The sequence below is a fragment of the Sapajus apella genome, unplaced genomic scaffold, assembly GCF_009761245.1.
Source record: "Sapajus apella isolate SASKATOON/1434 unplaced genomic scaffold, GSC_monkey_1.0 scaffold73, whole genome shotgun sequence".
Lineage (NCBI taxonomy): Eukaryota > Metazoa > Chordata > Mammalia > Primates > Cebidae > Sapajus > Sapajus apella.
The window spans coordinates 1,274,840-1,346,928 of record NW_022437013.1 but is presented as its reverse complement, the minus strand read 5'-3'; the positions used below and the strand labels follow the sequence as shown (position 1 = coordinate 1,346,928).

Below are 72,089 nucleotides of genomic sequence, written 5' to 3'. Positions count from 1 at the left end.
ATTACCTCAAAACAGATTAAAGACTTAAATATAAGACCTGAAACTACTAGAATAAAATATAGGGAAAAAGCTTCATTACAATGGTCTAGGCAAAGATTTCTTTTAGATAAAACCTCAAAAGCAAAGGCAATCAAATAGGATCACATCAAGTTAAACAGCTTCTACACAACTAATAAAACAATGAACAGAGCAGAGAGACTACCCAAAGAATGGGATAATCTGTTTCCAAACTATATACCTGATAAGGGGTTAATAACCAAATTATAGAAGGAACTCAAATAACTCAATATTTAAAAATAAAGTGATTAAAAAGGAACAAAAGATCTGAATAAACATTTCTCAGAAGAAGACATACAAGTGGACAACAGATATGTGAAAAATGCTCGACATTGCTAACGATCAAGGAAATACAAATCAAAACTATAATTAGGTATAACCTCATGCTAATCAGAATGGTTATTACCAAAAAACAAAAATTAACAAGTATTCACAAGGATGTGGCGAAAAGGTAATCCTTACATACTGCTGGTGGGAATGTAAATTAATACAGCCATTATGAAAAGCAATATAGAAGTTCCTCAAATAATTAAAAATAAAACTACCATGTGATCCAGCAATCCCAGTACTGAGCATATATCCAAAGGAAATGGAATCAGTATATAGAAAAGATATCTGCACTCCCGTTTATTATAACATAAGTCACAATAGTCAAGGTATGGAACCAATCACACTTTCTATGGTGAAAAGTACTTTTGGTACTTATTTGTTTAATATTCGTTTCCTTATAAACTGTGAGAACTTAAATCATGCCTAGTTTTTTACCACTCCAGGACCTAGCATAGTGCTTGGTACATAGTAAGTGCTCAATAAATGTTTTATTAAAATGAATGATGTTTGTGCCTTAAATTGTCCTAAGTATTCTTTAAAGAACTTTTGAAAAAAATAAAAACATATATGAGACCTTGATAATAGTACTTAGAGTGTTATGCATTTTCATATAATGACAAATGACACTCTTGTTGTATAGTTTGCATTGGAATTTACATTAAGAGTATTAATAAAAAATATGTATTATGAGAATATGCAAAAACTCTAAATCTTAGAGGTGCCCTAATTAGGAGACAACACTGAAAAGTGATTACTTGGTACCTCACATATCATCATTGAAATCTACATAAAAGATACTAGAAATATTTTTCCACTGATAACATGCACCATGGTCAAAATAGGTAACTGATTATGCAAATTTGTACAAGTCCCATTGTCCTCGCATGAACAAGGGATAAGAATCTAACAAGGCACAATAGGACCATTTGTGCAGTGCTTGAGGTCTACAGCTCCATTATTTTCTAATCCTGAGTCAGAACACCATTGTGTCTGCCTTTCAGTGACTCTTTCACATAAGGTACCAGTTGAAAGGCCTAAGGCAGAGAGGGGTACTTCTGGCAAATGTGTAGGGAAGGGGATATAAAACCCCAACTTGCCTGTAACTATAGGACACTATCAATATTTGCAAAAGCATTCTGTCATTTCAGAAATGCCAACATTGTCTTAAGTCAGTACACATCAACTCTTAAAATAAATTTCTGCTTCTAAAAATTTTTCATAGGAATCTATTTATAGTATTGGACACATGCCAACCCTGTCATCTTTAAAAAGCAGCAATAGGCCAAGCATGGTGGCTCACATCTGTTATACCAGCACTTTGGGAGGCCAAGTCGAGTGGATCACTTGAGATCAGAAGTTTGAGAACAGCCTGGCCAATATGGTGGCACCCCGTCTCTACTAAAAACAGAAAAATTGCTGGGCATGGTGGTGCATGCCTGTAATTCCAGCTACTCAGGAGGCTGAGGCAGGAGAATCACTTGAACCCAGGAGGCAGAGGTTGCAGTGAGCCAAGATTGTGTTACTGCACTCCAGCCTGGGTGACAGAGCAAGACTCCGTCTTAAAAAGCTAAAAAATATGAAATTTAAATTAGTTTTTTTTCCAATTCTGTGAAGAAAGTCAGTGGTAGCTTGACAGGGATAGCATTGAATCTATAAATTACTTTGAGCAGTATGGCCATTTTCAAAATGCTGATTTTTCCTATCCGTGAACATGGAATGTTTTTCCATTTGTTTGTGTTCTCTCTTATTTCCTTGAGCAGTGGTTTGTAGTGCTTCTTAAAGAGGTTCTTCACATCCCTTGTAAGTTGTATTCCTAGGTATTTTATTCTCTTAGTAGCAATTGAGAACACATGGAAACAGGGAGGGGAACATCACATACCGGGGCCTGTCGGGGATCAGGGCTAGGGGAGGGATAGCATTAGGAGAAATACCTAATGAAGATGACGAGTTGATGGGGTGCAGCCAACCACCATGCACGTGTATAACTATGTAATAAACCTGCATGTTTTGCACAGGTGCCTCAGAACTTAAAGTATAATAAAAATAAAAAAATAAAAAGCAGTAGTAATGGTGTGATTTGAAATGATAATATAAATAATAAAAGTCATACTTCTTAAACTATTCTCTTTTTCACAGTATTTATATATCTTTTTTAAAAATTTGAGACAACAGTCCTGTGAGAAAAATATAATGCTTTCTTATGCTTATTTTTGATGAGATTAAGTGACACGACCCCATTGTTTAGCAGATAAAATTCAGATCCGACTTCCAGCCCAATGCAGTGCTCTTTTGTTTTACACAGCTACTTTCCTGAACAGCCTGGGATCCTAAGATAGTCTCAATAGTTTCTGAGATAAACACTTCATTCTTCTAGAAGTCAGGAGAGTTGAAAAAGGTCAAAATGTATGTTCTTGTAAAAGCTTAAATGAGAACCACTAGTAACAGTCAAAACTGCCAGGGGTTTGCTCTGAAACTAAATAATACTTCTGCTTCTTATTCTGCTAAGCGCTTTATTAACTCTTCCAAAATCCTTTTCAGAAAATATTTTACAGTAAACAGAAATACTAAGTAGAAAATGAAAGAGCAATAGCAGTTTTCTAGATTGGAAGTTTGTATATAATATAGTTTAAAACATTGTTTGACTCTTTTAATAAAGTACATTATTTAAATTATTGGCCAGCATAAAAGAAGATTCATTTTATAACATTTCCTCATAAGCTAATTTTATGGTAACATTACAGTAACATGTACTTCATTAAATATTAACTAGGTTCATTTTTCTGTACACTGCCAGAATAACTTTTCCAGTGGTTTCACCCAAAGCTAGGAAGATGTGTTCATGTTGATAATGAACAACAATGTAATGCAGGTTATGGATGTTCACTGATATCACTTAATAGCAGCATTTAATGAAATACATCTCTTTACCTTAATTATGACTCCTGCAGGTACATTTTTACTCTTTAAAATTCTTGAGGAACACAATTAACTCGATTGGAATGTACCAATAACAGAAACTTTTAAAATGTCATTCCTTTGGCTTAAAAGCTACGAGGCTCGATTCAAATTGGCTGTGAGGCAAGCATGCTGCAAACTGTCAGAAAAGCCGCTTTTTTTTATTCAATTGTTTTCAAAATTTTAGTGAGGGAAAGAAAGAATGAAAGCATAGACCTTTAAATCAGAATCAATTGGGGCCAGAGGTCTGAGGCACTTTGTCGACATAGCTTAGAAGGCTGCTTCTATGGGAAACCTTTCTATGGTAAAAAGTGATCAATAAGGTGGAATTGTAGGGAATGAGAGAGTGAGATGCAAGGAATGAAGAGAAGTGGAGAGGGAGGGGGCAAAGAAGCCTCCTGCTGAGGTATGCTGTTGATTCAACACCACTTGCTCTATCAGGAGGCCAGATAGAAAGTCAAAGTCTCTTTTTTTATTTGGTTCCCAGGGAAAGAGAAAGCAAGAGAGCCTGGAGGCTAAGAGCTACAATGGAGAAGACCCTAAAAACACTCTGTGTAATGTTCCAGATTGAAGCTTTCTGTTACTAAGGTGCTTGACACTATGTCATTGCTTTCTTCTTGATGGAGTACCTACTAAGTGGCTGGCATTGCACTTACTGCATAGACTTTGGAGTTTGAGGCAGACTCAAGGTGAAGTTGGGGTGAAACGAAGTAAATGATGACATGGTGCAGCCCTCGAGGATTGGAGAAGGTAGGCAGACAGGAAAGCGTTATCATAAAATGTGAAGAGTATTCTAATTAAGGATGTTAAAATAACCATAATAACAACAACAGTTACCAAACACTCACTATCTTCCAGGCAGCATGATCTCAGTGTTTCCCATCTGTTAGCTCATTTAATCCGACTAACAGCATTTTGAAGTAGGTATGAATACCTACGTATATACTCATTTCACAAACAAGGGAGCTGAGTCTCAACAAGGTTAAGTTACTGGTCTAAGGTAGCTAGTAAAAGACAAAACCCAGAATCATAACCAAGAAATGTATCTCCAGATCTCATGGGATTAATTTCTCCAGGGCTCTTTATTATACAAAACAGTTTTCAGACACAGGAAATACTTTAGATATGATGTGACATTTGGTCACAGCAGGGAAAGAAGAACTGGAGTACACCAGGTAGTGAAGAGGAAGAAAAGAATGACAGGGAAAGGGAATAGCATATGCAGGATCAGGCTATTTTGAGCCACACAAGTCTGCTTCACACAAGTTACCAAGGGTAGATTGCAGGGAGAGGAAGTTGTGGGATCATCAAGAGAGAGTGGCCTGGTTGTAAGGGATCTTCACTCAGAAGAAGCAGAATAAGCAGTGGAAATCTAGTAACAAGTCACAGCATAAGTAATAGAAACTGGTTATCCCTACAATAGAAACAAAATCCAAGTCGTCAGAGAGGACTTCAACCTTATGTGTAATGTTTGTTTACCTTCAAATGATTTAAAGGATTATAGATGTATGTAAGAATGAATACAGATTTAAAAGGGGAAAGGAAAGCTGAGATTTGTTTAAGCAGTGACTGTAAATAGGCTTCATGTAAATCTGATTTTACCATAAATACCACTTTCATGTAATGAGTTGTTAAACTATGGTGCTTCTTTTAAAAGAATATTTTTAGGCCAGGCATGGTGGCTCATGCCTATAATCCCGGCACTTTAGGGGGTCGAGGTGGGCAGATTACCTGAGGTCAGGAGTTCAAGACCAGCCTGGCCAGCATGGTGAAACCCCGTCTCTACTAAAAATGCAAAAATTAGCCTGGCGCAGTGGCACACGCCTTTAATCCCAGCTACTCAGGAGGCTGAGGTAAGAGAATTGCTTGAACCTGGGAGGCGGAGGTTGCAGTGTGCCGAGACTGCACCACTATACTCAAACCTGGGTGACAGAACAAGACTCTGTCTCAAAAAAAAGAGAATATTTTTTAAAAAGTCAGGCAACATTGACTAAATATAAACTATATTACTATATTTCTGGCTATTTTATTTGTTTTGGGGGGAATGGAGTAATATTTGAGCATATATATGCTGCTAAACTCACAACTCCAACTTTTGTTGGGAAACAGATAACCAAGATGAAGGCAAAATGTTTAAATGGAAGTTATCAGACACTAAAAGGTAACTTTAAAAACCTAAAAGGATGGTAGATGCCAGAATGACATAGGATCAGAACCGTGGTTGTTGGCTCCATTGAGCAAAAGCTATACACCTTTTCAAAACAGTTTTCTTTTTCTCACTCCCAAAGTCCATCTTTGGCCAAATATCAAGTAAGCAAAATTGATGGTTGCATTATTCCGTTCTCACTTTGCTACAAATACATACCTAACAATGGGTAATTTATGAAGAAAAGAAGTTGAATTGACTCCTAGTTCTGCAGGCTGTACAGGAAGCATGGCTTGGGAGGCCTCAGGAAACTTAAAATCATGGCAGAAGATGAAGGGGAAGCAGGCATGTCTTACCATGGCAGAGTAAGAGAAAGAGAGCAAAGAGGGAAGTGCTATACACTTTCAAATAAACAGATCTTGTGAGAACTCATTCACTATCATGAGAACAGCAAGGGGAAAAATCCACCTTCATGATTCAATCACCTCCCAACAGGCCCCTCCGCCAACATTGGGGATTCAACATGAGATCTGGGTGGGGACACAGAGCTAAACTATACCAATGTTTTTGCATCACTTCAAACCTTACCTCCATTCTTGTCTTTTTTCTGGTTTCTTCTCCTCCCATCATCCTCAAGCTGTCTAAGCTTTCAGTTAACTCATTCATGCAGCAAAATGGCTTATCTACTATAATCCAGGAAGAAAGTTCAATGCTTACAATAAACAAGTAAATAATTCCTATCCTTTTCTGTTAAATAGTTGTAGTCTATTTGGTGGAGGGGGTTGTGTGTTTTATTTACTTATTTATGTATTTTTGAGACCAGGTCTCACTCTGTCACCCAGTCAAGAGTGCAGTGGCATGAACCTGGCTCACTGCAGCCTCAGTCTCCTGGGTTCAAGTGATCCTTCTACCTCAGCTTCCCGAGAAGCTGGGACCACAGGCATGGACCATCATGCCCAGCTAACTTTTTAATTTTTTGTAAAGTTTGGGTTCCGCCATGTTGCCTAGACTGGTCTTGAACTCCTGGGCTCAAGCAATCCTCCCACCTCGGCCTCCCATAGTTCTGGGAATACAGTCATAAACCACCATGCCCGACCTATTGGGGGTTACAGATACAAAATCAAACCATGTCATGAGAGAACTTTTTTAGAAATATAGATTTAGAAGTAACAAGTGTGCTAGTGATGTGAAGGCATGAGAGTAGACAAGATCAGAACCCATCTGACCAAAACCTTTCTTGGCAGCAACACATGATTTTGATACTTACTTTTCCTTTGTTTTGTATCAAAACTATCTGGAACTACATTTCATTCTTAACAGACTCATTTTCCTTTAGGACTAATTTGATAAGCAAATTGAAATGAAGACTGATGACTTAAATATGATCCTTGTTTTAGTGCTATATTCTAATATCTGCAAAGCCTCATTCCTGTCACCATACTCATTTGATTTGCAACAAGAAGCCATTCTGATAATTGATGATGATCAGAGTTACACAATTGTAATCTTTCACAGTCTCTTTTTGGATAAATTTTTGTGATTGCAAAGAGTGATCTTTATAGGGAAACACGTTCAGACATGCACTGACCTTTCAGCCAGGAGAAGCTATCCCAAGTCTTATCTGTACCAATTATAGTCTCTGTTTTAGAATTCGGAATTTGTATCTGGAGAGAGTAGATCAGTGAGCATCAGGCATTTAATCTGTAATGTATGTAAAGTTGGGGATGAAATGATAATGAGAGTGTTTAAGCAGAACAGACAAAGCATGATTAGAAGGAAGAGACAGAGAAAGAGAGAAACAGGCTGAAAGAAGTCCCAAAAGATACTGTGGCTTCAGCAAGAGAGGGAATGTGAAAGAAGCTCCCCTGTTTTTTTTTTTTTTTTTGATTGTTATGAAATTCTTAATGCTGTTTCCCCATAAGGCCTGGCTGTTCTTATATCTGATGGAGTAAGATAGACATGTATCTGCCTCCTGTTTGAGAAGCACTTTACTCATTTTTACCTGGTGGAACAGGAGAAATGCTGGATCCAAAGAAAGGAACAGATAGGAGTAAACTCTAGTGTTCAAGAAAATGAGCTCATGTTCTGTGCACTCCCTTTCCCAGGCATCCTCTTGCTGTCAATTTTCTGACACTCTGTTTCAAGACAAAGGAAATGGACCAAGTGGCTGGTTTTAGACTGTCTCTCATCCAGGCCCTTAACTGGACGGCCAAAGAAACTTTTGGACTCACATGTTGTCCAACCCAGTTCATCAGGATTGTACCTGATAAGAGCTTTGGGGATAAAGCCATGGGTAGAAATAAAGTATATTTGTCTGAATTAGCCACACTGTGCTGCATATGCCCCAAGGGAGTATGGTATGATGTCTATGGTCACTGTGAGACTTAAGATTCCAGCCAACTTTCTTTCCATCAGAGACTATCTTCTCTGTGGATAATCCCGCTCCATGTTGCCCTAATAAGAGTACACATGCATGAATCAACTCACATCGCCCTCCAAGGGAAAGTATCCAGTATGTCATCCAGTTACTGAAACCAGAACCAAGTCTAGGATCTTTGGCTTATGTGCTACTCTTGTTATCAAGTCCAAAGGTAGCTACCTCAGAGTGTGGTGACATATCCTAAAAATGAAAATTTATTCACTCCCAGTGCATACAGTGTACAATGGTGGGAAAAGATTAGAATAACAAATAAAAATTCCCATTCAGAAAAGAGGAGAATGGTAAACAACACATTGATTCATGGCATATACCTCATTCCCTTGGGCAGGAATATCAAGGGCTCAATATCTGACAAATGAATTAATTTACCAGACAGTATTGGACTTGTAACTTAGGAGGCTTTCCATTTGTCTATTGTCCTTTGTGTTCCCTGTTTTAACTCTGTGGGAGAATCTCCTTTGTCCATTGCCCTCCACAGGAATGTCTACAATGCTTTTAGGGAAAAATTCATATTTGCATGCAGGGTCTGGGGAGGCTGGGGAAGGCAGGGAAGGCAGACTATAAGGTACATCCTGTTGCCTTAATAGTCTGTATTTGAGGAATGGGGAAATAGAGATTTCCTCAGGGGTTAATGGGTTCGTAATCAGAGTCAAAGATTATCTAGACTGTTAAATCTGAGATTTATTTCTGTCTCTGTGCTCTTTTCACACTTCAGTCAACCCACAACCTTACATTTAATGGACTTTGTTTCCATCTTGGTCTCTTCCTTTGCAAGCATATCAAGACTGTTTTATTAGAAAAGCTCTTCTTAGAATGTGATAGGGGTTTTATTATTGTTATTATTTGTAGATCTTAACACCCTCGCTCAGAAATAGGTAGAATAACTTGTCAAAAACTCAGTAAAGACATAGATGATATGAATCATATTATCTATCACCTTGACTTCATTGATATTTATAGATTACTACGGCTAACAATTGTAGAATGCACTTCATTTTCTTCTTTTTTTCCACCACAAAATATGAATGTAGAAAACACATTATTTTCAAAGGCAGATGTTACATTCAACAAGATAGAACACATTCTGGGCCATAAATTAAGTTTCAATAAATTTAAAAGGATTCAAGTCACCTGTGTATGTTCTCTGACCATGAGGAAACTAAATTAGACCTCAATAACAATACGATATCTAGGAAAATCTTGCACATTTGGAAATTAAACAATATTCTTCTAAGAGACACATAAAGAAAAAATCACAAGAGAAAATAGAAAAAATATATATTTTGTATGAATGGCTATTAAAATATCAAATACTGAAAGTTTTGAAATGTAACTAAAGCAGTATTTACAGAGGAATATGTACATTTCAATACTTACATTAGAAAGGAAGACTGGTATCAAAGCAATAACCTAAATCAGGGATCAGCAAATTACAGCCTGCATGCCTATTTAGGCTTATTTTGTTAAAAAAAAAAAAAGGTTTAATTGGGACACAATAATGCACATATGCTGTCTACGACTACTTTTATGCTACATTGGTAGAGGTGAGGATTTGCAACACAGACCATATGGCCTTCAAAGCCTGGAATATTTACTATATATACCTTGAAAAAAAAAGTTTATTGATCCTTGACCTAAAGTTCAACCTTAATAAATAAAGAAGACCAAAATATGTCCAAAGTAAATAGAAAGAACTAAAAATAAGAGCATATCATAACAAACTAGAAATCAGAAAAGGAAAAGAGACAATTACCTAAGCTGAAGAGTCATTTAATATCTGAATAACCAGGTCTGGAAGAGTAATGTTGACAAGATACAGGGGTCTGCTATTCAAGTAAACTTCTTGGAAACCATGTGAGTTGATACCCAGAGAATAATCACTGAGTCTCTTACAGAGAAACTGTTGTCCTTAAAAACTCTAGCAAAGAAAAATGAGGCACAATATCTGGTATCTTTGTTCAGGTATCATAGAGAGTTCATGCCTCTCATGGGGATCCTAATCAATTCACTCTGGGAGATTACCTGAAATGAAGCCATCTTTTAATGGGGTCTTTACCAACAACAGATCCTTCAAACAATCCAACAAACTGTACATATTTCTCTCACTAGACTGATAAAGGAAAAAATAGCATAATATATCATCATGAGCAATGAAAGAGAGGTTATGGATACAGATCCTATAATTTCCTTAAGCTGACACAGGAAGATAGAGAAAATCTGAATAACATTTTTCGGTCAAAGAAACTAAACTCCCCCATCCCAAAACTCCAGGTCTAGACAGTTTAACTGGTTAATTTTATCAATCTTTGAAAGAAGAAGTAATATCAATCTTATACAACTACTTTAAAAAAACACAGGTAAGGAAATTCCTTAATTTATTTTAAGAGCCCACCATAATATCAAAACTCAACAAAGGCATTACCAGAATAAAACTACAGGCTAATATTCTTCCTAAATATTTATGAAAAGAGCTTTAAAAATATATTGGCAAATTTAATCTAGCAATGTATAAAAAGAACACCACATTGTGGCTGAGTATATTTTATCCAAGATTGACTAAATGTTTGAAAATGAATCAATGGGAATCACCATATTACAGCTTTAAAGGTAAAGAAAAATTATAATTCCAATGGACTAAGAAAAATTATTTGAAGAAAGTCAAATACCACAAGTTCTCATTTATAAGTGGGAGCTGAATAGTGTGTACACATAGACATAGAGAGCAGAATAATGGACATTGGAGACTCGGAAAATGAGAGCCAAATTACTCATCAGGTACAATGTACACTATTCAGGTGATGGTTATACTAAAAGCTCAGACTTCACCACTGCACAACGTATCCATGTAACAAAACTCCACTCATACTCTGTAAATCTATACAAATAATTTTTTAAAAACATTTGAAAAAAATCCAACATCCACCCCTAAAACAAAACAAAACAAAACAAAAAAAAACCTTTCCAAGAATTACTCTCAATTTGATAAAGAACATCTACAGAAAATCTGGTATCATACTTAATGATGACATTGGGCATATTTTTCCTTGAAGATGGAGAATGAGGCAAGAATGCTCTATCCAGTGTCATCCTGGAGACGCTGGCCATTCACAAGGTCTTTGGCAACTAAATACATTTCAAAATGTTTAGAAAAGGGAAAGTAAAACTGTCTCTAATGGCATATTACATAATTCTTTATATTAGATAATCCTAAGGAATCTACCACCATGACAAGAACTAATAAATGAATTTAGCCAAGTAGAAGAATACAAGATCAATAAATATAAAATTAAATATGAAAAGTTATGTTATTCAAAAATCACATTTTAAAAAGACATCTGAAAATCAACTGAAAAAATTGTATTCAAGTCGTTTATGCTGAAAGTGATAAAATACTGAATAACAGAAACTACAGATATTAGTAAATGTGACTGTATACCTTGTTCTTGGAACAAAAGTCTCAATATTAGTAAGAAAATTCTCCTATCATCTACAGAGTCTACACAGTTCTAAATCCTAGTTCAAGAATAAATTTTTATAGAAATTGATTAGCTTATTCTGAATTCTACATAGAAATTCAAAGAGCCAAGAACATGAAAATAAATTTTGAAAAAGAAAATACAACTATACTTGTGTGTAAATAACCCAAGGACCACCTTTATGTATAAGGGCATTTAATTGCCTCTGTGGTTAATTTGGTGGGTACAGAATTTGTGGCTGTGTATGTTTTATTCAGGAATCCGACACTGATTAACTGTTTGAAAATCAGTCAATACACATCATCATATTACAGGTTTAAGAGTGAAAAAACATGATAATTTCAGTGGTTTAAGAAAAATCATTTGAAGAAGTCAAATGCCACAAGTTCTAGATTACAAGAATTTTCTGCACCCACCAAATCAACTACAGAGATAATTAAATTTGTACAATATACACAATTATAATAATAATTCATAAGTAATTATAGCTTTTTGGTTATACTTTGCCTTATCTTTTTATCTCCCTTTTATCTTGGGAAGCAGACTACGTCAAGTTCTCAGCACCTTAGTTATTATGAAGGATATTTATTTATTTATTTATTTATTTTTAATATTGCTTCTCAACGACACATAAGGTAGGAAGGAATGACATTGAACATTACAGCAGAGGAATCAACACACTGAATGAGAGATAGCGATGCATAGGAAGGTATAAGAACACTATCAAAAGCATTAAAAATAAATATTGCCTATTTTAAAATTTTACTAAAATCTAATCCCTGATATTAGAGGACGGGACATTTTGACCAAAAACAGCAAAACTTACCAAAAATGCTTTTTTAGACATCACTCTTCCTAGAATCCTACTCATTAGCACAACTATTCAGAACAGAGTTGGGCTAAAAGCTAGGCTTGTTTACAGTTTATTTTTCAACATATCACTTGAATTTTTTCAAATATCAGGTAAACTGGAAAAAGACTCATAGAAAACAAAATTGAAAGCTATCCTATAATTCTTTTCTTTTTAGAATTGTGTCCATGCTAACAATTAATTTTGTATAATCACACTTTTATCTTTTGACATTTATATAATTACTTTGAGGTCAGTATCATGTTTTGGAAGATTAAACTATGTTACCACACTACCTAAATCTGACAGAGATGAATAATACTGTGAAATGAATCACAAGAAACTAAATATTTAATTGTACTGCATTTGTAATCTTTCCAATTCTTTGATTTAGAATGGACTGAAATTTCAGTGTTCTAATGTCCCAATGTAATTTTGTTTCATTTAATTTTGGTGACATAACTTGGCCTTGAACAAATAATGTAGATTATAAGAATGTAAGCATTTTGGTGAAAGTGCCTCTAAATTTCAGAAACAGAGATGGCACTCTGTAAGAAATACAAATGCTACATTGTGTTATTAGGTTGCAAGGAAATTAGAGTATTAAAATCATGGCAGGGTATATTTTACAAAATACAATTTTTTCCATCCTAGAAAAATATTTTCTTAAGCCTACTCCTAATTTATGTGTGTTTTAATTTTTTTAATTTTTATAGAAGTATATTATCATTTAAAATGTTACCTCTTAGCCAGAATTTATATTCCAAAAAGACAAGTTTAATAATCATTTTAAAAATTAATAGAACATGATTTCGATTTATCTCTAGCTTTTATGTGTCTTTTTATCTTACCTAATTAATCCTCTTTTGTTAGACATGTAGTTGCCTCTAATGTTTGCTCTTGCAGAAATGAATTTTCTGAGTAAATGGGTGGACATATTTCACAATGAGATAGATTTTGTCCAATTGCGCTCCAAAGAAGCTATACTAGTTTATACTCCTGCCCAAAATGTATCAGGATAATTTGTTCCCTGACATATTTACCAACAATAAGTTCTACCAGACTTTGCCTACTCTATAGGCAAAATATAATATCGTACTGTTACTGTATTAATCATTTATCTTCCTTTAATTCTTTGATAGGCTGAGTAATCTTTTTTTTTCCCCCAATTTATTTATTTTATTGCTTTTTAGGTTTTGGGGTACACGTGAAGAACATGCAAAATTGTTCCATAGGTACACACGTGGCAGTGTGATTTGCTGCCTTCCTCCCCATCACCTACATCTGGCATTTCTCCCCTTGCTATCTCTCCCCAGCTCCCCAACCCCCACCGTCCCTCCCCTAATTCCCCCCAATGAACCCCAGTGTGTAGTGCTCCCCTCCCTGTGTCCATGTGTTCTCATTGTTCAACACCCGCCTATGAGTAAGAACATGCGATGCTTGATCTTCTGCTCTTCTGTCAGTTTGCTGAGAATGATGGTTTCCAGGTTCATCCATGTCCCTACAAAGGACCCAAACTCATCGTTTTTGATGGCTGCATAATATTCCATGGTGTATATGTGCCACATTTTCCCTATCCAGTCTATCGTCGATGGGCATTTGGGTTGGTTCCAGGTCTTTGCTATTGTAAACAGTGCTGCAATGAACATTCATGTGCACGTGTCCTTATAGTAGAACGATTTGTAATCCTTTGGATGTATACCCAGTAATGGGATTGCTGGGTCAAATGGAATTTCTATTTCTAGGTCCTTGAGGAATTGCCACACTGTCTTCCACAATGGTTGAACTAATTTACACTCCCACCAACTGTGCAAAAGTGTTCCTATTTCTCCATATCCTCTCCAGCATCTGTTGTCTCCAGATTTTTTAATGATCGCCATTCTAACTGGCGTGAGATGGTATCTCAATGTTGTTTTGATTTGCATTTCTTTGATGACCAGTGATGATGAGCAATTTTTCATGTTTGTTGGCCTCATGTATGTCTTCTGTTGTAAAGTGTCTGTTCATATCCTTTGCCCACTTTTGAATGGGCTTGTTAGTTTTTTTCTTGTAAATCTGTTTTAGTTCTTTGTAAATTTTGGATATCAGCCCTTTGTCAGATGGGTAAACTGCAAAAATTTTTTCCCAATCTGTTGGTTGCCGATTCACTCTAATGATTGTTTCTTTTGCTGTGCAGAAGCTGTGGAGTTTGATTAGGTCCCATTTGTCTATTTTGGCTTTTGTTGTCAATGCTTTTGGCGTTTTGGTCATGAAGTCCTTGCCTACACCTATGCCCTGAATGGTTTTGCCTAGATTTTCTTCTAGGGTTTTTATGGTGTTCGGTCTTATGTTTAAGTCTTTAATCCATCTGGAGTTAATTTTAGTGTAAGGTGTCAGGAAGGGGTCCAGTTTCTGCTTTCTGCACATGGCTAGCCAGCTTTCCCAATACCATTTATAGAACAGAACAGGGAATCCTTTCCCCATTGCTTGTTTTTGTCTGGTTTGTCAAAGATCAGATGGTTGTAGATATGTTGTGTTGCCTCCGAGACCTCTGTTCTGTTCCATTGGTCTATATCTCTGTTTTGGTACCAGTACCATGCTGTTTTGATTACTGTAGCCTTGTAGTATAGTTTGAAGTCCAGTAGTGTGATGCCTCCCACTTTGTTCTTTTTGCTTAGAATTGACTTGGCTATGAGGGCTCTCTTTTGGTTCCATATGAAGTTTAAGGTGGTTTTTTCCAGTTCTGCAAAGAAGGTCATTGGTAGCTTGATGGGGATAGCATTGAATCTGTAAATTACTTTAGGCAGTATGGCCATTTTCACAATATTGATTCTTCCTAACCATGAACATGGAATGTTTCTCGATCTGCTTGTGTCCTCTCTTATTTCGTTGAGTAGTGGCTTGTAGTTCTCCTTGAAGAGGTCCTTTACGTTCCTTGTTAGTTGTATTCCTAGGTATTTTATTCTCTTTGTGGCAATTGTGAATGGAAGTTTGTTCTTGATTTGGCTCTCTTTAAGTCTGTTATTGGTGTATAGGAATGCATGTGATTTTTGCACATTGATTTTGTATCCTGAGACTTTGCTGAACTTGCTTATCAGTTTCAGGAGATTTGGGGCTGAGACGATGGGGTCTTCTAGATATACAATCATGTCGTCTGCAAATAGAGACAATTTGACTTTCTCCTTTCCTATTTGAATGCCCTTTATTTCTTTTTCTTGCCTGATTGCTGTGGCTAGAACTTCTAGTACTATATTGAATAGCAGTGGTGAGAGAGGACATCCTTGCCTGGTGCCACATTTCAAGGGGAATGCTTCCAGTTTTTGCCCATTCAGTATGATATTGGCTGTTGGTTTGTCATAAACAGCTTTTATTATTTTGAGATACGTTCCATCAATACCTAGCTTATTGAGGGTTTTTAGCATAAAGGGCTGTTGAATTTTGTCAAAGGCCTTCTCTGCATCAATTGAGATAATCATGTGGTTTTTGTCTTTGGTTCTGTTTATGTGGTGAATTACATTTATAGAGTTGCGTATGTTGAACCAGCCTTGCATCCCTGGGATGAAGCCTACTTGATCATGGTGGATAAGCTTTTTGATGTGCTGTTGCAATCGGCTTGTCAGTATTTTATTGAAGATTTTTGCATCTATGTTCATCATGGATATTGGCCTGAAGTTTTCTTTTCTTGTTGAGTCTCTGCCGGGTTTTGGAATCAGGATGATGTTGGTCTCATAAAATGATTTGGGAAGAATTCCCTCTTTTTGTATTGTTTGGAATAGTTTCAGAAGAAATGGTACCAGCTCTTCTTTGTATGTCTGGTAGAATTCGGCTGTTAACCTGTCTGGACCTGGGCTTTTTTTGGGTGGTAAGCTCTTAATTGTTGCTTCAACTTCAAACCTTGTTATGGGTCTGTTCAGGGTTTCGGCTTCTTCCTGGTTTAGGCTTGGGAGGAGGCAAGTGTCCAGGAATTTATTCATTTCTTCCAGGTTTATTAGTTTATGTGCATAGAGTTGTTTGTAATAATCTCTGATGATGGTTTGAATTTCTATGGAATCTGTGGTGATATTGCCTTTATCGTTTTTTATTGCATCAATTTGGTTATTCTCTCTTTTCTTTTTTATTAATCTGGCTAGTGGTCTGTCTATTTTGTTGATCTTTTCAAAAAACCAGCTCTTGGATTTATTGATTTTTTGAAGGGTTTTTTGTGTCTCTATCTCCTTCAGTTCTGCTCTGATCTTAGCTATTTCTTGTCTTCTGCTAGACTTTGAGTTTTTTTGATCTTGCTCCTCTAGCTCTTTCAGTTTTGACAATAGGGTGTCAATTTTTGATCTCTCCTTGCTTCTCATGTGGGCACTTATTGCTATATATTTTCCTCTAGAGACTGCTTTAAATGTGTCCCAGAGATTCTGGTATGTTGTGTCTTCATTCTCGTTGGTTTCAAAGAACATCTTTATTTCTGTCTTCATTTCATTGTTTATCCAGTTAACATTCAAGAGCAAGTTGTTCAGTTTCCATGAAGCTGTGCGGTTCTGGGTTAGCTTTTGAATTCTGAGTTCTAACTTGATTGCACTGTGGTCTGAGAGACTTTTTGTTACGATTTCCGTTCTTTTTCATTTGCTGAGGAGTGATTTACTCCCAATTATGTGGTCAATTTTAGAGTAGGTGTGATGTGGTGCTGAGAAGAATGTATATTCTGTGGATTTGGGGTGGAGAGTTCTATAAATGTCTATTAGGTTTGCTTGGTCCAGGTCTGAGTACAAGTCCTGGATATCCTTGTTAATTTTCTGTCTGGTTGATCTGTCTAATATTGACAATGGGGTGTTAAAGTCTCCTACTATAATTGTGTGGGAGTCTAAGTCTCTTTGTAAGTCATTAAGAACTTGCCTTACGTATCTGGATGCTCCCGTATTGGGTGCGTATATATTGAGGATCGTTAGCTCTTCTTGTTGCATTGATCCTTTTACCATTATGTAATGTCCCTCTTTGTCTCTTATGATCTTTGTTGCTTTAAAGTCTAATTTATCAGAGATGAGAATTGCAACTCCTGCTTTTTTTTGCTCTCCATTTGCTTGGTAAATCTTCCTCCATCCCTTTATGTTGAGCCTTTGTGTAACCTTGCATGTGAGATGGGTTTCCTGGATACAGCACACCGATGGGTTTTGGCTTTTTATCGAATTTGCCAGTCAGTGTCTTTTGATTGGAGCATTTAGTCCATTTACATTTAGGGTTAATATTGTTATGTGCGAATCTGATACTGCCATTTTGGTGCTAGCTGGGTGTTTTGCTCTTTAGTTGAGCTGGTACTTGTTGTTCCTTTATATGTGTAGAGCCTCTTTCAGGAGCTCTTGTAGAGCTGGCCTGGTGGTGACGAAATCTCTGAGTACTTGCATGTTCCCAAAGGATTTTATTTTTCCTTCACTTATGAAGCTTAGTTTGGCTGGATAGGAGATTCTGGGTTGAAAGTTCTTTTCTTTAAGGATGTTGAATATTGGCCCCCATTCTCTTCTGGCTTGTAGGGTTTCTACTGAGACTTCTTCTGTGAGCCTGATGGGCTGCCCTTTGTGGGTAACCCGACCTCTCTCTCTGGCTGCCCTTAGTATTTTCTCCTTCATTTCAACCCTGGTGAATCTGACGATTATGTGCCTTGGGGTTGCTCTTCTTGACGAATATCTTTGTGGTATTCTCTGTATTTCCTGGACTTGAATGTTTGCCTGCCTTGCTAGGTTGGGGAAGTTTTCCTGGATAATATCCTGAAGAGTATTTTCCAGCTTGGATTCATTCTCTTTGTCGCATTCAGGTATGCCTATCAAACGTAGATTAGGTCTTTCCACATAGTCCCACATTTCTTGGAGATTTTGTTCATTCCTTTTTACCCTTTTTTCTCCAGTCTTGCCTTCCCGTTTTATTTCATTGAGCTGATCTTCGACCTCTGATATCCTTTCTTCTGCTTGGTCAATTCGGCTGTTGATACTTGTGCATGCTTCGCAAAGTTCTCGTGTTGCGTTTTTCAGCTCCATCAATTCACTTATATTCTTTTCTATTTTGTCCATTCTCGTTAGCATTTTGTCAAATCTTTTTTCAAGGTTCTTAGTTTCTTTGCATTTGGTTAGAACATGTTCTTTAAGTTCACAGAAGTTTCTTACTACCCACCTTCTGAAGTCTGATTCTGTCATTTCATCACACTCGTTCTCCATCCAACCTTGTTCCTTTGCTGGTGAGGAGTTGTGATCTCTTGTAGGAGGAGAAGTGTTCTGGTTTCGGGTGTTTTCATCCTTTTTGCACTGGTTTCTTCCCATCTTTAAGGATTTATCCACCTGTCGACTTTGTAGTTGCTGGCTTTCAGATTGGGTCTCAAAGCTTTCAGATTGACGTTCTGTTTGTTGATGATGAGGTTATTTCTGTTTCTTGGTTTTCCTTCTGACAGTCTGGCTCCTCTGCTCTAGGTCAGCTGAGGTTCACTCCAGGCCCTGCTTGCCTGGGGTTCACCTGCAGCAGCTGCTGAACAGTAAGGGTTGTTTCCAGTTTTCTTCTTCTGCTATCTTTGTCCCAGAAGGATACCCGCCTAGTGTCAATCTAATCTCTCCTTTTTGAGGTTCCTCTTTGGATATATAGGGGCCAGGGAGCTGCTTGAGGAGACTGTCTCTTCTTTGTAGGAGCTCATATGGTGAGCTGTGAGCTCTGTTGTTCATTCAGAGCTGCTGGGCAGGTACGTTTATGTCTGCTACAGCAGAACTCATAAACTGCTTTTTGTTCCCAGGTGTTCTGTCCCAGGGATTTAGGGCTTTATTTATGAGTTTCCGTCATGTGTCTGCCTTTTTTTTTTTTTTCCTTCAGACCTGCCCAGCCCAGCAAGGAGGCAGCCTAGTCACTGTCGGCCTGTAGAGGCTTTGCTGAGCTGCTATGGGCTTCGCCCAGCTGCCGAGTGAACTTCCCTGCAGTCCTGTTTATATGGGTGTAGTTAGAACTGCTTTGGCAATGGTGGCCCGCCTCTGTTGAGGTGGATTCTCTCTGCTGTGGTGGGTTGCCTTGGCAACGGCGGGCTGCCTCAGCAATGGCTGGTTGCCTTTGCAATAGCGGGCTGCCTCAGCAATGGCGGGTTGCCTTGGCAACGGTGGGCTGCCTCAGCATTGGTCGACTACCTCCGTTGTGGCGGGCTGCCTCGGTAATGGAGGACGCCCCTCCCCCACAGAGTTGGACTGTCCCGGGTACAGCTGCGCTTGCTGTGAAAGTCTCAATCCAGAGTTTCTGATTGCTGTTCTTTTGTGGGGGTCGGACCAGCCGAGCCTGATCACCTGGGTCCCTGCCTCAGAGCCTTTTTTAAGTTGGTGTTCCAGTCGCCTGTTGAAGAGGGGCTGGGGTCTGTTTGGGCACCCGGACCGGTGTATCTTGTACGGAGAACCGCTGCTCTGGGGCGCCGACAAAGCAGCCGCACAGGGCAAAGCAGCGGCACCGGCCAGCACAGCCACGCTGGCCGAAACAGCTGCGCTGGTGACCTGTGGAGCTTCTCCGCCTGGGAATTTCCTAGTCTGTGGGCAATAAAAATGCAGCGTCCACTCACCGTCTGCACTTTCACTGGGAGCTGCAATCCTGAGCTGTTCCTAAATGGCCATCTTGGATCCTCCCTTTTTTTTTTTTTCAAGATGGAGTCTTGCTTTGTCACCCAGTCTGGAGCGCAGTGGCACAGTCTTGGCTCACTGCAACCTCCACCTCCTGGTTCAAACAATTCTCATACCTCAGCCTCCTGAGTAGCTTAGATTACAGCCATGCTATACCACGCCTGGCTAAGTTCTTAAATTTTTAGTAAAGACAGGGTTTTGCCATGTTGGCCAGGCTGATCTCAAATGCCTGCCTCAAGTGATCTACCAATCTAGGTCTACCAGAGTGCTGGGATTACAGGCATAAACCTCTGCACCCGACCAGCTGAGTAATCTTTATATGTTTATCGAACCTATTTGTTTTTTTCCTTTGAATTGACTGTTCATGTCCATTGGCTTTTTTGGGTTAGTGTGTTTTCTTTTTCTCATTGATTTTAAGGAGTTCTGTGTAATATTTGATATAATTCTTTCATGTTCTTTTTAGAATGGGCAAAATATTTTACACAATTACTGGTAAATAGACAATGCTTTTAAAACTTTTAAAAATTTGTTTATACAATTTCGTTTAAACAAATTTATCAGAATTGTTAAACAAAATTTGTCTAGCAGGAAATTGTGAATAATTTCATAAGAGAATGAACTATATATTCTTTGAATGTCTGTTTTGTGTTAGAAACTCTGCTATGTGCTATCTTATACATATTCTTTGTAAATATTTTCAGAAATGGTTAGGTGGTTAGTTTTCATCTCTAGTTTTATAGACAGGAAAACAAAGTCAAATAATTTAGGCAAATTGCTCAAAGACAAACAGCAAGTAAGTAGATGAACTGGTAATTTAACATAGATCTTCCTTATTCTAAAATCCACATGTTTAAGAGTCAACCATGATTTATAACCTCAACTCTGTCTTGCTCATAGAAGACAGTTAATGAACATTGGTTGAAAAATTAAATGAATATTAAAAATATTGTCAAGTAGATCAGCTTGACTGAAAAGTGTCCAAATATTTGGTAATGAGAATTACCATTTGCTTGCCACTACTGCCAAGCAAGTGATCCACACTTGAGACAGAATGGAGCTGTGCCACAGCCAATCATCTCCATCCATTCCACCAAGTATTGTGAAAGATGAGCCAAGAGAACTAATATATACTAAGGAAAAAAAATTCACCAATAAAGTTGTCTATTTTTCTCACCTTTATTGAGGTAAAACTAATAAATAAAAATTGTATATATTTATGGTATAAAATGAGATGTTTTGATATATGTATACATTGTGAAATGATTACCAAAGGCAAGCAAATTGACATAACATCACATCAAATATTTACCATTTTTTGTGGTAAGAACATTTAAGATCTACCTTCTTAGTAAACTTCAAGTATACAATATAGTATTATTAACTATAGTCACCATTTTGTACATTAGCTCTCCAGAAATTATTCATCCTCCCTAACTGTGACTTTGTTCCCTTTGATCAACATTTCCACATTTCCCCCACCATGAGGTCCCTGTAAGCCACTATCCTACTGTCTGCTTTTCTCAGCTCAACGTTTTAAGATTCATGCTGTAAGTCAGATTATATAGTATGTGTCTTTCTGTGCCTGGCTTACTTCACTTGGCATGATATCTTCCAGGTTCATAGATACTGTTGCAAATGACAAGATTTCTTTATTTTTTAAAGCTGAATAATATTCCACTGTGTGTGTGTGTGTCTGTCTGTATGACTCACACCATATTTTCTTTATTTATGCATATGTCGATGAACACTTAGGTTGATTCCATATCTTGACCACTGTGAATAATGCTACAATAAACATGGTAGTGCAGATGTTGTTTTTGAGATATATGTGTGTATATATATTATATATATTATGTATATATATATTCAGAAGATTGCTTACTTCTCTCATATATATATATATATATATATAATATATATAACATATATATTCAGAAGTAAGATTGTTGGATCATATGGTAGTTCTATTTTTAATTTTTTAAGGAACCTCTATATTGTTTTCTATAGTGGCTGTACCAATTTACTACCCCCCCCACCACCACCACCGGTATATAAGGATTTCTTTCTCTATATCCTCACCAACATTTGCTATGTCTTGTCTTCTTGATAATAGACATTCTAACAGATGTGAAGTAATAGCCCATTGTGGTTCTGGTTTGCATTTCCCTGATGATTGGCAATGTTAAGCATTTTTTCATGTATTAACTCCTTATTGGATATATGGTTTGCAAATATTTTCTCCCAATCCATAGGCTGTCTCCTCACTCTGCTGGTTGTTTCTTTTGTCACAAAGCTTTTTAGCTTGACACAATACCATTAGTCTATTTTTGCTTTTGTTGCTTGTGTTTTCAAGGTCATATCCAAAAAATCAGGGCCTACACCAATGCCAAGAATCTTTTTCCCTATGTTTTCTTCTAGTAATTTTATAGTTTTTGGTCTTACATTTAAGTCTTTAATCCATTTTGAGTTTATTTTTGTATATGTTGCAAGGGTCTAATTTCATTCTTCTGAAAGTGGGTATCCGGTTGTCCTAACACCCTTTACTAAAGAGACTATCCTTTCACCATTGTGTGTTCCTAACACCTTTGTCAAAAATCAATTGACTTTAAATGTGCGGATTTATTTCTGGGCTCTCCATTCTGTTTCATGGATCTATACATTTGTTTTTAATGCCATTATCATACTGTTTTGATTAATATAACTTGGTAATAGATTTTGAATCAGGCAGTATGATGCCTCCAGCTTTGTTCTATTTGTTCAAATTTGTTTTGGCTATTTGGATCTTTTGCAGTTCCATATACATTTTAGGGCTGTTTTTCTATTGCTGTAAAAAATGTCATTGGGATTTTTCTGTTTTTTCTTTGTGTCTTTCTTTCTTTCTTTTGATGGAGTTTCGCTCTTGTTGTCTAGGCTGGAGTGCAATGGCGTGATATTGGTTCACCGCAACCTCCACCTCCTGGGTTCAAGTGATTCTCCTTCCTCAGCCTCCTGAGTAGCTGGGATTACAGGCACGTGCCATCAGGCCAGGCTAATATTATTTTTGTGTGTGTATTTTTAGTAGAGACGGGGTTTCTCCATGTTGGTCAGGCTGGCCTCGAACTCCCAACCTCAGGTGATCCATCTGCCCCAGCCTAAAGTACTGGGATTACAGGTGTAAGCCACTGCACCCAGCTACCATTGGAATTTTTATAGAAATTGCATTGAATCTGTGGAAAGCTTTGGGTGGTATAGATATTTTAATAATATGAATTCTTCCAATCCATAAACACAGGATATCTTTCCATTTCTTTGTGTCTGCTTCAATTTATTTCATCAAAATTGAATAGTTTCCAATGTATAGACCTTTTACCTTTTGAGTTAAACTTATTCCTAAGTATTTTACTTTTCCGATGCTATTGTACATAGAACTGTTTTCTTAACTGTTTTTGGATACTTCATTGTTTGTGTATAGAAATGCAACCGATTTTGTATGTTAACTTTATATCCTGAAACTTTACTGACTCAGTTCTACCATTTCTTTTTTGGTGGAGTATTTATGGTTTTCTACATATAACACCATGTCATCTGCAAACAGAGACAGTTTTACATCTTCCTTTCTGATTTGGATGTCTTTTTTTTTTTTTTTTTTTTTTTTTTTGACGGAGTTTCGCTCTTGTTACCCAGGCTGGAGTGCAATGGCGCGATCTCGGCTCACCGCAACCTCCGCCTCCTGGGTTCAGGCGATTCTCCTGCCTCAGCCTCCTGAGTAGCTGGGATTACAGGCACGCACCACCATGCCCAGCTAATTTTTTGTAGTTTTAGTAGAGACGGGGTTTCACCATGTTTACCAGGATGGTCTCGATCTCTTGACCTTGTGATCCACCCGCCTCAGCCTCCCAAAGTGCTGGGATTACAGGCTTGAGCTACCGCGCCCGGCCTTGGATGTCTTTTATTACTTTTTCTTGCCTAATTGCTCTGATTAGAACTTCTAGTACCGTGTTGAATAGGAGTGGTGAGAGCAGGTTTATTGTATCAATCCTGATATTACAGGAAAAACTTTCATGTTTTCACCATTGAGAAAGATGTTGGCTGTAGGCTTGTTATATAGGGATTTTATTATATTGAAGTACATTCCTTCTCTACCTAATTTGTTAAGAGTATTTTCATGAACAGATACGGAATTTAATCAAATGCCTTTTCTGCCTCTATTGAGGTCATCATGTGATTTGTATCTTTCATTCTGTTAATGTATTCACTGGGTTGGGCCTGTTTATAGGCTTTATGGGGACAGGCGTGGAGCCTGGGTTCATGGAGGGGTGCCTGAAGCCTTTTTCCATGGGGTTTGGCCTATAATCTGGGCCAGTGAAAGCCATCTTGCACTGGGGTATGCCTGGAAGCTGCCATGAACCCTGGAGTTGTAGTGGCCAGGGTGCTGTGAAAAGCCATCTTGCACTGGGGTATGCCATGGGTGCTGCCCTGAACCCTGGAGTTGTAGTGGCCAGCCTGGAGCCTAAGGCCAAGGGGACCAACCTGGCACTGAGGTGAGCCTGAAGCCTGGGACCACAGGAGTAAGCCTGGAGCCTGAGTATGCAGGGGCTGGCCTCCTTTTGGGGCAGGCCTGGATCTTGGGTCTCCTGGGGTAAGCTTAGATCCTGGAGCTTGAGACCATCCTCGGCTGGGGCAGGCCTAGAGCCTTGAGCTACAGGGGCCAGCCTGGAGCCTGAGGCTGTGGGGGCTGGCTTGGTGCTGGGTATCATTAGGACAGGCCTGGTACTAAAGTTTGTAGTAACAATGGATGTTCACTTCACTCTCCTTTCCCCATGGGGATATGATATGGTTTGGCTGTGTCCCCACACAAATCTCATCTTGAATTGTAGCTCCCATAATTCCCACGTGTTATGGAAGATACCCAGTGGGAGATAATTTAATCATGAGGGTGAGTTTCCCCATACCGTTCTCATGGTAATTAGTAAGTCTCACAAGAGCTGATGGTTTTATAAGGGGAAGCCCCTTTTGCTTGGCTCTTACTCTCTCTTTGCCTACCACCAAACATGTAAGACTTGAATTTGCTTCTCCTTGCTTTCCACCATGATTGTGAAGCCTCCCTAACCATGTGGAACTGTGAATCCATTAAACCTCTTTGTCTTTATAAATTACCCAGTCCCAGGTATGTCTTTATCAGCAGCATGAAAACAGACTAATATAGGAGAGTATCTCTCTCCATGCTGTGCTGCCTACACTTGGGGGAAAGGTGATGTGGGCAGTCTGAAACTGTCCTTCTTACCCTCTTCAATGCATTTTTTCCTATTTATTTGTTTCTTCTAGGTGTTGTAATCTCTCATCTGTATTCCTTAGCTTCTATGAAGGTGTTTTCATGTGTGGATAATTGTTCAAATTGAATCCTATTCCACCATCTTGCTAATATCACTTCTGAGGTTGTCTATTCACAAAAACCACACCAACAACATGTTTACAACATTTTAGAGAGCATCTGGTTATACTGCAAGCCTAAAATTGTGTGTTTAGTAGCCTCACTACACTGTCTTCTGAGTAGGTAGTTGAGTGTCAATGACTAAGATTGTATTTATATCAATACCTGTGACAAGTCTATCTGCCAATTTTGCAATATGGAGGCAAAGTTGTGATGTTTACTCTACACAAGGAAAAAAAAAAGGAGGGTAATGTTTTCATGCTAAATTGCTGTCATATTAGCAAGCCACCGTATTCATATCCTTATAATGAAATGGGCTCATCCTCCTTTTTGTGCTCCTGCTATACTTTATTCCAGACTCATGCAAATGGCATAAATATAAGGTCCATCTGTGGTGATACCTCTCTTGTTCTTCCAAATGAAAGGCCACTGAAGAATGTAATGTGGGTATGGAGACTACGTGATATTTATTACTGTCTTCTGCCTTTGTTATAGATGCTATTTAACTTTCCTTCAAATGAATAATATTTCTTACATATCAACTCTATCTTCACAGTTGTGTCATGAACTTTCTAGGGTTTCTGACAGAAGGATGCTGAAAAGATCATGAAATCCAAGGTGGTATTTCCTCTCATGATGAAAGGCTGTATATGTAGTCAATGACACACCACAGGTATAATTAAGAAAACATTGCCTCTCAATGAGAGTTATCACAGAGAGGTGGCATTTTTCCAAGGTAATAGCACTCATGCCATTTATTCAGATAACCCATCTGGATCCATCTTTTCTTAACAGTTAGTGCCCTGTAAAACTGGCATATTTTATAATGAATGGGCACAATGCCATACAAACATATGGACAAAACTGTAGCTAAGCCAGAGATGCGTAACTGGTAATTTGTCCAATAAAGCTGGATTTCTGCCAGAATTTCCAATACAATTGTCTTCTACTAGTTTATGTTTCAAATCAAAAGAATGGCAGTTTTATAGCCTCAGAATTCAAGTTTAAACTCAGAGGCTACTAAAGTTAAAAGACAGAGAGAGAGATCGATCATATAAATACATTTCTATATGAGTGTCAATTTAAATCTGAGAATGAAAAGAATGAAAAAGTCAAGTTCACAGGGAGAAAACGATCTTTGCCTTATATGGTGACCAATTTTTCTTCAACTTTAGTATATAGTTAAGCCTATCCATTCACATGCTTCTTTGAAACCCCAATTTAAGTGTTACATTTAGGTAAAATTCTTCCACTCACTCAATTGCAAGCTGCAAAGGAAAATAGGCTTTTAGAAAACTGTTCAGCTCGCAAATGAATTATATGCAACAAAAGGTTCACAAAACTTGTAAGAGATACCTGCAAAAATGAGAAACTCAAGATTATGGCTTCCTCCTTTCCAATCTCTTCTAAAGTAATACCACACACACATAAAAAAATTGGTGAAGAATGTATATACAACTCATTTTCTGATGTTATTGAAGTTGTTGTTTCCTATCCCCACTGACCAGATATTTTGATTCAGTTGGTACAGGTGAGGGTAATTATATTATGTTTCAGGAAACTTCATTGTTCAAACACTTGAATTATTTTTGAAGAATATTGTCAAATAAGATTAATTTCAATATTTAAAAAATGTTTACTTGGGGTTTCTTACTGGCACTTCAGTAGCAAATCCAATAACAATATTTTTACCTTTTTAGAAAGAATTTCCCATGTTTTCTGTGTGCCCTTATCAAAAGTCCCAAGGAGACTGAGGGTGATAAAATAAGTTTTATCTTTAAACTGCACACCCACAGAAACTCAATTTAATTAATTTCTCCTTTAGAGAAGTTTCAATTTGTCTTTTCTGGTCTGTGTGACTTCAAATAAATGGTTTATGCCATGCTGTTTAATTTTCAATTTATTATTTTGTTATGGCTTTAAATTAGGATTAATAGGGAAGAAGATCCACAGATATCATTTTTATGGTTTATATAAAGATATAAGGGTCAGAATCTGATCTTAGGCTCTCCAGATCCATTCAACCTAAGGAATAGACTGTGAAATTCTTGATTGACAATCTATTTGCAGAGAGCACAAACAGAAGAAATGAAACAGCCAAATGACAGGCATATATTCAAAACATTTTAGACAACACATTTTAAAAAAAATGTTAAATGCTATATTTTGTTTTTCACCATCATACTAAAAATTTAAGTTATAAATTATAAGTTAACTCATCAGTCACAATAGAGCAATAATACAATTGGTCCAAGCATTGTGTTGGCAAATAATGATTTAATAATATATTTTGATTAATAATTTTATTCTATATTTGTCTTCCTGACTTTTCTATATCAACTCAGAGAGTTTTTAAATTTATTTTTATTTTATTTTATTTTATATCTTTATTTTTGAGACAGAGTCTCACTCTGTTTTCCAAGCTGGAGTGAAATGGTGCAATCTGGGCTCATTTCAACTTTTGCCTCCCAGGTTCAAGCGATTCACTTTCCTCAGTCTCCCAAGTTGCTGGGACTACAGGCACGCATCACCACACCCAGCTAAGTTTTGTATTCATCACGTTGGCCAGGCTCATTTTGAACTCCTGGCCTGAAGAAATCCATCCGCCTCAGTCTCAAAAAGTGCTGGGATTACAGGCATGAGCCACCATGCCCAGCAGAGATTTTTTTAAATTTATTTTTATTAAATTTGACATATATCCCTTAGAGTTCAAATTTTATCTGGGAAATGTCTTTGATAAATAAAGCATTCACAAAGCATAATGAAATTACCATACTTCTGAACGACATGATTTAAGCATTTAGAAATAAGAGAACTGAAGGAAGAGAGTCAAGCTTTTTTGTTGTTGTTTTTTTCTTATTTATTTAGGTACTTCATTACAAAATTCTGAGGCTAGGAATCACTTTAGGCTTGTTTGCTTTTTAATTATTTCCTTCTGAGGCTACATCTTTAATATACCATCTTCATCAAATATTGCAAACTTATTTGGTATCTAGTGAATTTCCTACTGGAGATCTCAAACAACTTGATGCCTTGCCATATATTTTGTGCTGAGGTTCCACAAAATGAATATAGTTTAGACATAGTGTCAAGGGCCTTTGGGTGGTATGTTGCAATTGCCCTCTTGAGATGCATAAAAAAATACAATAGGAATGTTCATTATACTTGTTCTTCAGTTTATAGGCACTTCCAATATTGTTAGCCCCTTACTTTATCTCTTTTGCCATTAACTTATTTTGTATCCAGGTTAGTTTCCATAGACTGTCACTTGATTATCTTTACAACATTTTCAACTTCCTTTCTTCTTTATACTTTCACTGTATTCACTGGCAAGAAGCCAAATTTGCCAGGACTACCAAATGTATTTATGCACGTAGTTCAGAGGTTGTGTGGTTCAGACCACCAAAGGCCCTAACACAGTCCCTAACCCATATTCATTTTGGGGAACCACAGCACAAAATATATGGCATGGTATCAAGTTGTTTGAGGTGCTGAGTAGGAAATTCACTAGATACCAAGTAAGCTCAAGACATCTGATGAAAATGCCATTTTAAAAGTCCAGCCTCTGAAGAATTATTTGCCACACTTGTACCGGGGTCTAACTTTGTACTCTGTACTATCATCTGATTACTGAACATGAGACAAAACTCACACCAGAATACCAACTGCCGCCAATACAGATTTACAGTCTCCAACTTAAAGAGAAGCACAATAACAACAAATAATCCTTTTACGTTCACCAACTCTCTCTCCCGTTCTCCAGTGTCTATTCTCCATGCTGTTCAAATTTCTGCTTCACCATCTATTTCCCTCTCTTTGATCAGATAAATGTAAATTTTTCTTCGTTAAGAAAATACGAGAAAGGTATTGCATTAAGGTGTTGCCATCAGTTCTGGAATATTGTCTGTATATTTTCCTCCTCCCCACTTTTTAGAATCAAAGCAATATCCTGCATCCTTTGTAACAATAATCTTTCCACCCATAATCTGCCTCCTATTTCCCCTCCTCATTTCAGCAACCTATCTTTATTATCCTCCCTCCTTGATCTTCAGCCTCTTCTATTTTGGCTCCTTCTCATCACCATTTACATCTTCTTAAACCCCTTCCCATGTAAAAAAAAAAAAAAAAAAAAAAAAAAAAAAAAAAAAAAAAAAAACACAAAAAATCAATTCAGCAGCAGACAGAAACCTTTCATACTTTCCATGTATCTCATACTTGTAACAACCAAACTTCATGAATGGGTTATATATTCTCATGATCTGCATTCACTTATCTCTTCCTTATTCTGTTATCTTACCTCTTCCTTATTCTGGGAAGTCTTTCCTCAATCTCCAGTACCCTCTGGCTCCAACCACTTCTATAAAATTGCTTGTGCAAAGGTCACCCAGAAATTTTTCATTGCATACCTAATGAATACTTCTCTGTATTTACCTTATTTGATGTCTCTGTTTCCTCTGTCAATGCTGATCATTCCCTTCTCACATTGCCTTCTTTAGATTCTATGATCACTTTATCCTAGTTTTTCTTCTCTAGCTGCTTATTAACGTTCTTTCAGAGGCTCCTTATTTCCTCTCTGCCTGTTAAATACTATTGTGTTCAAAATTTTTTTCTAAGTCCTCTTTTTTATTCTGCACATTCTCTCTGATCTATATCATCCACTTCCATACCTTCAATATACCGATGATGCCTAACTGCAGCCTACATATCTGTCTTCTGTTATAGAGGCAAAAATGCACATCTCTCAAATGGACATGTTCACTTCAGTGCTCCACAGATGGGTAACACGTCACATGGCTCATATTAAACTCCTTCAACTCAGGCTTCCCATTAGAATCCTCCTTCATTGTAATAAAATGAACAGGGTCTTAAGCCAACCAGAAACCCCCATGAGAAACTTGGCTTCTTTGTCTTCCTCATCCTTTCTCCATAATAGTTCACCAAGCAGTCATTTGCCCCGTTTAATATGTGTAGAATCAGTCTCTTACTTTCTTCCATTGTTTCCAATGCCTTAATATACTTGTTTCAGCCTGAATTATGCCACCAGTCTTTTCGTCTATATCCACCATTGCCCCCAACTTTCCCCCCATCAGCCAAGGTCAGCATTTATTTTTTTTTCAATTGAGAAGGATCTCACTCTGTCACTCAGACTGGAGTGCAGTGGTGTAATCTCGGCTCACTGCAACCTCCTTTTCCTGGGCTCAAATGATCCTCCCACTTCAGCCTCCTGGGTAGCTGGGACCACAGGCACATGCCACCACACCCAGGTAATTATTAAAACATTTTTTGGTAGAGGTTGATCTCAGACTCCTGGGGTCAAGCAATGCATCTGGCTAGGCCTCCCAAAATGCTGGGATTACAGGTGTGAGCCACTGCCCCTGGCTCAAGGTCAACATTTTAAAATAGCATTTTAATAAGACTCCTTATTCCTCAGTTCCTTAGACTTGCTGCACTATCTCTCATCTCCAGGCCCTTGTTATTCCCTCTATCTGGAACACTATTAACCACCACCATTCCTTCCTCCATTCCTAGCTAATGCCTTGTCATCCTTCAGAACTCACATTTTCTGGGAAGTCTTTCCTGAATCTCAAAGTATGCTTCAGAGGTTTCTCTTAGCACGTATCTCATTTACAGCACTTAACACCACAATTTTTAATTATCTATTTAATTGTAACATTTTCTGTTTACCTCTCTCAGATTTCACATGGTTTTTGGTCTATGTCTACCTCTCCAGTCTCTTGGCTCACCATTCTCAGCACAGAGGTCTATGTCCTAGCCACTCAGGCATTCTTTCATTTCCTGGATCATTACGCTTCCAAGCACGCCTGAGTCTTTGCCCTTGATATTCGTATGGTTCCCAATTTTCCCCACTCCCATTTTCCTAGTTTATTCCTTCTTATCCTTCATTTATGCTGATAAACTTCACTTCCACAAGAAAGCCCTCTCTATCTAGCCCACCTGATTGTCACTGACCACACTGTTTTGCCTTCATAGCATTTTTCAGAGTTTAAAGTTATATGTGTCTATGAATTATTTAACTAATGTCTATATAGTACATAAAACAAAGTTCCAAGAGATCTCTAGTTCCCATCATGTAAATTGATTAATGAGAAATTACATATAATCCATGTCTGCAGAAATCTTGTTTAATAAGTAAATATTATCAAATAACGGTGACATGCTAAACTCCAATCAAGCATAAATACCATTCTACAGATTACACATCACCTTTGAAAAATGTACATGTTTCTGAGGGAATAAATGCATAGGACAAAACCTTTTTTTTTTTTTTTTTGAGGTGGAGTCTCACCCTACCACCCAGGCAGTAGTACAGTGGCAGGATCTCGGCTCACTGTAGCCTCTGCCTCTCAGTTTCAAGCAATTCTCCCACCTCAGCCTCCCAAGTAGCTGGGATTACAGGTGCTTGCCACCATGCCTGGCTAATTTTTGTATTTTTAGTACATATAGGGTTTCGTCATGTTGGCCAGGCTGGTCTCGAAATCTTGACCTCAGGTGATCTGCCTGACTCAGCCACCCAAAGTGCTGGAATTACAGGCATGAGCCCCCATGCCTGACTCATGGGACAAAAACATTTTCACAAAAGTTTAAAAGAAGACAAGAGCGTCCAGGTCATATATGTAGTACTTAAAGAGGTCACCACTAAGTAGAGCATCAAAGTGTATTTTCTTATTTGTAAAATGAGAAGCATACTAGCACCTATCTCATAGGATAGCTGTGGAGATTAATGAGTACTTTGCATAATGCATGTAACTAAATAAGCAATCAGTAAGTCTTATGCACTCCATTTTCTTCAATGAGTATTAATTGGAGTGAGTCAAGCAACATAATGGAATCAGACACTCAAGATAAGTAAAAAGGAAACTCCAAAGTATGGTGAGAAGATGCTGGTGAAAAACTCCAGCATCTGAATTTGGGACTCACTTCGAATGGTGAAAGCAAATCCTGGGGCCTTAAGTCATCTCCTCATAATGCTACTGTGCTTCCAGACTTGTTTATCCTCAGATATGGCTCATTCAAGGGAAGTCAGGATAAATACTTGACATTTCTCTTTACACCTCCATTTTCAGGATGGTACAAATGGGAACAACTCAGACCAAGGATCAGGCTTTTTAAAACTAGGCTTTGCCTTGAAGAATTTCATAATCTTACTCGATAGGGCTTCATTTTGGTCATACTTCTTGTATTTTTAAGTAGCCTCTAGCAGTGGGAAGTAGTCTTAATGAATGTCTGACACCATATGGTTGTATATGTGTGTATATACCAGATTACATATACAGGTGTTATTGTATTATGCCTTGCTTTTCACTTATTACCATTTGGAGAGCTTTCTATACGAGTGCATAGAATACTTCTTCATTTTTAAAATAGATACATATTATTCTATTGTAATAATGAATTTTAACTTAAATTAGTATAACCTCATCACTATCAATGGATTATTAACAGTGTGCTATTTCAAACAATGTTGCAGTGAACATACTTGTAACTATATCTTGCCATACTTTTGTGATTATAATCAAAGAGTAGATTCTAAGCAATAGATTTGCTGGGTCAAAGGTATACATACATATATCTTTAAATTTTCAAGTGCACTTAGTAGCTGCTTGTTGAATGAATATATGGTGACATTCCCTCAAGCAGAGAGCAGTTCTTACCAAACAACTGAGCTTGCTGGTGCTTTGATCTGGAATGATTATGGAATACATATATCAAAATATTTTGATGTGGAGGTGGGAGGACTTCTGCATTTGGCTCATTTTAGGGTAAGTTTTCTTTCTGCAGTTTGTAAATTTATATAAATAGTATGTGTAACTGACTACCCAGAAATAGTTCAAGCTCAATACTGCTTGATTAATCTGCTATTATTGAAAATGTTTCACTACCTCTAACTTCACCTACTTTTTAATATTTTCTTTACCCTTCCTGGGGCCTGTATGGCTGAAGGAAAAAGAAGATTCTATGTAAATTTGAACATCAGCTCAGTTCTTAACAATTCTCATGGCTTATTTTTGAAAGAATGCTTCACCACCCACACACTTCATCTCTATATTTACTGATGCTCCCAAAATCTGAGCATCTTCATTAAATGTCATAAGAGAGAATTTCTTCTACAATTTGAATGGTCTACATTCTCAAAGTTATATGTCATTTGACTATGTTGAAATAATTTCAAAAAATTAGAAAGCAGATAGAAAGTTACAAACCAATCTATTCAAAGAAATAGTAAATCGGGGCAATTGTGTTTTTGTAGCACATTCTATTTAACTAGAAGTTAACTCAGACACACTGCCAGGAGAGAGAAACAAAGAAACGTTACAAGAGGGTAAATAAAAGATCTGAGTCTCATATCAAAACAATCTGCTAATAAACACCGAGTCTCTAGAGCAAAGCAAATTAGGTCACTTTCTGCCATGGTTTGAATGTGTAGCATCCAAAATTCAGGTGTTGCCAATGTGATGGCATCAAGGGATAAGGCCTTGTAAAGGCGATTAGGCCCTGAGGGTTCCTCTCTGTCTTTAATGGGATTAAGGCTCTTATAAAAGTGACTTCACTCAGCGTTCAGCCTCCTGGACCTTCCACCTTCTGCTGTGTGAGAAATAGCAATTGTTCCCCTCTAGAGGATGAAGCAACAGGGAAGCATCTTAGAAGCAGAGAACAGTTCTTACCAGACAACTGAACTTGCTGGTGCTTTGGTCTATAACTTCCCAGCCTCCAGAACTGTGGGAGATTAGTTTCTGTTCTTTATAAATTACCCAGTCTCAACTATTCTGTTATAACAGCACAAACAAAGACACCTTCCCATTTTCCATGTATAATATCATGGTGCCCTTGGTGATTTCTTTTACATTTCAAGGCTAACCTTAATTTTCCTTTGAGTCTGATTTCACTGAGAACGGCAAGTGTTTGGGGCATAGAAATAATGAGATAACATTTATTGGGGAAAAGCTCTGTGATGTTCTCTGAGTTCTGTCTCCCTTTGGCACATGGGTACATCCTGTATAGCAACCCTACCCATCCTTACTGAGTATTATTGACAGTTTGTGCCTTCTACCTATGGGTTTCTTGAGGAGAACAGGCTCTAAGTGTCTGCTTCCCCCAATTAGAGAGAGGGTGTAAGTCTGCAATTTTTCACTTTAGCCACTAGATGGCAAATGTGCAACAGTAAGCCAAAATGCGCCTGGGTTTTTCAAAATCCCCCAAGGGAATTCTAATAGTGCTAGGATTAAGGCAGTGAGAAGTGAAATATTGGTGTTTTAAGACATAAGGTAATGACTGTCTCAGTGAAATAGTGGGTAAATTTAACACAACCCAATGCAAACATAATGAAGACATCTCCTTGGCAATTTGTTAACACATTCCTATTGACAACCATTCAGATTCCCTCATTGCTTGACAAAACTGCCTGAATTTCAGAGTATAGTTAGTGGTTCAGAACAAAAGTCATATACTGCAAGTGAGTAATGGAGTTTCTCTTGGTGATGTTTCCAGGTTCGTTTATGAGCTACTTGTGCAGACCAAAATGGTCTCATCAGGCTAGATATCCCTAGATTTCTAGGTTTGTTATAATTCTTAAAGATTTCTTAAGAATGTTTAACTTGTTTATATATCTTCATTTCATTAGACCCAGTAATTCCATGGCTGGGAGACTATTCTGAGAAAAAAAATGCCAATTACAGAAAAGATATTTACAATCAGATCTTTAAAGTGTCATGATATCTAAATATCAGAAACAACTGAATTGTCTAATACTCGGGGAAAGGTTAAGAAAAATGTTGCTATTTCCATGCAATGGAATTTAATGCTTCTATTTAAAATAATGTCCGTTAAATTTTCTAGTAATACAGAACATCTTTATAGTATAAAAGATTAGAAAACAAGATTTAAACTGTCTACATGGTATATTTAAAAATAATATGCTTAGAAGAATGACTAGAGGAAAATATACTAAAACATTATGCGTCATCTCTGAGGGATGAGCCTGTTAATTGTTTTTTCTTCTTTATCTTTTTCCTTATTTCTCAAATGGTCTATAATTTTTCTAAATGTTCTATCATGAACATGTATTATTTTTAGTCTGAAAAATAAAGCAAATATGCAAAAAGGAGAAATGTATTTTAAAGGCAGTTCAGCAAGTTGAGGACAGAATCAAAATATGACAGACGTTGCACATTTTAATTTTTCTCTAATGACCTGTTCTTAGGGGTGATAACTGAGGAAAGAGGGAACATAAAGAAGTGGCATCTTGAAGTAACTAACTTCCACCTGTTCAAGCAAAGTTGAATTCTTCCTCTTGGTAAGAGTAGTCGTCACTCTCTCCAGATATATGTGAGTTTATTGCTAGATAAATCATTTCTTTCACTTTTTTTTTGGGAGACAGTCTTGCTTTGTTGCCCAGGCTGGAGTGCAGTGGTACAATTATGGCTGCAGCCTCAAGCAACCATCCTACCTCAGCCTCCTTGAGTAGGTGGGACTATAGGCACACACCACCATGCCAGGCTATTTTTTTTTTTAATTTTTTGTAGAGATAGAATCTCCTTATGTTGACCAGTCTCGTCTTGAACTCATGGCCTCAAGTAATACTTCCACCTCAGCCTCTCAAAGTGCTGGATTACAGGCACGAGCCACCATGCCCAGACTATTTCTAGATAAATCTGAATTGGTATGGAATAAGAGGTAGAGTGTCAACACCATTTAAATTATTGTTATAAACTTGTGCTTTCATTGCAAATGAGTGAACAATTGTATTCGTTTTTTCTTATTATGTCTTTGTCTTGTAATCTCCTTTCATTTATTAATTCATTTAAAATAATTATCAAGCACCTACAGACAGTCAGACATCGTGCTAAGTACTGAGGACAGAGTAGTGAATGAAATAATCCTTGAGGGACAATGATAATAAACAAATAACCAAACATATATATAATTTGGAAGAAAAGTAAGTTATTTTTGTATATATTTTTAAAAATTCACATTAAATGTATTTCAGTTGAGAAAAAATTATTTTATGCAATTTCAAAATTCTAAGCAACCATTCAATCTAATTCTTTTTTTTTTTTCCTCTCCATTTATTTATTTTATTGCATTTTAGGTTTTGGGGTACATGCGAAGAACATGCAAAATTGTTGCATAGGTAAACATGTGGCAGTGTGATTCTTTATACATATTGATTAAATTGAGTTTATGATGTTTAATGGAGTTATTAAATATTGTCAACTTAATATAAACAATTTGCTACTATGATTTTTAAATTATTATAATCCCAGTCATTTTCCTGGAATTATATTTATGATTCTCTTAAGAATGTATTAAATGATACACAGCTTTCTTGAATAAACAATACCCCAAAGTAGCTGGTTCAATAAACTACAGGTCTACAATCTGTTATCCATGATTCCAATATCCAAAAAAACTCTGAAAACTGAGTTGTATTTATTAAGCGTTTGGTGGCAAAAGCAGATGTTACCTAAATTAATCTGACTACAAAACCTATTTGGGCTGATGTAAGGGTGATTATATTTTTATTTACCCCATTAATATATTCATACATTTTGCTCCAGAAATATTTATTTGATTAATGTGGTACTGTCCCAGAGCTGATGGATGATATTATATAATATACGGCATATATACCCATTACCTTTCTAAAATTCAAGAAAGCCTAAATTGTGGAAACACCTATCCCTAAGAGTTTCAGATAAGCACTTAAGGATTTAACGTCATCTTCATAAGTCCATTTGAACCCTCCTCCACTTATTCAAGTCATAAGACGAGTCATACAGTGTACCAATATTAGCAAATAAGTTGCTGTGCATTGTCCTAATCAATTCATAACACTTTTCATATTTTATTGCCTTGCATAATAATGGAAAGGTGAGATAGCAGATAAAAAGCTGGTTTCACAATATAGAATTGAAGAAGCCACCAAAAATTCAATAGATAAAGGGCACGAAAAGCTTAAACAAGTTCATAAAAAAGATGCACCAGTTACTTTAAACCTACAAAACTTCCTAACTCCACACATAATAAGGGAAATGCAAATCAAAGCTTTCAAATACCATTTTTTACATCTCAGTTTGGCAAAAATTCGAAAGCTTGATAACTTGTTTGGAAGGTTATGGGAAAATATTTACTGCCATACATTGCCAATGGGAATGCAAAATGGTACAAACCCTATGGCGGCGAATCCAGTAATATCTATCAAAATTAAATATGCATTTAGCCTTTAAATTGCCAATCTTCTAGGCTTTTCTCAACTAATTTGGGGGGAAAGGCATACACAAATTTATTAAAGGTGGCATTATATATGATCACAACATACCCAAAGCAACCTAAATGCCCACACTTGGGAGATTACTTGAATGAAATATAGTACATTGAAGCTATGAAAAAATAGGAAAATAACAATTAACTAATATTGAGTAACATCCAGAATATGTGATTAAGTGAAAAAAGCAAAGTGTACATAGCATATATTACATTTTGTGTAAGGATGAAGTGATAATATGAATGTATGTGTGTGTGTGTCCTTATTTTTGCAAAAACAGACACAGGAAAAATAAACCAGAAACTAATTAAATTGGCATCTACAGCAGATGGGTGGTGGTGATGTAAAAGTAATGGAGAAGAGAGTGAGATTTCTCAGAGTATTCCGTGTGTATATAGTTTTGGTTTTCAAACTATGTTAATGTTTTGTGCATTTAAAAAACAAAACTTAATTAGCAAGAATAATAAAAGTTAAAATTAAATTCTAAGATAAGCAAGTTGATTTAATTACTAATCAAATTGATAACAAAATCACACACATGGAGAACTAATCTAAGCACCATTTGAACATAGTACTCTGATTATCCTCACCGGAATATATTCTAAAGACATAAAGAACCATAAAGACACTGCCCTGACCCTCCATAGCAAAGCAAGACCAGTCTGAAAAGGAAAAAGTACAGAAAAAAAAATTTACAAACAGCATCATAATAATTGCTTTAATCAACAATATTAAAAATCATCAATGAGCAAAGGCTTGAGGAAAAAGACAGTCACATAGTCTAAAAGTATCATGTGAAAAATTAGTTACTAATTCCAAAGAAGAGAGATACCTCTACACGAAAAATCTGCTGGGCACTGCATTAACCAAGTGATCTAAATTTAAACTACCAATAAAGGAATAAAATTACTTTGTTTTGTGATGTACTAAAGAGGACAAAACATCATCTATGTGGTATTTCTGTCACGTTTAACCTAAACCCAATCATGAAAAAAACAATGAGACTAGTCCAAATTGATAGATGTTATGCCAAACAGTTGGCTTGAACTCCTCAAAAACATCAGTTTTGTGAAACAAAGAGAAAATGGCTGGGCATGGTGGCTCACACTTGTAATCCCAAGATTTTGGGAGGCTGAGACAAGAGGCTATGTTGAGCCCAGGAGTTCAAGACTAGCCTGAGCAACATAATGAGACCATGTTTTTATAAAAAAATCAAAAAATTAGCCAGGCCTAGTGTCTTGTGCCTGTAGTTCCAGCTACTCAGGAGGCTGATGCAGGAAGATTGCTTGAACACAGGAAGTTGAGGCTGCACTGACCATGATCACATCACTGCACTCCAGCCTGGGTGACAGAGTGAGACCCAGTCTCAAAAAGAAAAAACATACAGACAAAATAATGGCTGGAAGCCTACTCTAGATTAAAGAGTTTAAGTATATATGATAAACAACTGTACTTCATGATCTATGATTGGATACTGGATTAAGAAATAAAGATCTATAAAAGACAATGCTGGGACAATTGAGAAAGTATAGCTATGGATTGTATATTAGATAATAGTATCATATCAATGTTAAAATTTCTGAATGTGAAAATTGCATTGTGATTATGTAGGAGAATGCCTTTATTTTTTCTTTTTTGGTTGCATTTCAACCAGATATTTTATTGGTCTGGCAACTGCAAAATATACAAGTTTCTGAAAGATACCTCCTGTTTGAAATTAGCATAGCTTTATATCCCAGGTCATTAATTCAGACAAATACACAGAACACAGAGAAGTCATAAGTCATATAGAGGAGGCTCCCAAACCAATTAACAACTAAACCTAATCCATACAGTTTTCTATTTTTCAGGCTCCCTTATACATATTATAGCACATCTGCTATGAAAATAATAAAAAAAATAAATTTCAAGTATTACAAATGAAAATATTATTGGTGTGGTTCCAAACAGTTTTTCTTCTTTCCCAAAATCAAGAACTTTGCTTGTGGTCTCAGGACAGAATAGGGAGAGGGGGAGACTCAGCCAAAATAAACATGCAAAGTTGAAAATATTGGTCCCAGTTATTTTTTTGTAGGGTGGGGAGTTGGTAAGAATCAGTAGACACCAAAAGTTCATGACTGTAGCTCAACCCACCTCCCAACCAATGTCCCTACAAAAGCAGGTCACTGGCTTGCAAATTAGGCAGTCTGCTCCTTTCTACAATATCTCCCCTCCCTGTACAAATTCATGTTCCCCCTCTCCCTATCTAGACCCTTCCCAAACTAAAATATTGTGTTAGGCCAAGGAGAATGTCTTTGTTCTTAGAAGATACATGGTAAAGAATTTGGGAGTGAATTTTCATGAAATACAGTATTCAACTTGCACAGTAAGCACTAAATACACAAGCAGGGGGAGAAAAAGACATATATAGAGGGAATGAGAATGCAAGAAAGACGGGGCATAAATGTGGAATCATTTTACATTAATAACTGATAAATCTAGGTGAAGAGTGTGTGGTAGTTTATTATACTATCTTTGCAACTTTTGTGTAGGCTCGAAATTTCTCAAAATAAAAAGTGGTGGCAGGAAAATATAGGTAGGAGATATATGTATTATGCTGATTAGCCTCACTACTGAATGGTATATTACAATTAAAGCAAGGCTTAGGCTGCATTCTGCCACACCAAAAAACATTAACAATCAGGCAAAAAATGTTATGCAACTTGTTCTCCTATGTTCTTTGAAGTCCTCATCAACTATTTTCTTAGACACCGGCACTTTGCATGAAAGTTTTACTTGGAAATGAGTGCACAAACGTACTGATGGCACAATCAGGAGGTCTTCTAATCACATCAGACAATAAGTATTAGGTATGGGGGCTGTGGGTGAAGGGTTGGCATCAGTTCAAATATTGTCTTGGACACGGTAGAGGATGGAAGGTGGAAAGGAAAGAAGCATGAGAAACTATCTAAATGGGTACAATGTACACTATTTGGGTGATGCTTACACTAATAGCCTGGACTTCACCAGTATGCAATGTATCCATTTACCAAAGCTGCACTTGTACCCCTTAAATCTATTTTTAAAAAGTAAATAAAACCAGGGACTTAGCTCTAAGCAGTTTGAAGTTGTTAGTTGGCTGAGCTCACCAGATCCTCATACACAAAACTGTGGTTTCTAGCCAACCACAAAATTTGAACTATTTTAATTTCAACAATGAAAAATTATTTTGTATTCTAATTAAAGAACCCTGTTTTGTACATTTACATAGAAATGTGTGGAGAACTTGGAGCATGTCCTTGGAATTATAACTACTCACCATAGAAATGTGGATCCCTGAATAAGAGTACTTCAAATGTTAACTAACTCTACCTTGGTTACAAATTAATATAGACCATGCCTATGTCTTTATCGCATTGTATTAGTATATACCAAAATGTTTTAAAATAAATTACAGACAAATTAATGTAGGCTCCATGTCTTTCTTTCTGCAAATAATTATATTTTAAGTATGATATTTGCTGACCTTTGTTGTTCATATTCATGAATTTATTCATTTATTTCTTTATTCATGAATTCATTCAATCAATATTTAACACATTCATTCAGTGGTTGTTATGTACTAAATATTGTTCTACATTTTAAAGAGGCTACAGATGGAGATCAGGCACAGTACTTGCCATCAAACTAATGGCTGATACTGAGGTGTTGATATAGTTTGGCTGTGTCCCCACCCAAATTTCATCTTGAATTATAGCTACAATATCGCCCACGTGTTGTGAAAGGGACCTAGTGGGAGGTAATAGAATTATGGGGATGGGTTTTTCTCATGCTGTTCCCGTGATAGTGAATAAGTCTCATGAGATCTGATGGTTTTATAAAGGGGAGTTCCCCTGCACATGCTTTTTTTTTTTTTGCCTGCTGCCACATAGGACGTGACTTTGCCTTCCACCATGATTGTGAGGCCTCCCCAGTCATATGGAACTGTGAGTCAATTAAACCTCTTTCCTTTTTAAATTATGCAGTCTCAGGTATGTCTTTATTAACAGTGTGAGAATGGACTAATACAGATGTATAATGTCCCAAGCCCTAGAAAGAGTCAGGGAATGTTTCACAGAAAAAGTGAGTTTTGCTCTGATTCTTCAAGGATAGGAAGATGGGCAACAAGTGGATAAGGTGAGGAAAGCATACCAGGAAAAGGAAATTTGATGGGCAAAGGCACGATAACAAAAAAGAAAAAAAAAAAGGGTGTGGAATAGTTTGATGTGGTTGGAACATATGCTGCATTAAAATAGGTTACAAAAATAAATTGGGGTCAAATTATGATTTCCCTTTTTGTGTCATCTTAAATCACTTCATAACTTTCTCAAGCAAACATTTTGAAAATTGCCTGTTTATAAGAATCACCTGGAATTTCTAGAAAAGACAGATTCCTGTGCCCTGACCATGGAAATTATGTTGAAGAAGTCTGGAATGAGCCTTTGGCAAGTGCTACTTTTAGCTGGCTCCCCACACATGTGGAGACTCATAATAGGGCAAGTTTGAGAAATTATATTTTATACCAATTTTATCCCATCTTTTTCTACCTGATATACTGGGCTTCCACAAGATATCTGACTTGAGAAACAAACATGAGTCCACTGATTTTTGTATTATTATATTTTAACTTTGTTTCTGAAATCAGTGCTTTAGACATTAGAAGGGGAATGCAACATACAAATTCATGTTTTAGAAATATATTTGGCAACAGTGTGAAGGATATATTGGATATGGAAAAATAGAGCAAAGAGCCATCTTAAGAACCCTCTATAATACATTAGGTAGAACATAATGAGGTCTTCAGGTCACTTCTTAGAAGTCAGGGAGAGGATGAGAGGATAGATTTAGAGTATTTTTTAAGGTAGAATGGATAGGACTAGCTTTGAGTGTAGTGAGGTGTGAGTGAGAAGATTTTGAGATGGCTCCTAGAATTTTAGTTGGGTGATCAGGTGGATGGTGAATCCATTAACTGTGAAAATGAAAATGATGCAAAGTGAAAAGTTCTATGACAGCTCAATTTGAAGTGACTCCAGTACATATAGGTAAAATTTTCCCATGGGAAGAAAGTTGAAAATAAAGGTCTGAAACTCAGGACAGAGGGGCTAAAAATAAACAAATTTGTTAGTCATTCATTTCTAGGACATGTGATCTTAATCTAGTATTGAGAGTATATAAAAAAACTTCTGCAAGTGTATGCAAAATTGTGTGTGTGTGTGTGTGTGTGTGTGTGTGTGTGTGTGCATATATATATAATCTTGCTTTCTTTGTAGTTACATAATTTGATTTAAAAAACCATGAAAATCAGATAAAAATTGTGTGTGTGTGTATGTGCGCATGTGCACTCACACATTTTTCTGAGGAGATGGACCTAGATTTCATCTGATTTTAAAAAATTCCCGATCTCCAAACAAACATGAACTAATTAGTGATTCATAAACCTGCATAAAATTGAGCATTGTTTGGACTTGGGTTATTTTGTCCTTGCTTTGGGTTGTGAGAACTCACTTGGACTTTCCCCCATGATGTAATATCTATTTATAATATTACACAAGTAAGAAATGATTTTTTGTATAAAAATCACATTATTAGTAGTATAATCCTTGGGGATTTCTTCCTATGTGTTTTGAATTTCTGAGATTACTTGGTAGAAAATTTAAGGATAAACTTATTTGACTGGTTCCTCAAATTAAAGAAAAACTCAGTATTCTAATTTACTAATTAAATTTCAAAGAGGTGTGCTTACAGTGGGCTTACTCAGAAAAGAGTAGAAGCGCTTACTTTATTTCATATTTTAACCTATGAAAATTTCTGAAAATAGATGTTTTCCATCTTCCTTTATTGAAGAGACTTTCTTTGTTGGGAAATTTTTATTCTTTGATCTGTTTGTTATTATTATTATTTTCATTATTGTTTGAGACAAGGTCTCACTCTGTTGCCCAGGCTGGAGTGCAGTGGCACAATCTTGGCTCACTACATCCTTGACCTCCCTGGGCTCAGGTGAATCTGTTTGTTACTAAAACTGCTATTTTTACCTTTATTGTCAGTTCACTACAAGCAATATTTTATAATACGCTTAAATACATTTAAAGCTCAATGTTTATATTTAATAGTAAAAAACAGGAATATAATACAATTTCCAGTCTTCAAATATTGAAGAGAGTACCAGTTTCTTTTAATATGAAGTAAGCACACTTCTCTCTGGCTCCCCCCACTGAATGGAAATAAAATCCCTGGGCAGATTGAGTGGAGCAGCTATCTGGGGCATCTGAAAAGTAAATGGCACCAAAAAGATTGTGGTAAGAAGTAGGAACTGAAATAATAAATAATGTGGCACTGAGTTACTTTTTTTTTTTTCATTTCTATATATCCTGACTTGTACTCATGCAGTCTGTGTCCTGGAACTGCACCAAATGCAGACAGAGAGAAGTCCAAGGGAAGCCATCTCTTTCTGGTCTGAGTTAAGAAAGAGAATACCTAAGGTACAAGAGTGGACTGTATTATCTGTACTTTTCCCTCCAGGCCTGGCCTGTAAGCAAGCTTCATTCCTGGTGCTGCAACCCTATGGTAGTGGTGCAACAGCAGGCAGGCAGGCAGACACCTAAAACTCTGTGGAAGGAAAATCTTACCAGAAGAATGGTGGCCCAAAGAGTGCAGGGGTAAATTCTGTTGCTTACTTTCTCTTTTTACTTTCCAATCACTTGGCCCCAGAGACAGAGACAGGTGCATAAAGTTTGTGAGAAAGCAGAGAAAGAGAAAACTGTGGCTTTCTAGTGAGATGACCAAAAAACATGGCTTGGTCAGATGGAGAACATGGGAGAGACAAGGGAGAAGGAGAAGCTCAAGAATGGGATCCCACAAAGTCGACAATCAATTCTAGACTCATATTAAAATTGTGCATATATTGATGTAATAATACATAGCATACTAAAGGTCTCAGACTGACCCTGGGTGGTGCACATAGTGGAAAGATCTAAATAGTACTGCTAAAGCCTTCAAAACTGAATATATATTGGAACCCCATTGAAGTGAAGGCAAGTCGAAACATAAGGCCTGTACATAATTGGCTCACTTCTTTAAAAAAAATCTTCATAGAATTTATTTAAATACTTCAAATCTTATAATATCAAAAATACCCAAAACACAATCTAAAATTACTAAATACACAAAGATTATGAAATTCTGACAAGTTATCCAGAGAAAACACAATAAACAAACATCAACTCTGAGATGACTCAAATGTTGTAATTATTCAACAAACACTTTATAGCAGCTATTATAACCATACTCCATAAAGTAAGTGCAAATAGTTTTAAGCAGGATGGAAAGACAGAAAGTCTCAGAAGAGAAATAAAAGACAAAATATCAAATGTATCCTTTAGAACCGAAAAATACAGCAAGAAAAATAAAAATATTACCAAACAAAGTCAATAGCAAAGACCAAAAATAGCCACCTATTTTTCCATGTAATGGTGGGATCTGAAAAACTGCAACTCTATAAAGGCATTTAAGGCTCAGGCACAAATTATCAAAATTAACAATTTCAGAACTCTGAAAATTAGAGAAAGATTTGCATCAATCTAAGGTGTATTTATATAAGAAAAATACCAAGTGCATCTTGGTAAGAATAATTTTGTGCCATTTTAACATACCCTTTTTCAACCTCCCTCTCCCCAATTCTATGGTAGCCTTGAAAACCAACAGTCTTGTAATTATGGTACCTATGACAATCAGCAGCCTAGGAACCACTGGAGAGGGGAATGTTGAGTTTGGTGCTTCCCAACAGGCCACATTCCTAGAGAACTGTTATTATTTGACCTGTGTGGCAGTTCCCTCGTGCTGTCACTCACAGGAGTTGTATTTATGTTACCTAACTCAAGGATTACTCAGGGCAAATAGCCCTTTCCCTGAAAGCATATACTGAAAGCAATCAGAGATAATTTTCTAACATCACAGCTGCCTGACATGGTGATAATAGGGCAAATAAGGACAGATTTTTAAAACGTTAGAAAACAGGGGCAGTGGCTTATGCCCATAATCCCACCACTTTGGTAGGCCGAGGCAGTCCAGTCACTTGAGATCAAGAGTTTGAGACCAGCCTGGCCAACATGGTGAAACCCTTTCTCTACTAAAAATACAAAAAAATTAGCCGGGCATGGTGGTACACAGCTGTAGTCCCAGCTACTCAGGAGGTAGAGGCAGGAGAATCACTTGAACCTGGGAGGCAGAGGTTATAGTGAGCCAAGATCATACCACTGCACTACAGCCTGGGCGACAGTGCAAGACTCCGTCTCAAAAAAAAAAAAAAAAAACTCTAATACTGTTAAAAGAAACTGTATAAGAAAATATTTATGACTTTGGGTTAGGTAGAGTTCTTAAATATGGCTGCAAAAGCATGATCCATTATAAAATGATAAATTAGACTTTGTCAAAAATTAATCTTATTTTTCCAGCAAAAAGACACTTTTAAGGAGTTGAAATGACAAGCCAACACCTTAAACAAAATATTTATGAACCTCTATCAAACAAAAGTCTTTTATTTGGCATATATAAACAACTCTCAACAGTCAATGTTTAGAAAACAAATAAACCAATAAAATAATGTGAAGATGATTTAAACATATATTTCACTAATAAGCTATACAGATGACAAGGAAGCACATGAAAAGAAGTTCAATGTAATTCGTCCTCCAAGAAATGCAAATTAAATTCAAAATGTGATATCACTACACACTTATCAGAATGGAAAAAAAAATATCTGAAAATACTTAATTCTTGTGAAGATGCAGAGCAACTAGAAGACTTCTACATTGCTGGTAGAAATGCAAAATGGTACAGCCATTCTGGAAAGGAACTTTTTGTAAACTGAAATGCACAATTACTGAGTGACACAGAAATGGTACTCTAAGTATTTACATTAGAGAAACAAAAACGTGTGCCACTTTGGAAAATAGTATGATGGTTTCTCACAAATTTAAAGAATTATTACTTTTTCCAACAATCCAATCCTAAGTATAAAACCAAGAGAAATGAAACTATCTCCATATAGAAACTGTACACAAATGTCCATAGTGGCTTTATACATAATGAACAAACTAGGAACAATGTAAACGTCCTTTAAAAGGTAAACAGAATGGAGAAACAAGCAGCAGTATGGCAATTAAAAGGTCTGAACTACTGATCTATAAAACAACATGAATAAATCTCAAAGATATTATGCTGATTGAGAGAACCCAGTTTCAAAGGGTTATATATTTTCTATGAATCCATTTATATGACATTTTAGAAAAGCCAAAACTATAGTAACAGAAAGCAGATCGATGGTTTCCAGGGCTTAAGGGCGAGAAAAGGCTTTGATTACAAAGGGGCAGCATAAGGGAAGTTTCTGAGGTGATGAAACTATCTTGTATACTAATTGTTATGGTGATTACAAAATACATTCACATATTAAATTCAGAACTATACAACAGAAGTTGTTCAATAGTATATTATAATTGTTTAATGTTTTAAGCAATAATTCTAAATTTTAACTGGTGTATTAAGCACATTGGAGGGGAAAATTCTATAAATCTGAATTATACTAATAGATAATTTATATAATGGATTGTATCAACAAAACTAATAATGTTTCCAATACACTGAAATATCATACATTAAACATGCAAAAGATATTTTTCTATAATTGTACATGATCCCAAGAAGATTATTTCAGATTTTATTCTTGCTTTGTGCTTTCTTGTTCTTATGCAGTAAAGTTGAAACTGAAGACATTCTTCCCATTAACATCTGATAATAGGTTTTCATAAGCAGTTGTGCCCCACTTTAAACAATCGAGATGTGGAAAAGTATAGCAAGTACAAAGCCAACTAATATAAATTTTTAGGTAAATAAATAATTTTTTAAGCTAAATTAGTGAAAAGCACAAAGCAGGTACAGAAGTGGCTGGAGATGTTTTAAAGTGGGGAGAAGAATTTCTAATTCTAGAGAAGTGATTCTCAAGAGGGAAGGGCTGCAAGAGGAAGAGAAGAGAGAGATGGGGGGACATATCAAAATCTTGGGGTTGGGGACATGTTTACTTTGAAAACACAAAGCAAGTTCTAAATTATCTTTGTTTTATTATAAATTTGAAATTTTCAAATAAAACTTCGTATAGGTATGAGATTTTCTGCATGGATTCTAGGGCATGTCTTTGGTAAACAGATTCAGCTCCATTATCTCTCATTCTGAACAGTAGTAAAATATCATAGGTCAGCCCCATGGTGTTACAAAGTCCATGGCAACAACAAAGATTTGCTCAGCATGCTCTATTTCCTAAGGTAGTTAACAATCTTTTTAAAAAAATTAACAAGGAATGAGAAAAGAAAGATAATTTTCATTGGCAAGAAAGATAATTTTCATTGGGATAAATTCAGTTAAATAGAAGTTGGCTTCTCTTCAGCATTCTTAATGGAGTTTTCACTCTGAAAATATGAATATTTGTAGTGACATTCAAACATCATATTGCCACAAAATCAAGGTGATGAGAGGGAGGTGGCCACAAAATGCAGATCTCAGGCCCTGTCCCCATTAATTCTGATTTTGCAGATCTGAGATGAGGTCTGTGATGAGGGTCTAAGAAACTTATCATTTTGAAAGACTCTTCTATGATTCTTAGTTAGAAAGTTAACGGACCACAATTTTAGAAACACACATTTAGAGGGTAGTTGCGCATTTTATAAAACGACGGTTACTTGTAGCATATTTTTATTAGATTCCTTTGAAGAACAAACTTTCTTTTGAAACTCCAAAATAATTGCATGCATTAATTATATTAATTATATGTATTGCCCCTACATATACATACTTGTCTTCCCAAATAAAGGTCCAATTCAGTACAGCTTTTGAGGTTGTATGAATATTATTTTGTATCCATTGAGCTTACTTGTGACTTTGGAGCCCTTAGCAAAATATAAATCTCCCTTCCTCATTATAAAATCCTATTGGTATAATTACCTCCTTCTTCATTTTACCCTGTAGTTTAGCATTCTAGCCTTCACGTCAATTATTCTTCGTTTTTTCATAATTATAAAAACTTTTCTATTATGATAAACTAATTTAATTAATTATTATTATTTAATAAAATACAATAAATTCAGAGGCTGGGAAGGGTAGTGGGAAAGTGGAGGGGAGATGGGGATGGTTAATGAGTACAAAAAGTAATTAGAAATAAATAAGACCTAGTATTCGATAGAACAACAGGGTGGCTATAATCAGTAATAACAATTGTACATTTAAAAATAACTAAAAGAGTATAATTGGATTGTCAGTAACACAAAGGATAATTGCTTGAGGGGATGGATACCCCATTCTCCATGATATAATTATTGTGCATTGCATGCCTGTATCAAAACATTTCATGTACCCCATAAATATGCATACCTACTATGTACCCACAAAAATTAAAACAATAAACTAAATGTGAGCACAAATAAGTTCTGTCAACAGATAAAATTTCAACAAATTTAGTTTAAATATTTAATTGGCTTTTACTTGTGATTCTAGAATAAGGCAACACCTCAGTCTATAAAATGAAATGTATATTCTGAGAGGCTGCGCAGAGGAGGTTGGTTTTATAAGAAGAATCAGCTGAAAAAAGCAAAAAAAGAATAAAAAGTGGATTGATCGTTTGTAAGTTACTTTCCTTATGGAGTTAAAAATAGGGGTCTTTCTTTTCATGCTGACTCAGGTTAACTAGAATCACCTGGTTTTTTCTCTCTTTTTTTTTTTTTAACGGGCCCATTTCAAAGTTTAGTTTGGTTACATGGCACTCAGCACAGGTGACCCCATTCTGGTTTGGTCCGGTCTGCTTGGACCTAGTGCAGGAGCCCAGTCCAAAACAATGACCTCCCATAAACTTCAGCAGTTCTATCTTGACATTTGCCCAGCTGTGTGAAATCAGTTAAGTCACAGATCTTTTCTGGTGTCCATTTTTTATATATTTGTGTATTGGGATAGATCACTTCTGACAAATTTTCCATCTATAAATTTCTCATTCTTTAATTTGTTTTGGACAAAGTTAAACTGTTCCTTCAAACTTTTTATTCAAAGTGTTATTATATAACTGTAAACAAGGTACAGTATTTCCTAAAAAAAATATTCTTTTTGAACTCTCTGAGATGATAATCTACAGTCTAAAACAGCCAAAACAAAATAAGAATTCAAAACCTATTAATCATATAAAATCTAATACATACAAATTTATATAAAAGTCCCATTTCCCTTATCTTATAAAGCTTATTTGGTGCCCTTAACAAATCTTTTTAAGAATCAACCAAGTGAGAAATAATATTATATTGGTATAAGTCTACCCCAAGGCTGAACCATTTATTAATTTTCTTTACAATAAGTAACAAAAATTCCTTCTGTTGTCAGCAGAACTCTTATTCAAACACAGGATTTGAGCTGTGGGATTAGAGCTATCAATTCTGCCTCCAGGAAATTATTATGATCTTGAAGTTCTGGTAAACTGTTTCCTGAAGATACTGCCTCAAAGTGTGGATGTAGTTACCAAGGCAAGAAAAATGTTTACTATTTTGAGGAAATTTTGTAGAAACAAAATGTATTTTCCTTTTGAGTCTATAAATTCTTCAAGAATATAGTTTAAAATTCTGATCAACATACCTACCAATGTCAGAGTTAGAGAAGATCCAGGAAAGAACCTTTAAAATGACAGAGGGTCTGGAGGGACATCCATTACAGTTAGACTAAAACAAATGTGACTCTTCCAAGCTGATGGCTGAGAGGAGAAACATAAATTTTTGAAATGAATAAAATGATGAGATCTCCCAGAAGTGAGGACTAACTCTTGAAGCATGAAAGAAGTAAAAATAATAGCTAGCGTTTATGGACTGCTTGCTGTGTGCCAGTTATTTATCTAACAATTTATTTTCTTATGTAATCTTCGCAAGAATCTTAGGAGGTAGATTCCATTATTATAGTCATTTTAAAGATTAAGGACCTAAACCACAGACATGCTTAAGTAAATTGTTTGAGGTCAGAAAACAAGCCGCAAAGCCAGACTGTAACCTAAAAATTCTGTTTCCAGAATGGGTGTGTTGCAGCACTATACTATACTGCATATTACTAATAGATACAAATAAATACTATGTTACTCATTATTTACCTATTTACTCAGCAAAAACCTTTGAACTTATACTATGTACTGGGAACTGTGCTTGGTGCTAAGGATATAGAGATGAACAAATTAAATTAAGAGGAAGAGACAAATAAATCAATGAAAATTTTCACGATGGCTCGATACAGTCTACGGAGGAAAGGGAAGGTACAGCTTCTTCCTTAAACTGAAAATTATTAGTTCTCTAAAAGTGGGACTAAAATGTGCCTATGTGGAGAAGGAAGAGTGGTAGGAAAAATGATTAGAGAGATAGAGTAATCATTACCATAAAGGGTAGTATGAGAGTTTAATAAATGTGGACATTATCTTATTGTTTATAGGGGACCAATGGGGAGGAGTTTAAGCAGGGATCATATTTGTGTTTTAGAATGATTACTCTCACTGCTGTTGCATGGTGAAAAGTTTGGAGGGGGCCAAGGGGAAGTAGGAAAAGCAGTAAGGAAGATGTTAATGTTGTCTAACAAGAGATAATAGTGGCCATTAATAAGACAGGAGCAATAAGAATGAAGAGGAAGGTAGATGAATTACAAAAATATAAAATGTAAAATTCACAGGGCTTAATTAAGTGAATGTGGTTGACATAATGCTGTAGTGCTTGGGTGGCATTAGGCTTCAAAAGAAGGAACACAGGTAAAGTGGGAAGGGGCATGTGTATGTGTGTGTGTTTGTGTGTGTTGTGGGTAAGGCGGAAAAATAAAGAGATCACTTTGTATCATTAGGTCGTAGTTACATGAGATAAGCAGGTCTATATGCAGGTCTGGATTTTTGCTACAGATGCAGCTTTTGGAGCCATCACATATGAATGAGTGTGGTTGAGTTTCCTCAAGAAGAATGCATAGAGGATACTGTCAAAACTCTTATCTTTAAGACAATGGTTCGCAAACTTAGCTGAGTCTCAGAATCATCCTGAGATTAGGAAAAAAAAAATGTACATTCCCACAACTTGAGATCCTGATTTAGTCCATCTGATGTAGGACCCAGGAATCTTCACTTTAATGGATACCTTAAATGATGCTAGTGCAAGTGAATTGCAAAATACAATTTGAGAAACACTAAATAGAAAACTTTATGTGTAAAGGAATAAAGAATCATTAAGTATACTACATGAGAGATATTTTGCTTATTTATAGTCATATTGTTCTGTCTATGTCCATTCTTTGGAAAACCCATGGAAATGCTGTTACATATGGCTTACATTTAGGATTCCAGCTAACTCTTCAAAAGAAAAAGTAATTCATATTGACATTACAGAATTAATTCCTGTGATCATTCTTTGATACTAAGTAATTAAATTCAGAAGTAATCGCTGTTAGGGCAAATAAGCTGTAGAAAAGTCCGTTTGAACTTAAACTGTAGTTTTCTTACATTGTACCATTACAGCACCAACAAAACAATTTTCCGTCTACTGATAAAAGTGCTTTATAGATCTACTTCCAGGTAGTTCTGAATTTTTTCAAACTGAAGTCAAATTTAAACAAAGCCGTCTTACAAGAATTTGTTTTTTAAATTTGATGGACATTACCATCAAGTGTTATATTAAGCCGACTTTATTGACAAAATGAAGTATATGATAAGAAGGTATCAAAAATATTACTGATTCAATTTAGTCCAGCACCACCTGACAATCTTGGAAAACATGAGAAACAAGGAACATTAATTGCTGTTCACACACAGTGACTTATTATTTCTGTTGTACTTGAAGTTCTAAATGCACAATGTAGAAAGATGGCAAGGGGAAAAATAGGCCTAATGTTTATTTTAAATCTGAGTAATTACCTCGTTGTATTATATATTATAGCATTTGCTGTAGGCAGACTTAGAATCTCACAAAAGATATATATTTAGTGTATTATTTTGCCTCATGTTAAAATTTGCCATTAGAAACGGTTTTCTTTATTTTGCTTTGCAAATGTGAAATTGATGTATATTAATACTTCTTGGATATATCTCTAAGTTATATTTTGTGACTAATACTTTATAATAGAAGCTCTTACAGGGATCTTAACAGAAAACACCATTTTGAATTAAGAAAATGCATAGATGATTATAAAGAAAGATACCACATTGACATTTCTTCCTTTGTAACAATTTGCCACACTGATAATATAATCATTTACTGTGTAAGTAGGCCTTATACAATATCATTAAGGTGAATATTTGGAATAAAATCTAGGGGGAGAAAAGCAAGTGTGTGGTGAAGCAATATGCTACATGTCGGGATATTTATTCGTTTTCCTTATAAAGGTAACCAATTTTAAATGGAAACTTATCTTAAGAATGCTTAAAAAGAAACTTGCTGTTTGAACAAACTAAAAGCCTAGATAATCATGGTATTTACTGGAAACTTTAAGAACTAACTGAATCATTTAATTATTTTGTTTCAATTAATTTATCACAAAAGAATAAATAAGCTAAAAAGTGGAAATCTGATTGACAGATCAGAGTGGAACAGAGTTGAAAAGAAATTGAGTTGATGGTGAGGGACAGAGTCCTGTGTTCCCACAGAAACTTTCATTGTGCTCATTATAGTAACTTCTGTTGGTTTTGGATTCTCTTGTTTACCAGGACTTGGAAGAAGAAATACAAACAGCCATTCAACAGGATAAATGGAGACATGTAACCTAGGAAACCCCAAAATGTTCTAGTGGGGCCTGGAATCAGTTGGACAACAATACTGATAATAAGCTAAAGGAGGAGAGAAATGTTTATGTTCTAAGTGACAAAAAATAGTTTACATAGCATGCATATATGTGAGCATCGACAGGCATAAGAATTTGCATATGCATCCCCAAGAGCACTTACAAAACAGCATATACATAAGTGAAAATACTTTAACAGAGCACTTCCTGACAGAGTTAAAAAAAAAAAAATAGACAGGGACAGATAAGAAGGGCAATATAATAAAGATTTCCTCTTGCCTTTTATAGGTCAAAACCTCACCCAACAATCGTTCAGATTATGCATTTCCATAAAAGATAATGGCAATTATATTTATAATCTGTTGCTTCAAAATATGTTTCAACGTCAAGGTTATCCATTTGTAGTCCTTAAAATTTGTTACCAATTTAATAGACTAAAAAACTTAAAGACGTTTTAAAAAAGAATAGCATGAACAGTAAAATACAGGGAAGTCTAATTTACTATGTTTAATTTAAACATTATCACAGAAAAAACAAGCAATAATGTTGAGTGACACTGAAAACCTATTTGGTAAAATTGCAAATCAATTCTTAGTTAAAAGCAGTGAAGTTTTTCACAGATTAGAAGGAATCTGTCTTGACATAAAAAAATATATATTCTAAACATAAAATAAACAATAACTTACATAAGAAGAACTACAATCACTCCCATTAAGTCAAGAGAAAAGAAAAGATAATGCAATACACTGACAGTTTTATTATTGGATATTAATATATAATATGCTAGAGATTCTTGCCAACATAATAAGGTTAAATAAATAAATAAGAGGTATAGCTATCAATTATCATTAGTTGCAGATAATATGACTGCATACCAGGAAAACAGACATAAAAAAAGAGCCATTAATTTATTGAAGTACTATGCATAAATTAAATATGAAAGATAAAAAGCTTTCCCATATATCAAAAATAAAGGTTATAAAATGTGACAAATAAAAATAATCTCCTTCACTTTAAACACACAAACATACACACACAGAGGACAGTTTCAAGATATTAACCTGTAATGTGCTAGACTCATGACAGAGGCCCAACAAGATTACAAATTTGAAATAAGTATATTTGAAACTAAAAATGACAAGAGTCAGGAAATATATATATATATATATATATATATTGTTTTTTTTTTTTTTTTGAGACAAAGTCTCGCTCTGTCACCCAGGCTGGAGTGCAGTGGCACAATCTTAGCTCACTGAAACCTCCGCCTTCCAGGTTCAAGTGATTCTCCTGCCTCAGTCTCCCAAGTAGCTGGGACTACAGACAGGTTAGTGCTACCACACCCAGCTAATTTTTGTATTTTTAGTAGAGATGGGGTTTCACCGTTCTGGCCAGGATGGTCTTGATCTCTTGACCTTGTGATTCACCCACCTTGCCCTCACAAGGAACTGGGATAACAGGCGTGAGCCACCATGCCTGGCCAGGAAATATTTTTAAGAATAATACAAATTAGTGGCAGGCTTTCAAAACATACCATAAAAGGGAAGAAAATACTTAAAACAATATTGTTGCAAGAACAAACTTCTGGAATGGAGTAGAAAGGCTCCAAACAGACTCGATTATATGTAAGTTTGTAATATATGCTAAAAGTAGCCTAAAATCAGTGGGGAAAGGGAGGATCATTTAGTATGTGGTGCTGGAAAAACTAATTAAATATAAAGCAAAAAGTAAAACCCTTCATAATATCATATATTCAGACAACTTACAGGTAGAATAAAAAGATGAAGATTTAACAATAAAAACTGTAAAGAACCAGAAAATATTGGTGAATATTTATATATAAAGAAGAGGGCAATGGACTTTCTAAGTATAGCTTTAAAAGCAAAAGCAATGAAATAAATGACAGACGGATTACAGTATATGAACATGCTAAGCAGCTTTGTGATGTATGTCGAGAAAAGAAAATCAGCAAGACTCAAATGCAAATGACTAATGGGGAAATATTTGCATAGCACAAGGCCGCTACGTATTGTACATGCAAAACACTATTATATTATTATTATAAATACAAGAAAGAAAAATTAATAAAAAAATGTCCAAAAACCATTTACAGGCAACTTGAAAAAAAGAAAAAGAAAAAAATACAGATGACCATAAAATGGTATAAACTTGCTTGATTCATTGTTTCTCAAATACAAATTAAAACAGACTGAATAATTGCCTTTCACCATTATATGGGTGGAAGGATGAGGAAGTAGGTGATCTGATATGCTGCTGATTCCAGTATAAATTGGTATGCACTTGCTGTGGAACAGTTTGGCCATATGCATAAAAATTATATATGGTCATTGATTGAACAATTCTACAACTAGAAATGTACTATAAATAAATAATTCTATTAAAAAGACAACTTTAAACAATGTGGTTGTTTGTACATTTATTATTAAATTTTAGTAATTCTTCATATGTCCTGGAAATAAGTTTTTGTAAGATACAGCTATTGTAGGGCGGATCCAAGATGGCCAAATAGGAACAGCTCTGGAGTGCAGTTCCCAGCGAGAACAACGCAGAGGGTGAGTGATCACCGCATTTCCAAATGAGTTATTACTGCCCACAGACCAGGAGACTTCTGGGCTGAAAAGAGCCAAGAGTTTCCAGCATAGCTGTTTCAGCTGGTGCAGTGGGTCACTACACAAATCTGGGCATCCGTTTCAAGTGGCGCCTGGAATGCCTGGGAGACAGAGCCACCCATTCAACTGAAAAAAAGGAGGCTGAAACAAGAAGCCAGGTAATTTGGCTCGGAAAGACCAGCAATCTGAAATACTCTAGATTGAAAGTTTCACAGCAAGTGCAGCTGGATCTGGGATAGTCAAGCTCTGTGGGGGGAAGGGCATCTGCCATTACAGAGGCAGGCCACCACTACCAAGACAGTCCGCCATTACCAAGGCAGTCCACCATTACCGAGAAAGTTCTCCAGTACTAAGGTAGTCTGCCATTACAGAGGTAGACCGCCATTACCGAGGCAGTTCTAACTATACCTCCATAAACAAACTGCAAGCAAGTTCACACAGCAGCTGAGCAGAGCCCACGGCAGCTCAGCAATGCCTCTGCTGACAGACTGTGACTAGGCTACATCCTAGCTGGGAAAGGCATCTCTGAAAAAAGGTAGTGGCATGTCAGGAACTTACAAAAAAAGCCCCATCTTCCCAGGACAGAACACTTGGGGTTAAAGGTTGTTATGAGTTCTGCTGCAGCAGACATAAACATACCTGCCCAGCAGCTCTGAACGAAAAAACGGAGCTCACAGTTCAGCACTTGAGATCCTATAAGGGTCAGACTGTCTCCTCAAGCAGCTCCCTGACCCCTGTATATCCAAGGAGACACCTCCTAAAGGAGAACTCAGGCTGACATCTGGTGAGTATTCTTCTGGGGTGAAGATAACAGAAGAATAAACTGGCAGAAACCCTTACTACTCTGCAGCCACCACAGGTGATCCTCAGGCAAGCAGGGTCTGGAGTGGACCTCCAGCAGTCCTATAGCAGAGAGTCCTGACTTGAAGAAGGAATACTAAAAACCAGAAATAAATGACTTCATCATCAACAAAAAGGACATACACTCAGAGACCCCATCTGAAAGTCACCAACTACAAAGACCACAGGTAGATAAATCCACAAAGATTGGAAGAAACCAGGGCAAAAAGGATGAAAACACCCAAAACCAGAATGCCTCTCCTCCTCCAAGGGATCACAACTCCTCACCAGCAAGGGAACAAAGCTGCATGGAGAATGAGGCTGATGAATTGACAGAAACAGGCATCAGAAGGTGGGTAATAATAAGCTTCTCTGAGCTAAAAGAACATGTTCTAGCCCAATGCAAAGAACCTAAGAACATTGAAAAAAGGTTAGATGAAACACTAACAAGAATAAACACTTAGAGAAGGATATAAATGAATTGATGGAGCTGAAAAACACAACACGAGAACTTGGCAAAGCATGTACGAGCTTCAATAGCCAAATCAAACAAGCAGAAGAAAGGATATCAGAGATTGAAGATCAACTCAATGAAATAAAATGAGAAGGCAAAGTTAGAGAAAAAAGAGTGAAAAGAAATGAACAAAACCTCCAAGAAATATGGGATTACGTGAAAAGACCTAATCTACGTTTGATTGGTGTACCGGAATGTGACGGAGAGAATCAATCCAAGCTGAAAAACACTCTTCAGGATAATATCCAGGAGAACTTCACCAACCTAGCAAAGCAGACCAATATTCAAGTCCAGGAAATACAGAGAACAGCACAAAGATATTCCTCAAGAAGAGCAACCCCAAGGCACATAATCATCAGATTCACCAGGGTTGAAATGAAGGAGAAAATGCTAAGGGCAGCCAGAGAGAAAGGTCGGGTTAACCACAAAGGGAAGCCCATCAGACTCACAGCGGATCTCTCGGCAGAAACCCTACAAGCCAGAAGAGAGTGGGGGCCAATATTCAACATCCTTAAAGAAAAGAACTTTCAACCTAGAATTTCATATCCAGCCAAACTAAGCTTCATAAGTGAAGAAGAAATAAAATCCTTTACAAACAAGCAATTGTTGAGAGATTTGGTCACCACCAGGCCTGCCTTTCAAGAGCTCCTGAAAGAAGCACTCAACAAAGAAAGGAACAACCAGTACCAGCCACTCCAAAAACATACCAAATGGTAAAGAGCATCGACACAATGAAGAAACTGCATCAACTAATGGGCAAACAACCAGCTAGCATCAAAATGGCAGGATCAAATTCACATATAACAATATTAACCTTAAATGTAAATGGGCTAAATGCCCCAATCAAAAGACACAGACTGGCAAATTGGATAAAAGGTCAAAACCCATCAGTGTACTGTATCCAGGAAACCTATCTCACATTCAAGGACACTCATTGGCTCAAAATAAACGATGGGGGAAGATTTACCAAGCAAATGGACAGCAAAAAAAGCAGGAGTAGCAATCCTAGTCTCCAATAAAGTAGACTTTAAACCAACAAAGATCAAAAGAGACAAAGAAGGGCATTACATAATGGTAAAAGGATCAATGCAACAAGAAGAGCTAACAATCCTAAATATATATGCACTGAATACAGGAGTACCAAGATACATAAAGCAAATTCTTAACGACCTACAAAGAGACTTAGACTAACACACAATAATAGTGGGAGATTTTGACACTCCACTGTCAATATTAGAAAGATCAATGAGAAAGAAAATTAACAAGGATATCTGGGATTTGAACTCAGATCTGGACCAAAAAAACCTAATAGACATCTACAGAACTCTCCACCTCAAATCCACAGAATATACATTCTTCTCAGCACCACATCACACCTACTCTAGAATTGACCACATAATTGGAAGTAAATCACTCCTCAGCAAATTCAAAAGAATGGAAATCATAACAAACAGACTTTCAGACCACAGTGCCATCAAATTTGAACTCAGGATTAAGAATCACACACTTTTCAAAAGAAGACATATATGAGGCCAACAAACATATGAAAAAATGCTCATCATCACTGGTCATTAGAGAAATGCAAATCAAAACTACTTTGAAATACCATCTCATGCCAGTTTGAATGACAATCATTAAAAAATCTGAAGACAACAGATGCTGGAGAAGATGTGGAGAAATAGGAACACTTTTACACTGTTGGTGGGAGTGTAAATTAGTTCAACCATTGTGGAAGACCGTGTGGCAACTCCTCAAGGACCTAGGAATAGAAATTCCATTTGACCCAGCAATCCCATTACTGGGTATATATCCAAAAGGATTATAAATCATTCTATTATAAAGAAACATGCACACGTATGTTAATTGCAGCTCTGTTTACAATAGCAAAGACTTGGAACCAACCCAAATGCCCATCTATGATAAACTGGACAGGGAAAATGTGGCACATATACACCATGAAATACTATGCAGCTGTAAAAAAACGATGAGTTTGTGTCCTTTGTAGGGACATGGATGAACCTGGAAACCATCGTTCTCAGCAAACTGACACAAGAGCAGAAAATAAAACACCGCGTGTTCTCATTCATAGGCACATGTTGAATATTGAAAACACATGGACACAGGGAGGGGAGCATCACAAACTGAGGTCTATCGGCGGGAAGTAGGGGAGGGACAGTAGGGGGTGGGGAGCTGGGGAAGAATAACATGAGGAGAAATGCCAGATATAGGTGATGGAGATGGAGGCAGCAAACCACATTGCCATGTATGTACCTATGCAACAATCCTGCATGTTCTTCACATGTACCCTAGACCCTAAAGTGCAATAAAATATATATGTATATTTGTAAAATTAAAAACCAAGTAAAGTACATAGAACAACTTTGACACTCATATAATCTTATTGCTCTAAACATGAAAACACTTACCAGGGCATATAAGATCTTCTATGACTTGACAGTTGTCCACCTCTAGGAACTCATCTGTGCACCTCTTTCCCTCACTACACTCCAGTCACACTGGCCTTTTGTTTTTTTTGCCCAAATTCACGTAGCACATTCCCATCTCAGAAAATTTGCTCATACTCTTCTTTCTGCCTAAATACTCTCTCCCCACACTTCACCTGCCTGGCTCCCCATCATCTTTCTGGCTTCATCTTGAAAGTTACTTCCCACAAATAGGGATTTTCTGACCATCTAATCTAAAGTGAGTCATTGCACCTGTTTCATTTCCTCCTAGAATATATTTACATCTTTATTTGTGAGCTTATTTGTTTAATGTCTGTCTCCTTTACTAGAGTGTAGTATTAACTGAGGTAAAAAAACATTTTTTTTTAAAAATTATACTTTAAGGTCTGGCTTACATGTGCAGAATATGCAGGTTTTTACATAGGTATAAACGTGCCATGTTTGCTGCACCCATCAACCCATCATCTACATTAGGTAGTTCTCCTAATGCTATCTCTCCCTCCCCTAGACCCTCACCCCACAACAGGCACTGGTGTGTGATGTTCCCCTCCATGTGTCCATGTATTATCGTTCAGCTTCCACTTATGAGTGATAACATGTGGTGTTTGGTTTTCTGTTCTTTTTTAATTGTATTCTTAGAACTTTGAAAATTATCTGGTACAAGGCACATTCTCAATAAATGATGGCTGAAATAGAAAGACATACTTAAAATAAATAAAAAAATATACTACCTTTTATACAAGCCAGAGAGGGGGTATACTCCAGAAAAATAATTTAAAAGGTACACAATAATTTTTTGTTATCAGAATTGGTCAAATCCTGTTTAAATATCAGAGCCATAACAAACAACTGTGACATCTGAGGCAGGCAGCAACAAATTCAATCATAACTCTACAGAAAAAGGTACCATGAGAAAAAAGAAGCAGAGGAGGAAAAAAGAGGAGTCAAGGAAGCCCTGAAACATTAGCCTTTCTCCCCTTGACATAGGGTGTCTGGCTTTTTCGTCATTACTGGCTGCCACGAAGTCTGGCTTAGGGCTGGGGACAAGCTCACCACTGTGCTAGTGCAAATAGAGAATCCTGATTGAGGGAAAGGTAATGCTTCTTTAGGCAATAAGCTTAGTACGTACATTTACTTTTTTAAAAAATAGGTGATTTCTAAAGCAGTTTTAAGTTTACAGTAGGAAAAAAAAAAGCAGAAAGTACACAGTTCCCTATGTCTCCTTACTTTCTTGTCAGTTTTCCCTATTATTTACATTTTGCACTAGTATGGTCCATTTGTGACAATTGGTGGGCCAATATTGATTGAACATAGTTCCAGTGTGTGAATCAGTTTATATTTTAAATTGTGGTAAAATATAGATAAAATTTCCCATTTTAACCAGTTTTAAGTGTACAGTTCGGAGACATGAAGTACATTCACATAGTTGTGCATCCACTACCTCCACCCATCTCCAGAATCTTTTCATCTTACAAAATCGAAACTCTGCGCTCATTAAATAATAACTCCTCTTTCCTCACAAACACCATTCTACTTCTGTCTCTATGAATTTAACTACTTTAGGTTCGTCAAATATGTGGATTCATACGTTTGTCTTTTGTGATTGTCTTATCTCACTTAGCATAATGTCTTCAATGTTCATCCATGTTGTAACATGTATCGGAATTTCCTTTGTTTTTATAGCTGAATAATACTCCTCTGTATGTAAATACCACATTTTGTTTATACATTCATTCACTAATGGACATGTGTCTTCTACCTCTTGGCTGTTGTGAAGAAAGATTTGTACACAGCTGTACAAATATCTGTTTGAGTCCTTGCTTTCAATTGTTTTGGGTATATACCCAGAAGTGGAATTGCTGGATCATATATTATTTCTATTTTTAATTTTTTGAGGAATGTTCACACCATTTTCCATAGTGGCTGCATCATTTTACATTTCCAAGAGCACTGCACAAGAGTTTAAATTTCTCCACATCCTTGCAGTCTTCACTTATTTTCTGTTTTTAAAAACATATATATGTTATATATATGTTTTATATTTTTTAATATACACACATATACATACATATCGAAGCCATAATGGGATACCACTTCACACACACACTAGGATGGACTCTATATATATGTATAAAAATTTTATATATAAATATATCTCTACATAAAAGAGCCATGCTAGTGGGTGTGAAGTGGTATCTCATTATGGTTTTGATTTGCACTTGCTTAGTGATTAATGGTGTTGAAAATCTTTTCATGTAGTTATTTACTATTTGTATATTTGCTTTGGAGAAATGACTATTCAAGTCCCTTCCCCATTTTTAAATCCGGTTGTTATTGTTTCTGTTTTTGAGGTATAGGAGTTCTTAATATTCATTCTGGATATTAACCTCTTCTCAGATATATGATTTGTGAATACTCTCCCCAAGTGTGTGGGTTGACGTTTTGTTCTTTTTGATAGTGTCGTTCATGCACAAAAGTTTTTAATTTGATATAATTCAATTTCTCTATTTTTTCCTTCTGCTGCCTGTCCAAGAAATCATTGTCAAATACAATGTCAGGAAGCTCTTCATCTATGTCTTCTTTAAGAATTTTATAGTTTTAACTCCTATGTTTATGTCTGTGATCCATTTTGAATTAATTTTTATATGGTATAGGGTAAGAGTCCAATTTCATTCTCTCGTGTGATTATACATATTTTTAAAAACCATTTTTAGCGCTCTGTAATTTTAATGGCCTTAAGCGACATATTTTGTTTTTGTTTTGAAACAAGGTCTCACTCTGTTGTCCATGTTGGAGTGCGTTGGTGCAATCATGGCTCCCTACAGCCTCGATCTCCCAAGTTCAAGTGATCCTGCCACCTCAGCTTTCCAAGTAGCTGGGACCATAGGTGCCCGACACCACACCCCACACCTGGCTAGTTTTTTGTATTTTTAGTAGAGACAGTGTTTCACCATGTTGCCCAGACTGGTCTAGCAACACTATGCTCAGGTGATCCGTCAGCCCTGGACTCCCAAAGCGCTGAGATTACAGACTTAAGCAACTTTTTGATAACTCGGCCTAAGTTACAGCTCTGCATCTAAGATTTATTTCCAAACAACCTAACTTTGAAGATGAAGAGAGCCATGAGCAAACACAAATGATATATAGTTTGATAGTTGGTAATTTGAAGGAAAAATTCTAACAATTGGAGTTTTCAAAAGCAGAAGAGAAAGTTTGGGCATTAATTTGGAATTTGATTTTACAAGGTGTTTTTTCAGTTGAGTTTTCCTTTTTTATCTTCTTAAAATTATTTTTCCTTTTAGAAATAAGTTTTCCAGGAAACCACCTCCCCTCCCACCACGTTGGGCAGGTCACAGCCATCTTTTTTTTAAACCTCCCTGAATTTTCCTCACACCCCCAAACAGGAACAACTCAGGGTGGCCTTCAGAAGGGTGGAGTCTCACCCTGGTGGTGGTGAAGGCCCCTCTGCCACGACAGAGGTTTCTGATTGTGGGGCACAGTTTGGTTTTTGTTTCCTTCCAGTCTTTTAATTAGAAATGACAAACCTGGGTGACAGGCACAGTGCAGAAGTGTGGGCTATGGAAACAACCTGCTGCAGCCCAGCAAACTTGGGTACATTCCTTGGCACTAGTGGTTTGCTTGTGGAAGTGTATAAGTTGTGTGTCATGGTGACGGGCTCCCACGGTTGTATCTATTGGCAAACACTTTAAGGATTTCTCTAATCATTGACACTGTGCTCTTAGATCGACTTGCAGTGATATTTAGACATACCAATTCTATTGTGGAAAACAGACTCAACGGTGCCGAAAAGTCATTCAGGAAGTATGGCCTGTCTTATGCAAGACTCTAAATAAGCACAGGGCTCAAAATCAGATTGCAAAGTATTGTTGCAGGTGCCTGCACTTTGCTGTTTACTCTGTAGGCAAAGGATCTGCCTTGCTGCTGCAACCACTAGAATGATGTACGTGGCATACATTCACACAGATGGTGAATTGTGTGAATGTGTGCCACATACATCATCATTCCTGTTTCCTATACCTTGGCATTATCCTCATGGATGAGTATGGCATGGAAGAAGCCTGTCAGAAGGGACCACTAGACATGCTCCAGGCACTATGCATCCCCACCTTTCAGCTCCTACAACAGCAAAATGGTCTCCAGAATCACTCTGACACTGCAGATGACCTGTTCAGGCTATCCACCAGGTAAACTCAGTATAGCCCCACAACCTTGCTGAGGAGCCAAGTAGTCATCCCTATCTTATAGTTGGCCACTGCCTCTAATAGCCTGGACTACTGGGATGCCAATAGTAACCTCATGAGGCTCCTATAAGAGCTAATCGTTGCAAGAGTAGCCAATGATCACGAAGACTTTGAATTATGAAAATAACTGATTGGACAGGAGATGAACTGGCTTGGACAGCAGCTTGTCAGCCAGCTACTCCAGACATGCCGCTTTTGTCTCCCCACCCCATACGTAGATGTGGACGAAGTGCTCTAGGAGATCATGCAGGTGGACAGACTGACTTTTTGGGGATGGTTATAGATAAAACCATTTTGTGATGTTTATCGACTCACCGCAACCTCCAACTTCGGGGTTCAAGCGATTCTCCTGCCTCAGTCTCTCGAGCAGCTGGGATTATAGGCATGCACTACCGTGCCCGGCTAATTTTGTATTTTTAGTAGACACGGGATTTCACACTCCCGACCTCAGGTAATCTGTCCGCTTCGGCCTCCCGAAGTGCTGGCATTATAGGCGTGAGCCACTGCCCCGGACGGAGAGAAAGGAAAATAAATAAATAAATATGGCTCGGCTGCACCTTGTGGAGAGTGGGCTTGGCTACACAGGCGCCAGCCACCAACCGTAACCGAATGTGTTGCCCTGGCCTGCATGCCCATTTACATGCGGCCAGGCACTCGGGGCGTGCGAGGAGTTGCCACGCAGACGTCACGCCACGTACCACGTTGCCTGAGACACGGTCGCCATCTTTGGTCGCCATTTCGCTGGCACTGAGGCGCTGTGGCCGGTAGAAACTTAAGTGTGAGTGTCCTGGGTTGTGAGGTTGCAGCTATGTCATCGTTACCGCTGCGGGTGGCAGTGGTGTGTTCGAGTAACCAGAACCGTAGCATGGAGGCACACAACATCCTCAACAAACGAGGATTCAATGTCCAGTCCTTTGGAACAGCAACTCATGTGAAGCTTCCAGGACCAATACCTAGCAAGCCGAATATTTATGATTTCGAAACCACATATGATGAGATGTACAAAGATCTTCTCATGAAAGACAAAGAATTCTATACACAGAATGGTATTCTGCATATGTTAGACAGAAATAAGAGAATCAAGCTCCGGCCAGAAAGATTCCAGAATTGCAAAGATGTGTTTGATCTGATCATCACTTGTGAAGAGAAAATTTATGACCAGGTGGTGGAATGTCTAACTTCCAGAGAACAGGAGACCTGCCAGCCAGTGCATGTGGTGAATGTGGACATCCCTGATAGCCAGGAAGACGCCATCCTAGGGGCATTCCACATCTGCGAGCTCTGCCAGTGTATCCAGCAGTCAAAGGATATCGAGAATGAGATTGATCACCTGCTGCAGGCATTCGAGGCGAAGACCGGCCACAGCCACCTGCACACAGTCTGCTTCTACTGATGGGCCAGGCCTGGAGCCCGCCGCTGGTAATGCCCCTTGCTGCTGCTGCCACCACCACCTTGGCCAACTTCACCACTGCTGCTGCCGCAGCTGTTTCCCTTGCCGCTGCAGCCCTCTTGAAGTCACCGTGTTGAACTTACTTTTGTTCATACTTTTTACTTGGTGACATTTGTTTTTAACTTTAGGTATTTGGCTGATGGACCATAATATTACCCAAAGAAATTGTACTTGTAAAATGAGAGGAGATAGATAAATTCCAAGTTTCTAGCCCACTTTTAGTTATGAGTAGGATTTTGATTATAAAGTGCTGTTGTTTTTGCTTTCCTTTAACCAAGGAGTTTGGGAAGAGCTGCCAGGCCTTTCTGCACACAGACTTCCTCACCCCAATTTTTGAGTTGTTAGCTTTTTTTTTTTTTTTTTTTTTTTTAGACAGGGTCTTATTTTGTCACTCACTCAGTTCAATGTAGCCTCAACCTCTGAGACTCAAGGGATCTTCCCATCTCAGCCCCTAAAGTAGCTGGGACTACAGGCTCATGTCACCATGCTAAGTTAATTTTTTTCTCCTTTTTAGGTACAGACAGGTCCTGAACTCCTGGCCTCAAGTGACCCTCCCACCTCAGCCTCCCAAAGTGCTGGGATTATAGGCATGAGCCACCATGCCTGGTCTGCTTTCTTATAGTTGTGTTTTAAGAGGTCTTTATATATTTTGCATAACAGTCCTTTATCAGATATGTGTTCTGCAAAGATTTTCCCTCCGGCTGTCACTTGCATTTTCATTTCCTTCATAGATTCTATAGCAGAGAACAAGTTTTAATTTTAATAAAGCCAAAATTTCCAATTGTTTCACTTGTGTGTCATGCTTTTGGTGTTGTATCTAAAAGCCACTGCCAAACCAAGATCATCCAGATGTTCTTATACGTTAACTAAAATACCATTCTTAACAACCTTCGTATTTTTGTATGTGTTTTATACTTTCTATTATTTTCTAAAGAAAATGTTCTGGTACTTACTCTGGAGATTGAATTGAGAGTGTATGTGAGTTGTCGCCTTATACAATACATCACTTTGAAATTAAGTTATATATAAAGGTATGACGTGGGTGTAATCATATAATTACAAATATATTTGTAGGTCTATAATGACATATATCTGTACTGACTGATAGTTCTATATACATATATTTTTACAAGGTGATCAAAATTTTAGAACCAATTATCAAGAAAAACTTTAAAATTATCCTATTTCAAGATATATAGGTCCAGCATATTCATAACACTTATATATGGACACAGAATATGAAATAATCACATAAGCTACCTATAAAACAATTGTTGAAATTCTTATATCAAAGAAACCAAGTTATCAAATTGATATTAGTTTTATTGTTTTCACTGTCCTCCAAACTAAAATTTGTAACACCTTTGGCTTAGTAGGAAAAAATCATCTCTTGGGTGTGAGACTGTGATGGTTAATACTGAGATTCAACTTGATTGGATTGAAGGATACAAAGGAGTGATCCTTAGTGTGTCTCTGAGGGTGTTGCCAAAGGAGATTAACATTTGAGTCAGTGGGCTGGGAAAGGCAGACCCATTCTTTTTTTCTTTTTTCTTTTTTTTTGAGACGGAGTCTTGCTCTGTTGCCAGGCTGGAGTGCAGTGGCGCAATCTCGGCTCTCTGCAACCTCTGCCCCCTGGATTCAAGGGATTCTTCCACCTCAGCCTCCCAAGTAGCTGGGACCAGAGGTGCATGCCACCATGCCCGGCTAATTTTTGTATTTTTAGTAGAGATGGGGTTTCACCATGTTGGTCAGGAAGGTCTTGATCTCTAGACCTCGTGATCCACCCACCTTGGCCTCTCAAAGTAAGAAATGCCTGATGTAGGCAACAGTCGAGGGGAATGGAGGCAGCAAACCACCATGGCATGTGTGTACCTATGCACAAATCCTGCAGGATGCAGGACATACACATGTACCCCAGAACCCAAATACAATTGAAAAAAAAAAGAAATAATGAGTAATAGGAAAAATTACTATTTTGAAATTAATATTTTCTCTATTCCTCTTTAATTTATAAATATTAATTTTCCCTATTACTCTTTATGTAATATGTAATAGCATATTTTAGTTGTAGAATGAAATATTCAAACGTGTTGAAGCTTGAAGCTAGTTATACTAAAAATAAAATTGATTGACATACTATTTATCTTTTAAAAGCTCATACTCAGATAAATATTATTAAGAAAATTAAATTTTATTTCAAATGGTAGAAGAAAAGGAGGATTGTGTTTTATACATAAAGACAAGTAAGAGCTACTTTTACATCTGGGTCATTCATGCAAATTCCCATGATCAAAATAACCAAAAATAATTAAAACGGGCTTTATGGTCATAAAGTTAAAGTCTAAAATGTGGACCATCATTCACCATTTTAAAAGGCAAAACCATATCATCTCAAATTGCTATGTCACTTCTTCATTCTACTGGTGACGCCAAGGTAGATTTTGCTCTGTTTGTCAACCTAAATTTGCAGACAGTTTTCCTCTGCAGCCATCTATCAACTTAATGGTCCAGATGTTGGGATATTAAGATAGGACTTGTTTTTTTTTGTAAATTTTTCCTGATTTAAATCAGTATGCCACTTTTAACAGAAACTTTATTACCATAACATTGATTATTCTGCAAATATTTAGTCCAAATATTTCTATTTGGCAGTTTTTGTTAATCTTCAGGTAGTTTTTTTTCCTTTTAAATTATCTTGCTATTGTCAAGATTTTTGAATAGTTAGAAATGAATCTTAAGTAATACTATAGGGTTATGTACCAGCTTATGATGTGGTATTTACTTAACCATTTTGCTAGCAATTCTTAAAAGACATTTTATTCCTCACTGTCAATTTCACCACTAACTTTGCAACATTTAATTATGTCATCTAAATATTCTCTGGTTGGAAGTACAATTGAAATTTTCTTTTCTTTTGGGGAGGATAATAAGTGTTGTTTAGATGCCTTGAATTTTCATAGTCTGATCTGATTATAAAATGGAAAATGCTTTTATTTCCTTTATGAGCATGATGAAAACATTTTGAAAACTGGAAAAAATGTAATCAAAATGGATCTTTCAGGATATAATTGGATTCAAAGAACAATAGGAAAGCTCACATATTGTTAATATAACATCAGGAAAGTTCCCCAACTCATAAGGAAACATTTTGTGTCTTTGTAGCTAAAGTGATTTGCTGCTTACCTGGAAAGCAGCATTTTTGTTTTTCTCTGTTTTTTTTTTTTTTTTTAACCAATATTTTGTTGTCCAAATCTGCCTTCTTCCCATGAGATGAGTCATGTAGTAATTTATGCCACCCGGAAGAACAGAGACAGAACCAATATTCTGTCTGAAAGCCACTGACTTAAGAGAATATCCATCCCTTGCTCTTTGGGATTTGAAGCAGGAATCACAATAGTTAATAAAAATAAATAAATAAATAAAAAACCTTGTAGGAATGAAGAATTTTTATAAGAGCAGACAAGAAAAGACAAAACGTGAAATTATACTGGGTTGCGAAAACTTAACTGCTGGTCAACTGACCAGGAATGGATTTAGGCTTATTCTTTTTCTTTCTTCTATGTCTCATGTCATTAGATAACTACATATGATGTAAAAAGCACTGATACAAAGTAAGTTGAGGATAGAAACTCTTGGAGATAACTTGAAAACTCTGAATAGCATTTAAATCAGCAGGCCCTAATGATTGGTGACTAAGGATTCTAAAGGCAATGGTGCATGTTATTGCAAATCTCTTTGCTGCTATTTTGAGAAAGTTGCTCAGAACAAAACTGCCAGAAGTCTGAGATAGACCTCAGTGCCCAATTTTACTAAATGGATGATCTTGGAAAATTGTAGACCTGTTAGCATAACTTCAGTACCTAGGATGATAGTGGAAAAAGTCATTATACTATCAACTTGAATGTACCTAAAGGGGCACAAAATGCTGAATAATGAGCAACATGATTTCACAAAGAACAAATAACGTCAGCACATTTCATTTCTCTCTCTACCAAAGTAATATCATTTATAGAGAGGGAGGAAAAATCATTATGTGCCTGCAAACACCATTTAAGTTTTTCCATCTATCCAAGTCTTAATTTTCCCTATGCTTTTTTCTCTAAGGCTAGTCTTTAGAGTAGATAGTTATGGTAATATTTTAGAAACGTTAGGGCAATTTTGCTGCTCTCCAAAACAATTAATATTTTGTTCTTTTTCTTTAAACTTGAAACTTTTTGACACTACCAACAAGCTCTGTGACTTTGAAAAAGTTACTAAACTTCTCTGAGTTTGTTTCCATATCTGTAAAAGCTGAAGTTTCTTTTTAGTTCTCTGGATCTATTACTGAAAAGAGGTATTATATTCAAGATAACATTTCAAGTTGATTCATTAAATACAAGAGACTTATTAAAGGAAAGTGTAAAGTTATACAAACACTGTGACACAAATGCAAATGAATAGAAGTAAAATTATGATGAAGATGATGATGACATGAATAATAGCTAACATGATGTAATGTTCACTATGTGTCAGGCATTAATTAGAGTTTTTACATATTAACATTAAAAAGACAAAAGACAAAGAAAATTACTTAAGTGGAAAGAATGTACAACCTACACAATTTAAGAATATAATGATTGAAACTAGTGACAGAAGTAAGCAAAATCCAGTATGAAATCTGTCTATATTTGGCTTGACTAAATCTTTACTACTGAACTACATTTAGTTTAGGATTCTGCGGTTGAAAAAGAAAGCAGGTGTTATACAGTTGTTTTAGAGGACTGCAACTAAAAGGAATTAAATATATCTAAGAGGATGAAAAGAAATTTAAGGCACAATTTTTCTTTGAGGGAAGGAGAGAGGGAGACAGGAAAGTGTCTACTTGCTTTGTAAAAATAGCCTAGAGCAGACTAAGTAAAATAGGGAAAATGTTAACCAATTAATTCAGTAACTATTCATTTCCTATCTAATACTGCTTGCTATTGTGTTGGAAAAAAACTCCATGGCCATATCTCTGCTAACCAAGAGTTTGTATTTTGACTAGGAAGACAAAAATAACATAGTCATCTAAGGCTGCATAAGATGCATTTATGATCCAGTGCTAAAATGAATAGTGCAGACAATAAATGAGATCAGTATCTAGAGAAGAGAGCAATGAAGGTAGGCCAAGCCATATGTATTTTCCCTAAAGGTTTGATTTTCCTTACTCTCTGCTTCCTTCACCTTGCTCATAGAAGGCCTCTGCATTGACAGAAACTCTGGAAAGCCTTCTCTGAACACTATGCCCTCTTCAGTACCCACAACAATGCACACATACAATTGGCTTAGGTGCCCATTCTATACTCCTTCAGCATCTTGCACTTGTCTCCAACTCAGTTCTTCTCACTCTGCATTATAACTGCCTATTTGCTTGTCTGTGCCCCCCAATAAAATGTGAGTTCCATGAGAGTAGGCACCAGTTTTTATTTATTGCTCTGTCATCTAGTGCATGGCTTAGTATATATTAGGAAATTAATTAATATTTGAGGAGTGTCAACAGCATTTTTTCTATTACAGCTTGATAACAAAATGTTGCCCACGAATTTCTGTCTAAATTCTCCAACTGATAAGTAAGACTAATGGGTCTAAGATCCTGCCATGACAAATTCATGAAAACATTTATGATCATTTGTGTACATTCCAGTCTCTCCAGGTTTACTTCTTACCTCTCTTTTCTTCTCACCATATGCCACAGTCACAAAGAACTATGTGTGGTTCTCTTCAATGTTCTTTGTTCTCTCTTATCTCTCAGGTTTATGCGTCTACTTTCAGAATACACTCTTATTTCTCATCTCTTCCTGCTGGCCCTGTCCCTGCCACCTTCTTCATCTGGTTATCTCCAACTTATGTATTAAGTCTCTTTCAGCTCACCAACCTGAGGAAATCTTTTCTTGACAATTCAATCTCAAGTCCTTACACTGGGTTGATTGGGTTGATTTTGGTGCCCCTGCTCCATGTTCCAATGCATATGCTACCCTTTCGTAATAAATTATGTGAGTTTCTTAAGCTTCCTTGTTCATTCCTTTACTAGCAATGCTTAGTGAAGGATTTGACACAAAATAAACTTACGACAAATATTGGGAAATGGAATGAATGAATGGGATTGGAAAGCTTTGTGAAGGTGTTGAATATAGCTAAAAAATATTGATGTCTTACTATACACCAGGATCCATTCTGTGTACTCATATATTAAATCACGATGTCATCTCAAAGGCATTATAGAATAAGTTACTCTTATTATCTCAATTTTGCAAATGAAGTGGAGGCACTAAAATCTAAGTAATTTGTCCAAAGTTATACACAGCTGTCAAGTAACAAAGAAAATGCTATTAAATACTACACCACATTGTCTTTATACCTACGTTTTACGCTGGTCCATCAAAGATGAAATAGTTTGGGAATGAGGGAATCAAGGCAGAAAAGTGCTACATGTGAGCAAGTATTATGTAAGCTGAAGAACAGCATTTAATATGCAAAAACAAAAAAACGATTGGGAGAATAGTATGATATTGTTTGGAATGTTTGTATTGGGAAGTAGTGGAAGAC

The 72,089-nt window shown here is 36.7% G+C and overlaps 2 pseudogenes; both read left to right on the top strand.

The window, feature by feature from the left end:
• The first annotated feature begins 19,281 nt into the window (after positions 1-19,281).
• LOC116531927 lies at positions 19,282-64,358 on the top strand (annotated as a pseudogene).
• A 525-nt stretch (positions 64,359-64,883) lies between these two features.
• Positions 64,884-65,468, top strand: LOC116531936 (annotated as a pseudogene).
• The last annotated feature ends 6,621 nt before the right edge of the window (positions 65,469-72,089 follow it).